The 72,089-nt window shown below is 41.3% G+C and overlaps 2 protein-coding genes across 3 annotated transcripts; one reads left to right on the top strand and one right to left on the bottom strand.

Annotated features, from left to right (window-relative positions):
- Positions 1–38,125: 38,125 nt before the first annotated feature.
- Positions 38,126–62,393, bottom strand: FBXO15 (F-box protein 15). Of its 2 annotated transcripts, none has more exons than XM_063130506.1 (10): positions 62,229–62,393; positions 55,633–55,752; positions 54,239–54,343; positions 52,748–52,990; positions 51,099–51,308; positions 48,463–48,592; positions 46,912–46,991; positions 44,159–44,304; positions 42,041–42,165; positions 38,126–39,632 (listed from the first exon to the last, which is right to left on the bottom strand). In XM_063130506.1, exons 2-10 carry the CDS (start codon positions 55,719–55,721, stop codon positions 39,363–39,365), a joined length of 1,398 nt encoding a protein of 465 aa, XP_062986576.1. In that variant the 5' UTR covers positions 55,722–55,752; positions 62,229–62,393; the 3' UTR covers positions 38,126–39,362. The 2 variants fall into 2 exon arrangements, with proteins under 2 accessions (XP_062986576.1, XP_062986575.1); XM_063130505.1 differs by lacking the exon at positions 62,229–62,393 and adding an exon at positions 57,593–57,849.
- Positions 62,394–62,396: 3 nt separating this feature from the next.
- TIMM21 (translocase of inner mitochondrial membrane 21) lies at positions 62,397–71,369 on the top strand. Its single transcript, XM_063130508.1, has 6 exons — positions 62,397–62,927; positions 65,162–65,224; positions 65,316–65,413; positions 66,331–66,404; positions 70,693–70,798; positions 70,895–71,369. The coding sequence occupies exons 1-6, from the start codon at positions 62,636–62,638 to the stop codon at positions 70,985–70,987; spliced, it is 726 nt and encodes a 241-aa protein (XP_062986578.1). The 5' UTR covers positions 62,397–62,635; the 3' UTR covers positions 70,988–71,369.
- The last annotated feature ends 720 nt before the right edge of the window (positions 71,370–72,089 follow it).

The raw sequence follows: 72,089 nt of genomic DNA, 5'->3' as shown, positions 1-72,089 counted from the left end.
AACAGGTTCAAAGGGTTCAGCTGAACACCCTAATCTGCCGCCGCTGCCATGTTGCGGTAGCAGGGCGGTGCTAGCTGTAGGAAAGAGCGACAAATTCAGCTGCTTCCCACCCCGCTCCTCCTCCGGAAGGCTTTTTTCACCGGTGCAGCCTCTGCCCCCGCCCCCATCTCGCTCGCTCGCTCGCTCTTTCACTCACTTACTCACTCACCGCTCCCTGCTCCCAGCTGCTCTGCCTGACCTCTCGTGACAGTGGCTGAACAAGGTGGCAGCAGCCACGCTGGGGCCAGGAAGCAGCATGTGGTGGAGCTGAGGAGGGGACTGTTTCTGTAAGTAGTAAGATTGCCTGGAGCTGCAGATTGGGGCCCTCCCCCCTTCAGAGCTGCTGCCCTCCTCTCGTCATCAGCCTGCAGGTACTGTAATGTTTGGGAGAAAGAGAGAGAGAAGCTGTATGTTTACGTGCCTTCTCTTCTCATCGCTGCCCCACCGCCCACCCCAGTCTGGACTCCAGCAAGAGAAAAGAAAGGGGGAAGGGGGAGAACTGCAATGCCCCCCAGGACCTCCTGGCTAAGGAGGCTTCATTCAACAGCACCTTTTTCAGAATGCTTGCTAAAACAATTCCTATCTGCCCTTGCTTATTTTAGGGTGTCCAACCCCCTTTTTTCAAGCCGTTCTTTTGGTAAACATGGTATGTGTATATCTTGTGTCACTTTAAAACAGAGCTGCAGCACAATCCTATGTACGTCTACTCAGAAGTAAGCCCCACTGAGATCAATCAAACTTACTCTGAGGTAAATGTGCATAGGATGCAGCCTGAAAATGAAGAGAGGATGAAAAAAAGACAGGAGAAAAAGAACTGTAGAAATAGAATAGCAAGGTAACTGTGGGATATTTAACCATATTTAAAGACAATAAGTACAGTATTATTATTATTATTATTATTATTATTATTATTATTATTTATTTATTTATATAGCACCATCAATGCACATGGTGCTGTACAGAGTAAAACAGTAAATAGCAAGACCCTGCCGCATAGGCTTACATTCTAATAAAATTAGTGCTCCTCTACTTCAGTCCCAATCAAATAATTACAACAGTGCAGTACAGATTACTTAATAATTAAAAAAATAGTTTATTTCAGTTTTCATTTATTTCGTTTGTTTGATGAATGAAAAAAAAGTTCTTTATTACTGTATATTCAATCAATGTTTACCTTAAAAAAAAAAATCCCTGGCCGAACCACCTAATGAAATGTGCTGCACACGCCTATGGCCCCATTGAACACTGTGAGACTGACTTCTGAGTAAACTTGCAAAGGATTGCATTGCACAAACCCTTTTGCAGGACACAGTAACTCAAGAGACAGAGGCCTTTGCTAGATGAGGGGTTAGCCCGGTGCGAGGCCCAGGCTCGTCCCTGTGCATCCAGATGACGCACAGGGGATCCCGGGCTCAGGCAGGGGTCAAACCTCCCTGGCCCCGGGGTAAGCGGCACTGTTAAGTATATGAAAAGAAATACTTGCTTAGTCATTAAAATTGTGTGTGTATGGCTATCTCATTGTTAAACAGAGAAAGTCTATCTGTGGGCAATTACCTTGAGATAGAGGCTGTTCTGGGAACCTTGCCAAGATTCTAAGTTAGCCTCATCACAGCTGTATGTAATGTAGATAAGAATTGTGTAGATCTGTATATAGTTTCTCACTTGTGTAAAATGGAACTGATCACTGCTCTCTAATCACTGCTCTCTGTGTATGCCTCAGTGTGCTGATCTGAACTGATCTGAATTGAACTGCACAGAAGCCTGAAGGAAATAAACCAGCTCTGCTGTGTAAGACCTGCGTGATGTGTGTTTGTTTTCTGAGCACAAACAGAGTTCCAGAAGGAGAAAAGTTCTGGCAATAACCCAACAGGCACAACTTGTGGCCTGGTATTTCCCGCAGTCCCGGGCTGAGCCCAAGACTGTGGGCATGTAGACCAGTCCGCCGCTTTTCCCAGCTGCCGCATTTACTCACGAGTAGCCAGGAAAAGCGGTGGATGGTGTGCAGCGCTCCGCAGGAGTGCTGCGGCCGTCAGGGCAGGGTGGGGAGATGGTGGGGAATTGGAGCCGGGGGGGATGGGGGGGAATCGGAGCCAGGAGGAGATGGGGGGAAACGGAGCCATGGGGAGGGGGGGGGACATTGGAGCCAGAGCAGGGGGACATTGGAGCCAGGGGGGCGAGGAACCTTTAAAAAAAAAACTTTTATAGTTGGTGCGCTCCTGCACACATGGCCCTTTAAAACTAAAAAAAAATGGCGGACACAACGGGTCCAGCCCATCGCATCTTATGTGTAGACAGGGGCGATGGCCCGCACTACTTGTAGCGCAGGCTCACCCCTCCTCCTGCATGGATTCGAAGGTAGGTCTAGCAAAGCCCAGAGTGACAGAAAAGGAAAAATTAAATGAACCAGATTAGATGAAAAGTTTCATATGAAGTATTTTCAACCAAGGAAGCAATGGGACTACTTGAAGTTCAGCATTTATCTTACTCACTTCTGACCCACTTCATTATAGTTATATCGGTGTTTGAATTGAAAACATCACATGCCCTAATTCAAACATCAAAAGGCAGCTAAACAAACCATGTCAATGCCAATTTTAAATATTGAATCAATTTTAACTATATTTGCATAGAACATTAACAAGATTTTTTTTTTAAAAAAAAAACACCCTTCAAATCTCTTCTTGTACATGAAACTCTAAGCTTTTGAACTTTCAAAACACAGCACTGAACATTTTCAATACCTGAAGCCAAAATAAAGCTGCTTTAAAAATCCAAAACATGTCATAGATATTTTAAACAAATTAGTTCTGATAATAGGCGTTAACTTTCAGTGATTCATCAGCATTTTTTTAATTGCACAGTTCGTTTATAACACATTCCCTTGATGAAGGCCTAATATTTTGAATCCAAGGTGTGCATCTCCATGCATTTTGTGGTGACTATTATTATTATTATTATTATTATTATTATTATTATTATTATTATTATATCCCACCTTTTCCCTAATACTGGGACTCATGGCAGCTTTACAAATTAAAACCTGTACAGTTAAAACATAAATATATACAAAAATTAACACGCTGAAGGAGGCAGTAGTAAAACCTCTGTTGAAAAAGCTACATCCACTGGGTCTATGGGCTCAACTACACCAAGCAGGATATTCCACTATGAAAGCGGTTTGAAAGCGGTATAGAAAAGGCAGAAGCCACACTAATGCTTTACAGCGGTATTGAAGTGCACTGACAACTGTTGGGGCCCATTGAAACATATCATGTACTGCTTCCATACCACTTTCATAGTGTTATATCCTGCTTGGTACAGATGTGTCATGGGCCCCTACAGTTGTCAGTGCACTTCAGTACCACTATAAAACAGTAGTGTAGATCCTGCAGTGCACTTCAACACCACTATAATGAAATAGTGTGGCTCCTGCCTTTTATATACCACTTTCATACTGCTTTCATAGTGGAATATCCTGCTTGGTGTGGATGAGCTCATAATCAACTATGGTGTTCAAATCAGCGTGGATCTGAGTGGTTTTGTCTGCAAAGTGCTGGGCAAATTGTTCACAGTGAGCTGCTAACAGGTCTGAATTCTCTTCTTGCAGGCCAGTGTGTAAAACGCCCTGACCACCAAAAACAACTCCGCTGGACGCCTCTTTGCAGATGCAACAGTAGCAGAGAAAAATAGCTTTTTTGCTGCTCGTATTGCCACGGGGTATTGGGTTCACTCTGAGTTTTCCGCTCCCAAAGTTGTTTTCAGCTGGGGGGGAGGGGGTGGTTTCGCTGGACCTGAGTCTGCAAGGAGGCAGATGCAGAAGAGAAGTCCAACAGGTCAGGATTCTCCCGAGACAGGCAGTAGCAGCAGGGGCAACAAGATGGAAGATTGCCTTCCAGCACTGTAGAACTTCCTCTCCTTGCAGGATGCGATGGTGACTTCTTACCTCCTTCTGTAAAGTTTATTTGGAGACAGTCTCTGGACCTTTCTAAATAGAGCATCCTTTCCAGAGGGTGTTTTAGTTGTGCCAACCAGCATATTTTTTTCATTCCCAACAGAATACAAAGGTATAGGATTTGACTTCCACTAATGATGAAGAACTTGAGGTCTTTGAACTGTTTTAATGATTTATTCCTTCTAGCTCCTCTATTATGGACAATTTTTGTATGTTTATGTTTTCCTTTTGTAGCATACATACACTAAGGTTGCTTCACATGTTAGTCAATGGCAAATATGCACATACTTCCATATATAAATGTTTTTATATATGATTTTTACAGATAGTTTAAATCCCACTTGACTAATATATTGAACTGCTTGCCCTAGTGGAGTTCTTCACTCCCTTGTTAAGAGAATTGGAATGCATAGAGCCGGTTAGATAGAATTATGTTGATCGCTATAAAAGTTAAATCGGTCTTTTTATGGAAATAAGATACAAATCCTTTCCACATTTTACTTTATCAGGCTGTTTATTGCACCCCTGGGGGCATGTTTTCATTATCTGTCTGCACTGGTCAGAAACTTACTAAACTGGCCATAAATCACTGCCCACTATTTGGGAGAACTACTCATCTAATTCATATCTCAGCTGGTGGGATCCAGGTTTTTTTTTAACCCAAAGACCCCAAATGGAATTAGCTCAATCCAAAGTCCATAAACTATGCCAGAGGAAGAAAAATTGATTTTTAAATCAGAGGTACCCAACAGAGAAGCATGAATAAGAAATGTGTGTTGCTAACAGTCTTCTGTTTTGCTAGGAAATCGGCCTGCCAGTGAGTAACAAGCTATATCAGAGAAGACAAACTATGCAGATTTTTAAAAAATCTTGCAAAATAAACGACCTGTGGCATAATAGATGAACTTCAAGGTACTGGTTCAACCAGAATAGGTCTAATTGGCTTAGACCCTACAAATCTTGAAAGAGTTCTCCTATGACCTGTCATCTGGGCTGGTGTTACCACCTGGCCTCTGCTTTATTTATTTATATCCCACATTTCTGCCAAAGAATAACATTCACTGCTGATGCCTGTCCTATCCCCCACTGCACACCCTACGCCCAAACATACCTAAAACATTTTCTGTCTGCCTCGGTACTCTAAGCAGCGCCAGACTGCTGGATCTGGCCAGTCCTAATTTCTCACGTTGCCCCTGACCTAGCATCACTCTAGATCATTGTGGGAAATCTAACAGGTGAAACCCAGGGTACCCAGTGCTGCCACCAGTCTAAGCAGTATGGCTGGATATCCCTTTTTGAGAGAAGGAAATAGAGGGGAAGGTTTGTTCCCGGTGCTGGTAAAACTAGGGTGACCATATGACCGGTTTTGATGGCAAATCCGGGAGGGGGAGGGAAAATCCGGATTTTCTCTCAGAGAGCAGCTCTAATAGGAATTAACAAAAATGCTTACAACTCCGTCATTTTTTAAGATAAAGACATGAAACTTGGCACAATGGTAGCTCTTAGGAAGCGCTTTAGTCACACCAAATTTGAAACAGATCTGTTCATCCATTGATTTTTTAGGAATTTTTTAAAAAATGAGGTTTTAAAATTATTATTTTTTAAATCATCATTTTTAAAGATAAAGAGATGAAACTTTGCACCATGAAAGGATTTAGGTAGAGCTTTAGCCACAGCAAATTTGAAACAGATCCGTTCATCCATTGATTTTTTGGGATTTTTTTTAAAATTGAGGTTTTAAAATTATTATTTTCAAAATTGTCATTTTTAAAGTTAAAGAGATGAAACTTTGTACCATGATAGGATTTAGGTAGAGCTTTAGCCACACCACATTTGAAACAGATGTGTTCATCCATTGATTTTTTAGGATTTTTTTAAAAAATGAGGTTTTAAAATTATTAATTTTTAAACTGTCATTTTTAAAGATAAAGAGCTGAAAGTTGGCACCATGATAGCTTTTAGGTAGAGCTTTAGCCGTACCAAATTCAAAACCGATCTGGGGGCAGTAGCAAACCCTGTTAACAACAACAGCAGCTTGCAATGAGTGAAGATACAGTCAGAAAAGATATTTGAGGGAAGGGGAGAATGTAACACGCAGAGTATAGCAAAAGCTTCAAAGTACAGCAAAACCTACAAAAGTAGGAGTGAGTGAAGTTAATTTCAGATATATTGAATCTCTCACTTGTTCTTAATTTCAGTGATTTTAACACTAAGGTGTTATGTCTTAAATGTGTGCCGTAAAATCAGACATGTGACCAAGGCTATGTTCGGGTGGGCACGCCCCCTTGGTGCTGGACACGCCCCCTTGGGGGCGACCATGTTGTCCCCCTTTTTGGTTTCCAAAATATGGTCACCCTATCCGACGTGGAATTCAAGCCTTAGGCTGAGAGACCTCCAACACTCCGGCTTTAGGATGTGGATGTTGCAGTGTGTTCTGAATTCTGAACTCCTCAATTGGTTCACCTCCATCCAGCAAGGGAACATGGGTGCAGGGGAGCAGGCTGCATAGCCTTCGCTCGGTGCCAAGCTGGGCGTGCAGACAGGGGCTCTGCCAGCCTCTCTTCCCCTGGCCCCACTTCCAGGGCTGCACGGGCATCGCTGTTGGGAAACCAGTCCCCCCAACTGATCGGCATCCAGGCTTCACAAGGTGATGCAAACACTCACTTGCTGGCTGCACACACATGGGGACATGAATACTGGACTGTGCTGCGACAGCAAAAATGGACAAATATCTAACACGGAAGTGCCAGAATGCTCATTCTAAGATAAGGGGATATAATCGTGGCTGGCTGGAATAGGGATAAGGAGCCAGAGAACTGTAAGAAAAACCTCATAGTTTAAATTCCATGGGTGCGATTAACTTAACAATGAATAAAAAGGGGAACGAGACGACAATTACTCTTTTCTACGCAATGTTTATTAGTTTTTATTGATTTTTGGTTTTTTAATTTAAATATTCCAATTGATTTTTGCAAGTTTAGTTATTGTTTTGCTAATGGTTTAGCTTCCTAGTTAATATACCTGTATTTTCTACCTTTAATGGTTGTCCTATGAAGTGACCCCTGCTGGATGCCCAGAGGAAGGCGAAAAACCTCCAGGGTCTCCGGCTAATCTGCCCCGGAGGAAAATTCCTTCCCGACCCCAGAAGTGGCAATCAGTGCTACCCTGGGCATGTCAGCAGGGGCCATAGTGCAGATGTGGAACCAAGAGGAAGGAGGAGGCCAGTGGGCCAAGAGGGAGGGACAGAGAGCCCAAGGGGGGGGGAAGGAGGAGGCCAGTGGGCCAGGAGGAAGAGAGAGAGACCAAGGGGGGAAGGAGGAGGCCAGTGGGCCAGTGGGAAAAGAGAGACGGTTGGAAGGAGGAAGCCAGTGGGCCAAGAGGAAGAGTGGGCCATGGAGCAAGGAATTGCCCAGTGGGCCAAAAGGAAAATAGAGTCCCACGGGGGAAAGGAAGAGGCCAAAGGGCCAAGAGGAAGAGAGGGCCCCACAGGGGGGAAAGAGGAGGCCAGAGGGCCAAGTGGCAAAGTCCATTTCTAAGTTTATGATCCTTATTAATTTTCCAATTGGATTATATTTTTAATTACTGATTTCAGTCTTGCAATTTTAAAAAATTCTAATATGTTTTTAATGCCTCAAATGGCCTATGAAGTGACCCCTGCTGGATGCCTAGAGGAAGGCAAAAAACCTCCAGGGTCTCCAGGCAATCTGCCCTGGAGGAAAATTGCTTCCCGACCCCAGAAGTGGCGATCAGCATATCAGCAAGGGCCATAGTGCAGATGTGGAACCAGGAGGAAGGAGGAGGCCAGTGGGGCAAGAGGAAAAGAGAGACCCATGAGGGCCTGGTGAAGGCCATTGAGCCAGGAGAAAAAAGAAAGACCCACAGGGGAATGGAGGAAGCCAGTGGGCCAGAAGAAGAGAGAGACCCACGGGGTCATGAATGAGACGAGTGGGCCAGTAGGAAGAGGGAGACCCAAAGGAGCATGGAGGAGGCCAGTGGGCCAGGAGAAAAAGTCCGTTTCCACATGGCTCTTGGTGATCCTGGGTGTGTCAGCAACGGTCATAAGCAGGGCAACAATCTCTCTAATTTCTTCGCCAGTGTCCTGCCAGCTCTACCACTGTCCTCCATGGAAAGTCGTCCAGTGTAGGCAGTGTGATGTAGATACAATCAGCCAATCCTAGGGGTGGAAAGAATTTCAAAGGAAGTCCAGAAATTGAAATGCTCAGCTTGGTTCTTTTTATAAAAAGTGGGAGTAAAAATCCAAGAAAGAATAAAAATGAATTCACTGGCTATGGCTTCATCTGGAAATGGTACATTTGTTTCAGGATCTCTTGACAAGGCTTACCAACCTTCGATTCATAGTCCGGATTTTTGAAGTGCCTCACTCAGCCAGCAGAATCCACATTTGTATACGTTTCATACCTCCGGGCTTTTATCTGCAGAGAAACAGATTCACTGATAGTCAGATGGATATTTGGAAAATTGAGGAGGATAAGAAGTGTTTCTTATCTGATGCTGAATATGACTGACTCACCTCAAGACAAACCCCTGCCTCTTCCCTGATTTCGAAAATCATACTCAGAAAAGGCCCTGCAGCAATTCCACTTGCAAAAGAAAATGTTCACTGCCCAATGCCACTTGTGGACTGCGAGGCATTGATTGGACTGCCTGGAGAGTCACAGAGGTAGAAACAAAGAGAGCGACAGAGACTGATAATGGTGATAACGATAATGAATAATGATAATGGATGATGGTGATATTGATAATGCTGCTGCTGCCAATGATGGTGATGATGGTAATGGTGATAATGATAATGGTGATAATGATAACGGATGCTGATAATGATAACGGATGATGGTGATATTGATAATGCTGCTGCTGCCAATGATGGTGATGATAATTGTGATAATGATAATGGTGATAATGATAATGGTGATAATGATAATGGATGCTGATAATGATAATGGATGATGGAGATATTGATAATGCTGCTGCTGCCAATGACGGTGATGATGATAATGGTGATAATGATAATGGTGATAATGATAATGGATGCTGATAATAATACTGGATGATGGTGATATTGATAATGCTGCTGCTGCCAATGATGGTGATGATGATAATGGTGATAATGATAATGGATGCTGATAATGATAATGGAGATATTGATAATGCTGCTGCTGCTGCCAATGATGGTAATGATGATAATGGTGATAATGATAATGGTGATATTGATAATGCTGCTGCTGCCAACGATGGTGATGATGATAATGGTGATAATGGTAATGGATGATGGTGATATTGATAATGCTGCTGCTGCCAATGATGGTGATGATGATAATGGTGATAATGATAATGGATGCTGATAATAATAATGGATAATGGTGATATTGATAATGGATGATGGTGATATTGATAATGCTGCTGCTGCCAATGATGGTGATGATGGTAATGGTGATAATGATAATGGTGATAATGATAACGGATGCTGATAATGATAACGGATGATGGTGATATTGATAATGCTGCTGCTGCCAATGATGGTGATGATAATTGTGATAATGATAATGGTGATAATGATAATGGTGATAATGATAATGGATGCTGATAATGATAATGGATGATGGAGATATTGATAATGCTGCTGCTGCCAATGACGGTGATGATGATAATGGTGATAATGATAATGGTGATAATGATAATGGATGCTGATAATAATACTGGATGATGGTGATATTGATAATGCTGCTGCTGCCAATGATGGTGATGATGATAATGGTGATAATGATAATGGATGCTGATAATGATAATGGAGATATTGATAATGCTGCTGCTGCTGCCAATGATGGTAATGATGATAATGGTGATAATGATAATGGTGATATTGATAATGCTGCTGCTGCCAACGATGGTGATGATGATAATGGTGATAATGGTAATGGATGATGGTGATATTGATAATGCTGCTGCTGCCAATGATGGTGATGATGATAATGGTGATAATGATAATGGATGCTGATAATAATAATGGATAATGGTGATATTGATAATGGATGATGGTGATATTGATAATGCTGCTGCTGCCAATGATGGTGATGATGGTAATGGTGATAATGATAATGGATGCTGATAATGGTAATTAATGATGGTGATATTGATAATGAATGATGGTGGTATTGATAATGCTGCTGCTGCTAATGATGGTGATGATGATGAAGGTTATAATGATTATAGATGCTGATAATGATAATGAATGATGGTGATATTGATAATGGATGATGGTGATATTGATAATGCAGCTGCTGCCAATGATGGTGATGATGATAATGGTGATAATGATAATGGATGCTGATGATGATAATTAATGATGGTGATATTGATAATGAATGATGGTGGTATTGATAATGCTGCTGCTGCTAATGATGGTGATGGTGATGGTGATGAAGGTTATAATGATTATAGATGCTGATAATGATAATGGTGATATTGATAATGCAGCGGCTGGCAATGATGGTGATGATGGTAAAGGTGATAATGATAATAGATGCTGATAATGATAATGAATGATGTTTATATTGATAATGCTGCTGCTGCAAATGATGGTGATGATAATAGTGATAATGATAATGGATGCTGGTAATGGTAATGAATGATGGTGATATTGATAATACGGCTGCCGCCAATGACAGTGATGACGATAATGGTGATAATAATATTGGATGCTGATAATGATAATGGATGATGGTGATATTGATAATGCTGCTGCTGCCAATGATAGTGATGATGATAATCGTGATAATGATAATGGATGCTGATAATGACAGTGATGCCTTTTCACTTGGAAGTGCACCTGGATTTTATTATCATAATTAGAATATGTTTAACTTCTCACCCAATTTTTTTTTGGCAAGAATTCACACTACTACTTCTTAATTTTAAAAAAAGTACTAGTTCTCTTTATTCGCCACCACCCTGACACATAAAAGGAACTTTTAAAGTAGAGTAATATGAAGAGTAATTATTAAAATGAAATGTGTACTTGTTGGCCCTCTGTAGTATGTTTCGTTGTTTGGTGAAGTAGGCCAGGTATTACCAGTATGCAGACAATAACGGTGATAATAATATTGGATGCTGATAATGATAATGGATGATGGGGATATTGATAATGCTGCTGCTGCCAATGATGGTGATGATGATAATGGTGATAATGATAATGGTGGTAATGATAATGGTGAAAATGATAATGGTTGCTGATAATAATAATGGATGATGGTGATATTGATAATGTTGCTGCTGCCAATGATGGTGATGATAATAATTGTGATAATGATAATGGTGATAATGATAATGGATGCTGATAATGATAATGGATGATGGTGATATTGATAATGCTGCTGCTGCCAATGATGGTGATGATGATAATGGTGATAATGATAATGGTGATAATGATAATGGTGATAATGATAATGGATGCTGATAATGATAATGGATGATGGAGATATTGATAATGCTGCTGCTGCCAATGACGGTGATGATGATAATGGTGATAATGATAATGGTGATAATGATAATGATAATGCATGATGGTGGTATTGATAATGCTGCTGCTGCTGCCAATGATGGTGATTATGATAATGGTGATAATGATAATGAATGATGGTGATATTGATAATGCTGCTGTTGCCAATGATGGTGATGATAATGGTGATAATGATAATGAATGCTGATAATGATAATGAATGATGTTGATATTGATAATGGTCCTTCTGCAAAGGATGGTGATAATGATAATGGTGGTAATGATAATGGATGCTGGTAATGATAATGGATGATGGTGATATTGATAATGCTGCTGCTGCCAATGATGGTGATGGTGATAATGATAATGGATGCTGATAATGCTAACGGATGATGGTGATATTGATAATGCTGCTTCTGCTAATGATGGTGATGATGGTAATGGCGATAATGATAATGGTGGTAATAATAGTGATAATGATAATGGATTCTGATAATGATAATGAATGAAGGTGATATTGATAATGCTGCTTCTGCCAATGATGGTGATGATGATAATGGTGATAATGATAATGGATGCGGATAATGATAATGAATGAAGGTGATATTGATAATACTGCTGCTGCCAATGATGGTGAAAATGATAATGGTGATAATGGATGCTCATAATGATAATGGATGATGGTGATATTGATAACGGTCCTTCTGCAAAGGATGGTGATGGTTATGATGATAATGATGGTGATGATGATAATGGTGGTGAAATTGATAATGCTGCTGTTGCCATTGATGGTCATGATGATAATGGTCATAATGATAATGGTGATAATAATGGATGCTGATAACGATATTGGATGATGGGTATATTTATAATGCTGCTGCTGCCAATGATAGTGATGATGATAATGGTGATAATGATAATGGATGCTGATAATGATAATGATAATGCATGATGGTGGTATTGATAATGCTGCTGCTGCTGCCAATGATGGTGATTATGATAATGGTGATAATGATAATGAATGATGGTGATATTGATAATGCTGCTGTTGCCAATGATGGTGATGATAATGGTGATAATGATAATGAATGCTGATAATGATAATGAATGATGTTGATATTGATAATGCTGCTTCTGCCAACGATGGTGATGATGACAATGGTGATAATAATAATGGATGCTGATAATGGTTATGGATGATGGTGATATTGATAATACTGCTGCTGCCAATGATGGTGAAAATGATAATAGTGATAATGATAATGAATGCTCATAATGATAATGGATGATGGTGATATTGATAATGGTCCTTCTGCAAAGGATGGTGATAATGATAATGGTGGTAATGATAATGGATGCTGATAATGATATTGAATGATCGTTATATTGATAATGCTGCTGCTGGCAGTTATAGTGATAATGATAATGGTGATAATAATAATATATAATGGTAATGGATGATGGTGATATTGAAAATGCTGCTTTTGCCAATGGGTGATAAGAGATGCTGATAATAATAATGAATGATGGTGATATTGATAATGCTGCTGCTTCTAACAATGATGGTGATGATAGTAATGGTAATAGTAATAATGGATGCTGATGATATTGATAATGATGATGCTAATGATTGTGATGATAAAGGTGATGGATATATCAAAACAAAGACAAGAAATGATAGAAAAGGAATACAATCGAGCTTTATTTTAAAATAGAAGAACAGGATTACAACCAAGGCATATATTTTCATTCTTATATGTACTGACTATTATTAGGTTTGCATTAACTATGTTTTTAGCATTATATTAGCCCATTTAGTCCCCTTTCAGGGAACCTGCAAGCCGTTGGTACGGTTGTTACACGTTTTAGGATTTGAAAGGCAGCCTAGTTGGGGGCAGATTTCAGAGATTAATTACTCTTCAGTTAGTTGACAATACAGCTGGAGCAGACTTGGGCCACAATCAGGAGACAGCAAATAAAAATGCATTATTGAGAAAATGGCTCCCAAGTTCATCTTGCATATATTGCATATACCATTTGAGACATCGCTTATGCAACTAGATATTACTGAGGAGCCAAGGTAAGATTACTCAATATTATATACTTTTCTGTAAGAGTGAGCAAGTTGTGGGAGTGTTGTATTAATTATGCCAACTTTGCAAACTAATGAGGTGTCTTTATCCACTAGCTCTTGAAGACAGGAGGGAGTATCTAGTCTCCCGTCTTCCTTGTTACAAGTTTGAAGATTTACAAGAACTAACTTTGGGTAAATAATCATTATTAGAGTAAAATGTTGGGCTCAAAAGAAAGGGGATAGGGCACCAATAGGCATTTGGCAATTATTTTCTCTTCGTTCTGCTTTTCAGGTCTGATATAAACTCCCTATATCTGGGGCATAAAAAGCTTTTAATATTTGTAAATATTTTTTTAAAAATCCACATATCCTTTTCCCACTGATGAAGACCTATTTCCTCACACTGGAAATATCACTCCAATGGTAAGTTATTGTAAAAACATCCCCACAGGAGAAATTTTAATTAATTAATTTACTATCAATAATTGTATCCTGCCTTTCCATGAATCATGCCCCAGGTGGGGATAACAATGATATAAAATAAAATAAAAACAATTGAAAACCAACAGAAAAATGTTACATTTAACTATGATGTTATGACATTAAGAAAGGGATGAAATACTTACCTCACATTCTTGAGAACGGAAAGTAAAAATGGATTGCTTGATTAATTTCATGGGCGTATTATTATTTTCATTCCAACCTCAATCCTTTTAATTATTTCTGAAATTACTCCACATTATTAGTCTGATAGGAAATTCAGAGAGGAAAAGTTCTCCAGCTCCTTCACAGGGTTTCCCCCCCCCCATTTCTCACCCACAAACAGAAGTCCTGCTTGAAAGAACATATTTGACAATCATTCTCACCTGTCATGTTCAGCTGTAAGTTTTCCATATTGCGTTGGAGATCCTCCACTTTCAGGAGGGCCTGTGATCAGATTTAAGATCTGCAAATATCTTCTGATGCATTAGATTCTCTCCTTGCCCCCTTTTAACTGGAAAATCAACCTGATTAGATAAAAAATTCCTACTTGAGAAAGAGCCTTTCTTACCGAGAAGTGAAAAAGGATCTACTTGAGAAAATCCAGGTGCATGAGCTCCACATCTTTTCACCTAGCTCCTCACACAGATCCTAAGGTCTAATGGTAAATTAGAGTCAAAACATAGGCACAGGAGTAATTTTAATTTATTAATTTACAATCAATAATTATATCCCTGCCCTTCCATGAATTATGACCTAGGTGGGAATAACAATAATAGTAATAAATACAAAAACACAACACAAAAAGCAATAGGGGGAAAAACACATTCACCTATGATGTAACGATGTTAGAAAGGAGATTCACTGCTTACCTCTCATTCTTGAGAATGGAGAGCAAAAATGGATTGCTTAATTTCATGGCATATTATTGTTTTAATTCAAGCCTCAATCCTTTTAATTATTTCTGGAATTACTCCACATTAGACTCTCAAACATCTCAACAATGCTTTGATTACACTCATCCTGCTTCATTCTTACATTTCATCTCTTCAACTTTGTCACCTCTCGATCTGAAGGAGCACTCACAATTATTTGCACAGTAGCAAAGCCAATAAATATCAACCAAGAAAAGCGTACTTACAATAACAAAGTAACAAGACATTGGTGGACCACCTATATCCTCACCATCATTGAATAGGATGACCATCGGATTGCATCCAGTTACTCCATTATTATTCGGACAAAGGTTTCTACAGCACCTAAAAGATTAACAAATGTATGGTGGCATAAGCTTTCCTGTCCTGCTTTGTCAGAAGCATTAAATGATCACTTAAGCGAACAGGTGTAAATGTGTGTATGTGTGTGTATATGTATTTAAATAGAATCAACAAACCCCTGATATGGTTGACAAAAGGGAAACTTTTGGGGTCTATAGACTGAGACCTCCTAGTCTAAAAGGCCTTAATCTGGAGGACAAGCTGTAAGTCTGATACCAATCATACCTCTGGTTGTTGTTGTTTTCCTTCTAAGCAATTTTCAACTCCAGGCATTCTAAACTGCTGCTCCTGATATCCTTTTAAAGGCACAGCTACTGACGAAGGTGGACGCTGAAACACTTAGCTTAAAATATATATTTCTAAAATACTGTCCTTAGTCTTTCCATCTTACTCATACGTTTTACCTTAAGACTGTCTGCATCCACAACCACATCTCTCTCTCCCTCTCTCTCTCTCCCTGTCCATATGTATGCCCTGAGTAGGGAGAAAATGGAAAAAAGGTGGCGTTCTAAAGTCTGTAATGTTATTTTCTTTTCCTTATTCATCTAAGAAAATGCTGTCTACTGCAATGGCGCATACCGTAATGACAAAGTTATATCCGGATTGATAGAATCAGGAAAAGTTGGATGGTGTCCGGCTTCCAAAGCAACTTTCCCCTCCCTGTCCCCATAAACCATCACCCCACAACATTCTGAGCTGGCGATAGGGAACCTCAAGTGCTCACCTGGTCGGCTGCAGTGTCAATAGTTTGGCAATGGCGGGGCTGATCTACTGTTCCTTAGTCGAACACAAAAAGATGCCTTACTTACCTCACATTGCTTCAATGGGTGTGTGCGTCTGTGTTGTGCTACTCCATGTTACATTAGTTAGGACTTCTTTTTTCCCTCCTAACACCAGGAGCTTGAGCCCTGAACTCTGGGGAAATGCCCTCTAACTCCTGCTGCCCTCTGCCCATTTGGAACGCTCTTGCATCACAATGGACAACTAGAGCATATGTCGCAATCACTAGGGTGACCCTATGAAAAGGAGGACAGGGCTCCTGTGTCTTTAACAGTTGTATTGAAAAGGGAATTTCAGCAGGTGCCATTTGTATATATGGGGAACCTGGGGGAAATTTCCTCTTCATCACAACCGTTAAAGCGGCAGGTGCCCTACCCTCTTTTAAATCTGGTCACTCTAGTATAGCTCCTGCAGCTTGAACTGTTGTGATGCAGAGGAAATTTCCCCAGATTCCCCATATATACAAATGACACCTGCTGAAATTCCCTTTTCAATACAACCGTTAAAGATACAGGAGCCCTGTCCTCCTTTTCATAGGGTCACCCTAACAATCCCTGTGTCCTCTGATTGTGATTGGGGGGGGGCAGAGGGCCATTTCCTTGTGTTCTGACTGAGCCGTAATGGATGGAGACTAAGCATTTCTGGCTAAAAGCACCAGAATCTGGCAATGTCTGTGGGGCCCTGCTCTGAGGAATTCCCCTTTAGATGTGGCTTCCCTTGATATCTCTTATAGATATCTCTTATATGTCTGAAGTGGAGAACTTCAGGGCCAACACTAACCCTATGGATTTCCCCACATGCCAGATCCCCTACCTGGGACTGCACCCCTTTCCCCTAACCACTGATTGGTGATCTCCCAAGTTTTGTGCCGTTTCTTCCCCATTCCAAAAGGTTGAAATAGGGTGACCCTATGGAAAAGAGGGCAGGGCTTCTGTATCTTTAACATTTGTGTAGGCAAGGGGAATTCACCAGGTGTCATTTGTATGCATGCAGCACCCGGTGAAATTCCCTCCTCATCACAAGAGTTGAGCTGTGGGGAAATGCCCTGTAACTCCTGCTGCCTTCCTCCCATCCAGGTCACTAAGCGCATCACGCTAGACCACCAGGGCCCATGTCACAAGCACCATAGGTGAGGGCTGTTGCGGGGTGGGGGGGCAGAGGGCCATTTCCTGCTGCTCTCATGGAGCTATAATGGACCAAGGCTAAAGCCCCAGACACAGAGTGGCATGTGGGGCACTGCCATGAGGAATTAATTTGTTGATCGTGTGGCTTCCCTGAATATGACCGGATTTGCCCGGGTTTTGGGGTTGTGAGGTTGAAATGGAAAGAAGGATTATGTATGCTGCCTTCGGTTCCTTGGAGGAAAAAGGCGGGTTATGAATGCAATAATAAAAATAATAAAATAATAAAATAAAATAAAAACACAAAACAGTCAAAATTTCTACCCCTAACAACGTTAACAACGTTGATTTGTGTTAAAACAAGCAAGAGCAGTTTGTAACAAAAATGCACCGCCAGGTAATTATTAAATCTCTTCCTTTAATGAGTCATATGAGCAATGGCAATATATACTTGCACAATAGAGTGTTTTTAGAATGCTACAGCTTAAATTGTTAATTTTGAGTGTTTGATGTTGTCTCCTGTTATGTTAAGTTTTATCTTAAATTTAGATTATTGCTCCCGAGATTACTTCCCCAAAATGCATTGAGCTGTGATTTACAATAAAAAGAATTGTTTTACCAATACAGGGACAGGCCTTCCCATCCTTTTTCTTCTGTTATCATGTGCTCCCTTCTCTCCTCACAGCTCATCCTTTTTTAAAACTCTCAACATGCAATGTTTATTAGGCTGGAACAGTAATTTGCCCACAGTCAGTCAGGGACCTTGAGAGCTGAGCAGAGACTTGAAGCCAGGGCTGCCTTGATCCAGCATTCGACCCACTACATGCCATACTGCCTAATTTGCAGTGCTATTGCTTTTTCCTGTTCTCCGGCTGCAATATCACATCACTGCCTCCAGCTAGATAAGAACATTCTTCAATTGCAAGTGCTGTGTAGGACATCCATAATGATCATGGGCTGGTACCTCTGACACTGCTGGCACTGAACAACACAACCTTTCCCCTCCTTTCCTGTCACCATAACTGACCCATTTAGTGAGTTTCCATTTTTTAAAAAATATATTTTTTAAAGTAAGACTCTACCCTTTCATTCTTGTTGCCTCACATGCATGAAAGTGCCTTCCCAAAGATCTGTATGATGCTAGGGCTGTGCATCACTTCTGCTTGGGATCTGAATTCCAAGCCGAAGCAGGCTGATTTGGCCCAAATCGATCCCATACTGAAGTGGGTCAGCTCCGGTCCAATTTGGGCCAAGTCAGGTTGGATTGGGTCCAGTCTGGACCCCCTCCCCAACCCTGCGAAACCCCTGCTCACATCGAGTACCCCTGGACCCACTGTGAGCACTTGCAGCTCTATGGGCTTCTTCAAGGGAATTGCTCATGGCAGGTCCTGGTAAGGGGCAGGGGACTTGCTCATGCTCCCACTCTCGCCTGCCAGCCTCACTCCCCCACCCTGCTGAACGAGCCTTCTGCCTCCTACTTGCACTCACCATGAGCCCCCACATCCATCCAGGCCTCTTCAAGGGAGTCGCAATTTTTAAAATGGTGACTTCCTTGAAGAGGCCTAGGTGGTTATGGGCACTCATGGCGGGTCCAGGTAAGGAGAAGTGGGCTCAGCGGGCACCTGAGAAAGCCGTGTGCCAGCCACCTGTCTGGGCCATCAGATGTCCAAATAATTCAGACATCCAAATCTTGATCCAGATCCGGAGTGGGTCTGATCCAGATCGGGGCCAAGTCAGAAGCTTCAAATCAGCCTCCAAAGCGGTTGGGGTTTTATCTGTACGCCACTCTGAGATTGTAATGTTATAGGGCGGGATATAAATGTTTTAAATAAATAAATAAATAAATAAATAAATACACAGCCTTGTATGATGCCACCTTCCTTACTCCCTTCAAGACCACCACTTCCATGAAGCCTTTAGTTCAGCTCTTCAGTGCCAACGCCCTGCTGCTACTAAGGGAATTTCTACATGAGGCTTTTAACCTGCACCTTTGCTGAGGCTTCTGCTTCCAGATTCTTTGTGGGACTAAAAATGGCTCCTTTACACATGTTTTTTTTCCAGAGGGCTTTCTTTTTCTGTCTTTCTATATGTTCCAGTACACAGCCACTAGGTGCCACTGTGGTATAATAGAATTGCACAGATTTGCAAGGGTTCTATAACGCCACTGAGGAAAAAAACCCCTATACTTTCCCTATTAGGAAAAGAACAGTGACAATGGTTGCAAAGCATGGGAGATGCTTTGGAGAATGACGATATCATGTGAAGGAGGAAGCACAAGCATACAATAAAAGCCTCAGGTAGAAAGGCTCTAAACCTGTGACTAAGCCTAAGCAACTGGAACAATCACATATTTCATCCCTCCTTACCCCTGCCTTCCCTCCCCTCCCTTTCTTCTGTTGTTCCCTGTGCTGAATTTTACACTGTAACTAAGCAACCTGGTGTCTTGTATTCTGTCAAGTGCCAGGCCCACTGATGGCGATGTATAACTATCAATGGGGGTTATTGTTGTTGTGAGGCTGGTGCACCCCCACTTTACCATAAACTCATGCACCCTCCTCTCTATGATGCTTTACAGTTTCATCAGCAAATGGGGGAGAATGGTTGTCTTTTATGCAGTTCTTCAAGTAAAACCCATTGATCACAATCCAAGGCAGAGTTAGATGTTCTTAAGTGCATCAGGCTTCAAAGCTAAGCTCACTTTCTAGAGAGAGAGTCCCATTGAACTTATTTCTGAATAAACATATTTAGGATCTACTGCACATGAGCCTGGTTGGAATGGACTGTGGCCATTTCCTGTAGAAGCTGCCTTACACTGAGTCAACCCATGGGTCCATCTGGCCCAGTATTGTTGGCACTGACTGGCAGTGCCTCTCCAAGGTTTCAGGCAGGAGTTCTTTTCAACCCCACCCAAAGATGCCACAGAACGGAAGATGCGCAGGAATGAGTGTGCTGTACTGCTGAGCTGCCATCCTCCCAATGAATTTCAGTAACAGAAAACATTTAATATGGTTCTAAAATCATGATAATGATGAAATCGCGCTGGAATTACAGAGCAAAATGGGAGTTAGGATCTCCCTTGTTGCCATAATTTCAAAGGGCTCATTCAAACATACCATATAGCTTAGCATTAGGGCTGCAACATTGAGTTGATAACTAATTAAAATGTTTTGATCATTTAATAAAGTATTCCTGATAAATCAATCATTTTTGAAAAGTTTATCATGTTTAATACAAGTACTCACAAAAACTATGAGCAACAGGCACCATCTTAGCGCCCCCCCCCCCTGCTGCCCCCTTGCCTCTAACACCCCCCTATGCAATCCCACCACCCCCAAGGGGGCAGTACCACCCACTTTGGGAACCATTGGGTTAGAAAATGACATGATCCTCCAGTTTCATTTCTGTTTTTAAGAGCACTTTCCTGGGTTTTTCAGAGCAGGGCAAATGGGGTATTATTTCTTAAAGCAAAAGAAAAGTTTTTTTCCTGCTTGTGTATTTGTGCTACACTACTACAGCATCTGGCCACCTAGAGGTTATGGGGCAGAAAAGCGAGAAAGGAAAATCTCTTTGCGCTTAGAGCTGAGATATCTCAATTCTGCAACAAAACCAAAAGTAAATACAGCGATTAACAGCCTTGTGTAGAAAAGCTCCACAAAGCACATCTTAGATGCAATGTATGCTTAAAAAACATAATATGTAAAGTGCTGCCTATCACACCGCAAACTCTACCATGTACTATCCTACACATCTGATTCGTTTCCACGTGTTGACAGAGAGGGAAGAGCATCTCTTTTCTGCAGTGATTTCTTCTCCTCCCAATCTCCAGCTCCTGGTGTTGAGTTGAAGCTCAAAAGCAGCCAGAGAGCACTAAAAACAAGGAAATCTTGATAAAAAGTTATTTAATCCTGCTCTTGAATCCTTCACATTGGATGTGTTCCAAAAGCAGTATGTCACGCCAGTGCTGTATGAGAGTGGAAAGTAGTCTAAATAATGATGAATGGATGGGTGTCAGCATTATGCTAGGCAAATTCATTTATAGCCTCATAAGTGACAATAATCTGATATTTTTCCCCCTGGAAAATTAGCATGTGGCAAATTGAATTTCTCCTCCTCAGTTGTAGAGCCACAACTCATACTTAGAACCACAAGCATTTTGGGTAAATTGTTATATAATCCACTGGAAATATCCATTTGCTTTACTGTTCAGAAGAGGCATTTAATTTCATTTTAGATATGAAACTTTGATGGTGGAAAAGTCTTCAGTCTCGTTAAAGATGCCATTACATGCACTGTAAAGTGAGAAGAAAAGCCCTTTTATTCCACCCGAAGAAATAGTTTCATTTACTAACCTTGAGAAAATCTTTAGTAGGAATCAGCTTGTTAACTTGGTGCTATTGCCTGTATTCAATTTTGATTCCTTTCCCCCCTGTCTTTAGAATCATAGAATCATAGAATAGTAGAGTTGGAAGGGGCCTATAAGGCCATCGAGTCCAACCCCCTGCTCAATGCAGGAATCCACCTTAAAGCATCCCTGACAGATGGCTGTCCAGCTCCATCTTGAATGCCTCTAGTGTGGGAGAGCCCATGACCTCCCTAGGTTACTGGTTCCATTGTCATACTGCTCTAAGTGTCAGGAAGTTTTTCCTGATGTCCAGCCAGAATCTGGCTTCCTTTAAGTACATAGATTCTTAATTGCCCTAAGGTTGTGTTTTTAATAGTTATCTAAACTACATTGGGTAATTCAGTATTGAATCAGAAAGGCTCACCATCCTCTCTGTCCTTCTGAACCACAACAGAACTCTGTGTATCCATGACATAAATCACACATGCTACATACATGCATATATCCTTTGACCACTCTTTTTCGGGATCCTTCCAAAGTCCCCCTCAACCTGCAATCCTTTCTTTTTCCTTCTCTTGTTGCAGGCCCATCCATTTCAACATTCAAACACACAACCCTCCCCAACTGCCCCAGTTGCTCCCAGATGGCTCCTCCAGCACCCCCTCGCTTTGTGCTACCCCACTCACTGCAGCCTTCCCTGACCCCTGAACAGGCTTAGAGCTGCCGTTCTTAGACCCCTGCTGCTCTTTTCCCACCCCCATTTACCGGACAGAAGTGTCAAGAGAGTCCCTTTTGCTCTCCCATCTTCCCTTGGTGGCTGGGCACACTGCAAAGAAAGGGATAGCCTCCAGCCGCCCGCCACCTTTGTTTCCTAAGAAAGTCTCTGAGCCCCAGGTGTGGCCTAGAAGCATTCATGGGAAATGAAGAGAGCAGTGCCTGGAGGTCCTCACATTGCTTTGAAGTGGTCTTATGTGAACCGTCCAGAGAGCTTTGGCTATGGGGGTGCGGGGTATACAAATGCAATAAATAATAATAATAATAATAATAATAATAATAATAATAATAATCTCAGCTGCTGTTTAGAAACACCTGTGCACATGCCCACAACTGGTGGGTTCGAGGGAGGGAATAGGGTCAGGGTGGGAGGAAGAGGGCTCAATGCCACTGCAGACAGAAGCTCTGCAAACCTGTGGGAGTCAAGCACTAGGGAACAGTTGCCCCTTTAGAGCACTGAGTTTTTGATCTGGGTCTTTAAGAGGAAAAAACAGACGAAAAGGGGAGGAAAACTGGGCAGATTTATTTATTTATTTATCTATCTATCCATTTCTCTCTTTTTTATTTCATTTTTATCCTGCCTCTTTTCCTCCAAGGAACCCAAGGTGGCCTACATAATCCTCCTCCTCTCCATTTTATCCTAACAACAATAACAAAAACAACCCTGTGAGGTAGCTAGGGCTGGCCCAAAGACACCCAGTGAGTTTCCATGGCCAAGTGGGGACTAGAGCATGAATCTCCCGACTCCCACACCAACACTCTAGCCACTAAAGGATGACAAAAATGATGTCTGGTTGCCCTGTAAAATTACCATAATGAAAGGTACATAATGCATATCAAGAAGTCCATCTGGAAGCAACTGATGAAGGAAAACCACTGTGTAGATGAAGCCCGTGGGTTGGTACTGGTGCACATTCAATCCAAAACTCCTTTAATATTCTAAAGGAGCTATCTCCAAAATAGGTAGAACACCTTGGAAAGTTCCTTTAGAATTCTGACTGGTTCTGACTGAAACCATCCCGCTGACATTGGAGCCGCCAGACTCCACTGGTGCATCAGTCCTTGTGTTGACACAGGTTCACCTCAACATCCTCTCGTTTCTTTTTATTATTTTAAAAATAATAAGTTGGGGTCAGCCATCTGGGCATGTGCATAGTTGCAGATGCTCATGTTATGATTTTTATTTTAACAAGAGTGTCCTTTTCTACAATGAAATGCTGCTTATTCTCAAGTAAATATGTTTAGAATCATAGAATAGCAGAGTTGGAAGGGGCCTACAAGGCCATCGAGTCCAACCCCCTGCTCAATGCAGGAATCCACCCTAAAGCATCCCCGACAGATGGTTTTCCAGCTGCCTCTTGAATGCTTCTAGTGTGGGAGAGCCCACAACCTCCCTAGGTAACTGATTCCACAGTCGCACTGCTCTAACGGTTAGGAAGTTTTTCCTAATGTCCAGCCGGAATCTGGCTTCTTTTAACTTGAGCCCGTTATTCCGTGTCTTGCATTCTGAGAAGAGATCCTGGCCCTCCTCTGTGTGACAACCTTTTAAGTATTTGAAGAGTGCTATCATGTCTCCCCTCAATCTTCTCTTCTCCAGGCTAAACATGCCCAGTTCTTTCAGTCTCTCTTCATAGGGCTTTGTTTCCAGACAAAGTTTTCAGTGTTTTCAGCGCAGCTGAAGCAAACTTCCATTTTATTTCTGTTGTGGTCATGATGGTGCTATGATTTTAGTAAGTTTCAAATATAAACCTGGACATGCTCAGATTTCCTAAACCATAAGATGTTCCAGGGACCGTAATGGAATTGCTTATTTGCTTATGCATGCATTTGCTTGATCAGTATATTAGTCACCGTTGCTTTAGGGTTTATACTCACAAGAGGACGCCAGAAAATCAATGTACCCTATTAAAATAAGCTAAAGGTACTTTCCCTCACAGAGCAATCATGTCAAGTTTCATTCAGTTAATGCTCCCTAAAACTGAACTTAACGAATTGCCAACCCCTTGGTTAACTACCTCTCTAACGAAAGCTTCCATGGAAAAATGGCTTAAGTGCTCAAAAGTAATGAGAGAAGAGAATGGCTGATGTACAAGATATGCAATATTTCCTTTGCTGGCAAATCTCTGTTGAATAATTCAGCATAAGATTCATGCCCCTCCCTCCTCTCTCTCTCTCTCACTCATAATTTACTGAAGACAACCTGCATATATTTCAACCTCACAATAGTGACTTATACATATGCATACATTTATAAGCTATATCAGGAATGCGGAGTTTAGTATGACCCATAAAAGTACTTTATCATACCTTCACAATTATTCGCTGGCGTATAGTTCAATGATTGGTAAAGATGTTTTACAAGCTTCCCTTCCCCATTATCGGATTGGTCACTGCAGTGCCACAGTAGACTTCACATGTCTTCCAACGATGGAAGAAATCTTTTCATGGACTCTTTCTTGTCCACCACCTTCAAAAAAAATGCTTATGCTTTCGCCATTTCTCAGGGTGCTACACTGAACAGAAAAAGAGTTGTAGAGTGTGTGGGGCATGCAATTCTAGATCTTTGAGCAGATTTCTCACTTTCTACTGTATTTCAACAAGATCCATTTTACTTCTGACTTTGAGTCATTCAATACGAAGAGCTTGCTGAAATGTTATATCTCTCTACCTAAACATATAAGAAGTCATGAAAACAATCATCCCTGTAAGACACATACTTCAGAGTCTGTCAGTAAATGTTAATCCAAAAGAAAGAAAATTATATGTTCCCCGCATAGATATATTGATGGGCTCTGCTTTAAACAAACACTGCCATTGTATTATTTTAGCACTATGTCATATGAAGTATTAGTATAATAGCGTGGCCAAGAGCCAGGAATTTTCTGCCCTACTGAACGCATCACAAATTTTACTATGTAGCCTTAGGCAAGCTTCTGTTCTCTTAGCTACATTTGCAAAATTGGGATAATATTATCGAGAGTGCAGTGGCACGATTATGTATGGAAAGAGGTTTGAAGACTTGAAGGGTGCTAGACTGATGATTCTTATCTGAGATAATCTCATTCAGAAAAAATATTTACATATTATGGGCCATCCTGTTTACCCTCAGGAAACAGTTGCATGCAGGGTGCCAACATCAGCATAAAGTACTCCTGGGGCAGCTGCCAGGGCCCCAGTTTTCTTGGACGGCCCACCACCAATGCCTGCCCTAGACCCCCTTTAATTCTCCCCACCCCTGTGCCACCACTGCTGCTATCACTCCGTGCTCCCATCATCACAAGGCATCCAGGGTTAAAGAATCACCATTTAAATTCCCCACAATGCACCAGAGTGATCATGGGCATTGTGGGAAAATTAAATGGCAGCTCCAACTGCCCAGCACTGATCAAGTGCTGTTGCCGATAGCCAGCCTTGGCACCAAGTAAGTCCAACAGTACTGACTATAACAGGAGGAGGCCCAGCTGAGGAGACTTTGATAACAAAACTCTCAAACCTGGAAGTGCCCCTGGCTGTGTGTGTGTGTGGTGGTGGGTAGTCCACTTACATAATACTAAGGCCCTATTCAGAAGACATCTTAAAACATGGCTTTAACCACGGTAGTTAAGGCTTTTTGACTCAACCACTGTGGTTAAAGCCATGATTTAAGGTATCTTCTGAACAGGGCCTAAGTCTACCATGTACATCTCTGTCCAGTTGATAATATCACCCCATGTCACAAGTGGAACTGCAGTTTTACTGCATTTCCTACAAATACTGAAAACTCTCGTTCTTCCAACTATTCAAAACTAGAAGATTTTATATGCCTGCGGCTGCTTATATCAACACATATCATTGAATTACAAGGCTCTGCCATGTTATAGTCAATATTTATATGTGAAAATACTCCAATCCCTCAAGACATGTCTTGCCTTATCCCTATGCAATCAAAAAATTCCCATGCTCTGTGGATTTACATTTTAAACACTGTGGATTCAGGCTCAGAGGTGTCGCCTGAATAGCACAAGCTAGGTATAGCCCTGTGTTTGGACGAGCGGCTACCTTCCTAGTGTAAACTGAAGAATCATCATGATCATCATTACTCAAGATGTGAGGTGCCATTTTTCAAAGGCGCTTCACGTTTCCCGGTATCATTAGAACAGCTGAGTTTTGCCACTAGCAGCAGGAAGCACCAAGTGTTTAATCACCCGCATGGTTCATTCTTCTTCGGCTCCTACCAGGATGATCACGGGGAGCCTGCTGCGAATCTAAAAAGGAGGTCACGATCGGTGATCTTTCTTCCTCCTGACACCCTCAGAGCTCTTGCTTCTTCCCTGCCAGCAAAAGCCTTGCCACACGCTGTTCATCAGCCTTATCTGAGAAGTCTTGGGGGAGCAATTAGAAACTTATAACATCCTGACTGTGACTGGACAGCACTGCTTGCCGCATTTAATTCTCTGGACAAGCTGTGACTTTGCCATGACACTGCAGTTACTCGGTTTCAGCGCAACCTGCTAAAACCCCGCACGCGCATTAGGGGTTTATGAGATATTGCACTCCTTCTGGTGGATGCTGCAGATCCAGCCCACAAGCGAGATAAAAGAAGCTGTACTGTCTGTCAATGATACTTCAGGGATGAAAAATAGAGGGCAGGCGCTGGGCCCAGGCAACACATAGCATCATACGCTTGTTCTAAGATGTAAAATTCCAAAAGGCACCTGGCATGTTTCAAAGAAACCACAAGAGGGGAAGCTGAAGTTACAAACACTACAGGTTAGGGAGATTTGTGATCTCCTGACATTATCTTTCTAAATGAAATGGTTGAAAAGAGGAGACAGCAGACTAATCATGACGACCTAGGGACAAACATCAAACTTAGCAAAATCCAAGAAAGATGTAGGTGGAGCGGTCCAGTTCTGGATGGGGCTGCAGTCCTTCTGAAAGACCAAGTCCACAGTTTGAGGGTGCCCAGGTGGCTACAAGGGCCTGTTACCTGCCTAGGCTGGTGTGCCCACTGCAACCCTATCTAGAGGAAGCAGACCTTGCCTCAGTTACACATGTTCTGGTTACATCCACAGTAAACTGCTGTAGTGCGCTTTATGTGGGGAAGCTAATTTCTTAACTGGTAGCTGAAGGTTAGCTTTTTCTTTATTCTAGTGTAAGCACATACAGTCCCAATTCAGATCAAACCCTCCACACTCCAGGAGAGGAGGATTAAACCTCTGTCCCTCCTTTTTTCCATAAACCTTCTCCCCACCCCCACGGAGGGTTTTTTTTTAAAAAAAAAAAAAAGAAATAAAATCACTGGCATCAATAGAGGCTTCCCCCCCTTTTTTTAAGCTCCATCCATGGGGGGGGGGGGTCAGAGGGAAAATAGAGATTTAATCCTCCCCTTCTGGTGTGTGGTAGTCCTGATCCAAATTGAGATCACGCATGCTTACACAGAGTAAATAAAAAGCTAACCCTCAGGTATATGCTACTCAATTAGCGTAACATGTAATTCAATTCTCAGCACTTTTCTACACAAGGCTTTTAATGTGCTGTATCAACTTCTGGTTTTATCGCAAAATTGAGATCTGACACTACATGAAGACTGTTTCCTTTCCATTACATAACCTCCAGGTATATTGTCGTATACTGGAATAACACAATTACACAAGTGGAGAAAGCTTTTTCTTTGACAAATACCACATTTTCCTTGCTTCTAGAAAAATTCCCCAAAAGTGCTGTTTAAAAATAGAAGCGACACTGGAGGGTCACAGCATCATCTAAAGAACTTGTAAACAACTGAGAGTAGGGAACGATGAGTGCACAGTGAATGTCTCATGTAGAAAATCTCTCTGCTGGTACAAAATGCACCTGCCCAGATGGTTGTGGTGGCCAAGTATTCAGACCATATTAAACCTATATTGTACCAGCTGCCAGCTTAAAAGTATTGGTATTGACTTCTAAAGCCTAAACGGTTTGAGACCAGATTATTTGAATGACACTCTGCATCTGAATGAATTTGACCATACCTTAAAATTGGCCTCCAATGCCCTGCTCACATTAAGCTCAATTAGACTGGAGGGCAACAAGAGACAGGTTACTTTTTGGTGGGTCACTCCCATAGAATTGACAGCTGGTACCTTCTTTGCTGCTTTTTAGACAGAAGGAAAACCTTTCTATTTCTAGTTAAAGATGCTGGGCTGGATTTTTAAATTATTTGCACTGTTTCTGTCCATTCTAAATTTCTTTTTTATTGTTATTTAGTAGATTTGCTGTGCTGGATTGGAACGTGTTTTAGATTTCTGTTTTAGTTTTGTAATCATATATCAGCTGATTTTTGTAACTGCATTTTGTTTTAATTTTGTTTGCCAGCCTCCATGGGAGAGCTTTTTGCCATAAAAAGCATCATAGAAATACTGGTAATAAATGAATTAATACGGGAGACATTTTTGCTAAAGCAGAAACATCTGATAAAGAGGAGCAAGGAGTTCATGCAGTCACTGACCTCATACATACATACACACACACACACACACACACACGTACGTGGATGGCTTTAAGAAAAAAAGAAAGGAAGCCACACACAAGTATAATGAGGCACTCTGCAAAGTCAGAATCAATCCTTTGAACTGCAGGGAATCATAATCTATCAATCTGGCTTCCAAAAGATGGATCGTTTTGCTTGGCGAACATTCAGGCGTCAGTTGCACGAGTGTTCTGGGAATTGTAGTTCAAATGACCTTTCCATTTAGTCATAACAATACCTCAAAGTGACTTTCCCTCTTCCAAATGGACTGTACTTTCCCCTCCACACTACCGGCATGTCGCTTCTAAGACAAGCTCAGCAGGGATCGTAGGAAGCATTTAGGAACTTAGCTGCAAATTCACCTTTATTGTTTCACTTATTTAAAAATGAGGAGGGGGAAACTGAGTCACCTTTGGCTAATTGCAACATAAGATTTGACTACTAACTGCCTTGAACTACTAAGCAAGCAGGAACAGTATAGATGTTGCTTGCAGAGAATACTGAAAATTACACAAAACCTGAACAGAGCACAAGACTGTAAATACATATGATATGTTGGAGGACTTTAATGAATTGCAAGAACAATTCATTGGCAACTGCTACCACCCCACACACCATACTAACATGTTCCTGAGTCAGGGCTAGATTAATAGCTTCCTGCTCACCAACCCCCGATTCTCAGTAGTCAAGTGCGATACTGCAATGGATCTAACAACGATAGCCAAGGTTAGAGGCAAGCAGAAAGCTGGTCATCTAGTCCCAAACTTAAGCAGTACAGTGTAAGGACAGGCTTATTTATTTATTTTTACTTCCTGTTTCCTGTACTATATGGAATAGTGTGTTTGAGGGGTTTTGCATTAGGATCAGGGGATGTACACCTCATTCTACATATGTCCTAGCTTTCTTTCTTTCTTTCTTTATTTCTCTCTGTCTCTCTCTCTCTCACACACACACACACTCAAACACACATGAAGAATATCTTCATACATTACATTGTTCCTCTATAATTCCTGTAGCAATTTTTGTAGCATTCTAAAGATTGCTTCTCTTTTAACTCTGCTGTTGATAGCCTAAAGCAAAACACGCTTAACATGGCAATGATGAAGTATGTATGCAAAATCAAAGATCCATCTAGTTCAACCGTCTGATTCCCACAATTGCCAGATGCTCCCTAAGAAGCCCCAAACCAGGCTGGCTCTCTCATGAGGCGAGATGGAACCCTTGCCTCAGGCAGCAGATTGGGGCCACGGGCTCTGCTAGTCTGCAGCGGCCACCTGCCTGCCGTTTTGCTTGCAATTGCATCATCATCATCATTATTATTATTATTATTATCATCATCATCATCATCATCATTTGTATACTGCCCCATAGCCGACGCTCTCTACCTTCCTGCCCAGTTTATGATGCCACCCACTGTCACCACTTCGGTATTTTCCACCTGCCTGCTCTGGAGATTAGTGCAGCAGGAACACGGTCACCATCAAGACTCTGGAGTGCCCACTTTGTATCATGCCTTGCTCTTACAAAGTGATCCTTCTGTAGAGTGAGGCATAGTGTGTGAGGCAGCCCCTGAGACCACCTATCAAACTACCACTTTGCTACAATTGTGCCAAATGTTGTTTTTATGTAATATTGTTAAAGATTAAATACCTCTAATCTTTTAAAGTTTCATTTTACAGTTTCTTGAAACTGTTTGCTGCTTTCACAGCAAAGCAGTAGCGGTGAAGGCAGTCTCTTGGGCCACCTCACCCACAATGCCTTGCTCCAAAGGACATTTCCTCAGAGAGGGCTACAGATGGGTGATGTTCTGTGACAACCTTGCCTATAAGCAAGATATGAAGGCAACAGTCTGTAAAGCAACTGCAACTAGTAGCCTAATCCACAATGAATTTGTCTAATCCCCTTTAAGTCATCTAAACTAGTGGTCGTCATGACATCTTAGGATAGCGAATTCCAGAAATCGATTATGCACTGTATGAGGAGCTATTTGCATCTGTCCTGCCGTCATGTGGATTAAATAGCAGCATTTTCACCAAAATGAAAGCACAGACCCACTCATGCATTTTGTGTAGAAAACTGGCAATTTAAATGCATGTACAACATTACAACTACTGCAAGATACATGTATCATAAACCAAGTCTGGCCCATAAAAATAAAAAATATAGGAGCAACTAAAAAAACTAATTTATTCACCTCAGTTTCCAACTGTTTCTCTCAAATTTGGATCAGCGTTCAGTAGGCAATGAAAAATGAATGCACGTACATGCTTTTATTTTCATGTGTGAGAGATTTCATTTCTACTTTGAGTACAAAGTTGTAGTTTGGGGGATACAAGGTTTTAAGGATGGCACTGCACAAAATATAGTTAAGCAGTACGAAGGAGTGAGAGCAACGAAGGTGTCTATTATTCAGTGTTCCATCACAGGCCTTCAAAATGCTCATTCTCACCAGTCTGCAAGACAAGAACTGAGTCTTCCTGGCAGCATGTGTAAAGCTAGAAAAGAATATTAGGGCATGGATTCTAAAAGATTCCAAGTTCTAATTTCCCCCCTCTGACAGAGGAGAAAGCACAGCCAAAGTAATCTGCTCTTTCCACAATCAAGGAAACTGCATCATCATCATCATCATCATTATGACCCAAAGCCGAAGCTCTCTGGACAGTTTACAAAAATTGTAACATCAAACTTTAAAAATCGATATACAAAATTTAAAAACATAAAAGGATAAAAACATACAATGACAATATACATTTAAAAACTAATTTGAATTCTCTTTGAACTCTCAGTCAGGGGTGAATCAAAAACTGAACATGTGCTGTTAAATGTCTGGGAGAAAAGTCTTGACCTGGTGACAAAAAGATAACTATGTTGGGGCGAGGTGGACCTCATTGGGGAGATCATTCCATAATTGAGGGTCCACCACAGAAAAGGACCTCTCTCTTGTTGCCATCCTCTGAGCTTCTCTTGGAGTAGGCACCTAGAGGAGGACCTTAGATGCTGAGTGTAGTGTACGGGTAGGTTCATGTTGGGAGAGGCGTTCCATCAGGTATTGTATTCCAAGCCGTGTAAGGCTTATAGGTTAAACCAGCACCTTGAATCGGGCTCAGAAACATACAGGCAGCCAATGCAAGTGGGCCAGAGTCCTGCAGAATCTGGCTGCTGCATTTTGTACAAGCTGCAGCTTCTGAACCAGCTTCAAAGGCAGCCCCATGTAGAGTGCATTGCAGTAATCTAACCTGGAGGTTACCAGAGCATAGACAACTGAAGCCAGGTTATCCCTGGGCCACCAACCGAAGTTGGTAGAAGGCACTCCATGCCACCGAGGCCACTTGGGCCTCAAGTGACAGAGATGGTTCTAGCAGAACCCCCAAGCTACAAACTTGCTCTTTCAGGGGGAGTGCAACCCCATCCAGAACAGGTTGAACACCCTCCATCCAGTCAGACGAAACACCCACTAACAGCATCTCAGTCTTGCCTGGATTGAGTTTCCGTTTATTAGCCCTCATCCAGTCCATTGTCACAGCCAGTTCAGCACATCCATAGCTTCACTTGATGAAGATGAGAAGTAGAGCTGTGTGTCATCAGCATGACAAAATTCCAGATGACCACACTCAATAGTTTCATGTAGAGGATGAACAGCAATGGGGACAAAACTAACGCCTGCGGAACCCCATACAATGTTCCCAAAGCACCACCTTCTGGAGCCGACCTGCCAAGTGGAGCAGAACCACTGCAATGCAGTACCTCCCAGTCCCAACTCAAACAGTGGTCCCAGAATGATACCATGGTCGATGGTATCGAAAGCCGCTGAGAGATCAAGGCGAATCAACAGAGTCACACTTCCCCTGTCTTTTCCCCGACATAGGTCAAGGCTGTTTCTGTGCCAAAACCAGGCCTGGAACCTGACTGAAATAGATCCAGATAATCGGTCTCATCTAACAATATCTGGAGCTGGCCTGCAACCACTATGGTGGCTGATGGAGCTAAAACACATGCATGCAGTACTTTGCAGACATATACATTTGGCTACTTAAAGAGCTATGTGCCCTAAGGTGTAGGCAGAAGACCAGACCAGGAAACCCATACCATCTACTCCTGAAGAAACAACAAATAGCCTGAAACATCTCCACAGTCTAATTGTTTTGTCTTGTGCCAACTTTTTTTTTTTAGTACTTAAAATTGCATACCACCTTGAATGTCTTAGCAAATCAACAACACCCCAGTACTAAATTCAAATAATGATTTGCCATTCCGTTGTTTTCATGGGGGGAAATGGGTCCACTTGCATCAGGAAAGTGACAAAATATACAGCTGATTCATGCAGCAAGAAGTACAAAGGCTTCGAGCTATGTTTGGGTCAGTTTGCACCTGGAACCTCAGTATTTGTGCCAGATTACAAGCTGTCAAGTACAAAAGCTACACCTCGTGCCAGTTGTGAATGGTCCATTGCCACATTTCTCGGCAAAACACACAGAAATTCACACGTCTATCTATTTTGCTAAGCACAGTGGTAGTTGTAGCTGCTCAGAAGTGAGGAAAGGGTATTCTACATGTGTGCAAAAGCACTCTCCTTTATCATTTTTTTCAAACCAGCAGGTGCTGACTCTGGCATCACAGATTCTTGGGCTAATTAAATGCAAGTTAAACTCAAGTTAAGCCCTGTCTGCTTCGTTATTCTGCAGAATTACACCTGGAACATTTCCTCCTATTGGGCTATCCATGTTTGCAAAGGATCTAGCTACTATTGTTTAAAGTTGCCATTCTATGAAATATTCAGTTCCAGGCTTGTGGAAAAAAAGATCAAACAGGGTAAGAGGCATTCTGTGGGGTTTGTCCATTTCCCTCCTGCTGATAAAACGAAGGAGCAAAATGCACCAAGACACAGAAAAAGATTCTGGCTGGTCCATCAAGTATTCTGCAGATGAAAAAGCTGCTGATGCTTAATTTCCATGCCTTCTTGAATTCAAATGTCCTCATCCCCTACTGAAACTAAGCCTAATGATGCATATTTTCCCACCTGCTTCATTGTCCTTTCGTCACCATTTTTTCCTCTATCAAAACATATATTGAAATCTTCTTGGGGCAAAGGACTGTCTTTTGCTTATTCTGTTCTGTAAAATTTCATACACACTGATGGTACTACATTATAAATGAAAAAAGCACATAAAAGTCAGTGGCAGACGCTTCCAAGGAAAGGAAAGTAGAGGTCTGCTGAATAACCAGAACTCTACAAGTCCATTTGAAAGTAGCATTTTTAGGGCCCTTCCACACGCCGTAGTGAAGGCGCGTGCATGCGCCCCAACTACGGCCCCAAAACGATAGTGTGTACTACAGCCTGAAGAGACGGAGGCGGCGGCGGCTGGGTAATCCGGGCGCGTCCTTGCCGCCGCCTCCCAGCTGGCCTCCCAGCCGGCCTCCTGCTGCCGGGATAAGAGCGACCCGGGTCAGAGAGCTCTGCGGAAGCGGCCTAGACTTCCTGGTTGAACCGCGGGCTCAATTGAAGAAGCCGGTGGACCGCGGACGGAGGCAGGTAAGGGAGAGGAGGGGGGGTTTACCGGGCCCTGCAGCTGTCGCTGCATGGGTGACAGCGACAGCGCCAGGGCCCGGTAAACCTCACTTACCTTTCCGGCGGAGCTCCGGATCAAGGCAAAGGATCCGCCTTCACCTCGATCCTCTTCGCCACGCTCCGCCGGCCCCCCAGTCCTCTTCGCCTCCGCCTTAAGGGGAGGCGAAGCACCCCGCTCCGCTTATAATTCGCCGGTCTGATTAGAAGCGGAGCACATCCCTAATCTCTATAAGAAAATGTCTTCAAAATACTCCCATACAGAGCAGCACCCTTGACAGTTTGTGAAATTACTTATGGGAATATGGGCACCTGCACACTCAGCAATTTTGTCTTTTTAGTGTTGCTGCTTCTAGCTTCACTCTCCTTTGGCCCACCCCACCTTCACAAAAACAAAGTAGCAAACAAAAATGAAACATTCATGACTACATCAGTAGAAGTTCTGACAATTACTGGGCAGGCTACACCAGTTGATTTTGCATCAGGCCAGTAAATATTCGTATTTGAGATATGATCAAATGAGTTCTAAATTTACACAGTAAAATCACCTTTAACTCAGAGCTCCATCACACCAGCAATTAAGCATATACTTGCCATACCTGGTATGCAGTTTTGCAGCCCGGTACTCACATGATGTCATCCACGTCCTCCACTCATTTCGCCTCTTGCCCTCCATGTTTCATTTCTTTTTGAAACGGGGGAAGTCTGGATTATTTTCCCTCTCTGTGAAATAAATGCACTCCTCTCTCCCATGTATTGCTGTAGTTGCGTTCTATTCAACCATCCCATTCCCTGTTGAGTGTGTGTGTCCAAGGGCGGTCTCGCCAACAAAAGTGGGCAGGGCAGTTCTCCGCTCAAACGTGAAGGGGGAGGGACAGAGGTCACATTTATGTTCTTACTTCTGAGTAGGCATTTTACCTTAAAAGAGATGTGGAAAATGCACCCTCCTTGCCTGCAGCTTCCTCATTTTTAAAGATAAAGAGACCAAAATTGGCACAGTGATAGCTCTTAATGAGGGCTTTAGCCACCTCAGATTTGAATCAGATCAGTTCATCCCTTGATTTTAAGACATTTTTAAATGGAAATTAAAATGCTTACATCTGTGTAATTTTTAAAGATAAAGAGATCAAAATTGGCGCAGTGATAGCTCTTAAGGAGGGCTTTCAGCATGCTAAGTTAAATACATTAAGATGGCACATCATTTTAACTGTTTTAACTGCTTTAAATTATATACTGTTTTAACTTGGTTCATGGTTTAATTTGTTTTTAAATGTGCATATTTATTGTTTTATACTGTATGCTTTTATCTGTATGCCGCTCTGAGATCTTAATGATATAGGGCAGGATATAAATGTTTTAAATAAATAAATAATAATAAATACAGTAAGTTTGAATCAGATCAGTTCATCTCTTGATTTTTTTAATTTTCCCCTCTCAAACTCTTTTCCTCATAGTCCACCAGGGCTAAGGATCACTTTTCCTTTCCTTTGATCATGCAAAACTGTGCATCTCCAAGTTCATAAACTACAGATTTGCTGGTTCCCTTACTCAAGAGTAAATCCCATTGATTTCAACTGCATTTACATCCAAGTCAAACTAAAATCAGATGCTTGTTTACCTTTGAGTAAACAGAAGACCTCAGAAGCAAACATATGGTTGCAGAGCACTTCTTTCCAGTTTGCTGTTTTAGACTTTTAAAAAAAGCTTCTGAGTGACCACACTATTAAAAGTCAGTTCTATATATGTTTACGGGGCGGAAGATTTCACCAGCATAGTAGCGCTCCAGGTGAAAAGATACATGAGCTGAAAGAGTGCATCAACGCACAGACGTGAAAGTGCCCAGCGCTCAACTCACTAAGGAAACAAAGGGGGAAACTGCGGATGAAAACTGGATAAAAAAGGTAGGTGTGATGGAGCCCTCAATGGCCATGCTTACAGAGATTCTTGGCTTATTGTGAATGAGCTGTATGCCAGTGCATTCAGCTGATTTGTTCCCACTTTGCTCCTCCATCCATTATAACTGCTAAACAAACCAGGAACTAAAGATCTTCACTTGTTGCTTTCAAACAAGCCAAGATTACCAGTTTAAGTTTAATTTAGTAGTTGCACTAGTGGAGAGAACAAAAGCAGGTGCAAACAGTGTCCTGTCTTAGCTCAACATAGAGCTCCCACGAAAGATTGATTTGCAGTACTGGTATTGCCTGGAAAGACTGGATCATGTCTAGCACAATATCTCATCCGGTAGGCAATGCACGTTCCCATCAGTAAGGCAATGCATGTCAAGACAAGGTCTGTTAGGACCCTGGACAGATCATTGGCCATGAAAAGCAGTTCCCTCAGCAACATGCAGAGGCCTTCCGAAACATTACGAAGGCTGGCATTTCTATTTCTGTTCCTGCTGTTAATTCTGCCTCCTCTGAAGAGCTCTCTACTTATTAAAAGACCGTTGTCCAATTCTGAAGCCACTAACTCCTGCAGTGTGGAAGCAGCAAGGACTGCATTAGGAGGATGCCCTCTGAGTCGATGGAGCCTGATAAAACCAGACCCTCAGGCCTGGAAGACCTCAGAATAGCAGATCACAGCTTACTAGATGAAGCCTCCTCCCCCTCCATGTCCCGCCTCTGAACCGGGGTGGGTGGGGGAGGTGACAAGGCTGGAGAATATGGCAAACTCAAGCAGCAAGAGAGCTTGCAGCAGCCCTGGTGAGCCTGAGGGCAGGGATTGTCAGACTGTTGATTGTTTTAAGCCACTCTGGGGGACTTTGAATAAATTAAAAATTCTTCCCTTCAAAGCCCCCTCTAGGCCCTTTCCTCAGAGGAGGGAGGCCATCCTTCCCCTCACCCAACCTTGAATTTCTCCATCTCCCCATCACCGTAACTCAGTTGTTTTCTTCTTCCTTCCCCTCCATAGGCAGGTACACACACAGGTTGCCCAGTTGTTGGTCCCAATGCCAGGCTGTTCTTCTGAGGCAGAGGGAGTGGCAGTCACTACAGCCAGAAGATGCAGCAGCAGCAGCCTCCAGTGTTCTCTATCTCAGTCTTCCTGTCATTTTCACTTCCCTTTTCCCCATTCTTTGTTTTCCTTCCATCACTCTTGTCTGACTAATTTGTTGTGTGTTGCCGCTTTTCTTTTTTCTTTTCCTTTCTTCCTTCCAACTTTGCATGATGCAGTTTTGCTCTTTAACCAACTGCTGTTCTCTCTTTTGCCTATGCACTGTGTATGTAGGGAGCCGCTACAGGGGGTTGATCTCTTCAAAAAGCTACAGAGCAGGCAAGTATGGCACCGCTGGGCAGGCTGCAGCCCACCAGAAAGTGGGCTGAAGACCACTAGTGGTCCCTGGCCTACTGTTTGAGAAACACTGCAAAAGCCTGAGTGATACAGCGATTTCTTTCTTTTTTCTTTCTTTCTGGAATAGGCATTTAGCATTAATCCTTACATAGTGGGTAGGATCTAGACTCATACTTTGTTTCAATAGGTCTACTCAAAGTATGACTACGTCTGGATTCAGCCCACTGTATACAAGACAGCCCAACCTAACTACATAACTGATTGTTTATGGACTGTGCCTCAAATAACTGCCAGAGCAAAATATCCCAACACCAAATAATAATAAACCGTTATTATTGTTGTTGTAGTAATAGTATTTTGGTGAAGCAATGAGAGAAGATTTACCTGTCATTTACCTACTTGAAGACAAATCCTGCATTTCTAAAATAATTTCAGAGCAAACTTCACTTTAATATCCACTTATTCTTTTTCAAAGCAAACAAAGCTCATAACACTTACACTAAATCAATAACGAACACAAAATAACACTAGTGTTTCATGCTCCTGTTATTAGTAAATTACACTTTAGAAAAACAGCATGCTTATTCTACACAGAACTCAAGGTTCTGGAATTCTCTTTAAGCAGTTATGTTATTTTTAAATTTAAATTACCTGAACAATGTCTAAATACTACTAAGAATTAGCTGCCAGTTGCTCCTAGAAAAGCCTAAGCTTCCACTTGTGCAACAGGACGCTTCCCTCTACTCCCCCCTTTTATACCCTGCTACATCTGTTCTGAAGGATCCCCCAACCTCTGGAGAGATGTGGGGGGAGTGAACCAGGGACCCGTAAGGAGGAAAGGTTATCCATTCCCTGAGCAGCAATATTCACTCCACTGGTGGACAGGCACTGCTAGATACAACCCAATGGGTAGTATCCAATAGGCCACAACACACCCACCAATTCTGTCGCACCCCTACCAATTCCGTTCCACAGGCAAGACTCACTTGTGCAATGGAGATTTAGTGCTTCTGGGAGCAACTGGAAATGTGTGGAAACACTCGTTTCTGGAATGGGGCAAGTCAGCAGTGTTCTTATAAGGAAGCACCATTGACCTGCTCCAATCCAGAAACAAACATTTCTGCTTGTTTTGAGGATTTCCTATAGGAAGTGCATCATCTTCACTGCTGTGCAATAGAATAAGCAAGAAGGGGGGATTTATGCAACTGCCAACATTTCATAAAAATGTTTCCATAGTATGGCTCCAATATTAAGGAGTTGGCATTAGCCATCTTTGGTTTTAGGATCAATCCTAAAGTGCCTTGCTTAGGTACTGAGAAATTTGGACTTAAATTTGGTTGTCAAAAAATAACAAACACTCAAGCAAACAAATTCTACTCCAGTAACCTCAAAAACTGGAAAATCTCAGACTAATAAAGATATTGTTCCTATTTTACTTGAATGCTGAATTTCTGCAGTAACCTGCATACACCAAAGCCAGAAAGTAATTCATTTCACATTTTTACAGTACCAAATTAAAAAGCTCCCCCCACATCCCAGCTCTTTTCCTTTTAGTTCACAGAGGAATTTTTGTACAAGTGTGAGTTATGGGGCGTATTTTTAGTTAAAGATAAAAATACAAAAGAATTGTGTTTAAAGAAAAACAACATTACTCAAGAAACTAAATTCAGTAATTTGTGCCAAACCAACTATTAACTTTTTGAGTGCTTAAATAAAGGACCAGATTGACTATATAATATTCACTGGTTTCTTCCATCCACACCAGCTCCATGTATACTTTTCCAGTTGAATCCACGTGATTCAGATAATAGCTGGGTCCCAAATACTGATATAAACCAGATGATTTCGCAGACAGTATCATGTTAACCGGAGCACTAACACACCAAAATGGTGTTTGTGAATCATCCAGAAGGGTCATGTCCAAAAAGAAGCAGTTCTGCAGCACATAACAGAAGGGGAGAAGATAAAGGGGAAAGAGAAAGAGAAATCATTTTCTATACCATATTCCTCATATAATTACCACAGTGATTATCATCTACAAAATTCTTCCAAGTTGCTTTTAGGAGCTCATGTAGTATAATTAAAGAACAGCACACAATATTCACTGTAAGGAGATCCTACTAACACAAATGCTAACGAACAGGACAGAAGCATTTATCATGCCTCATCAATACTTCCAGTATAAGGTGGGGGCCTCCCTTGATTATATGACAGAGAAGATAAAAATGAAAAAAAAAAACTTACAAGAGCTAAAACCAAAATACTGACAAAGCAATAGGTTTTTTTTAAGTGTGACTATGGTGATCATGTCATTATTCCTTTGCGTTTGTCTTTAGCGATAGCAAAATAGCGCAGAAAATATTTACGTCTTCCTTCTAAATGGTATTCTAAATCAGGGGCAGTTAACTGAACAGAGTGAAATTCCCCACCCAGCAGATGCTCAGAGGCCACAAAAAGTTTTCATCAACAGCAGAAACAAAACTCTACCAGTGTTACTGATAACAGTGGCAGGACCAATGATCTGAAAATATCTCTCACTATTCAATCCTGTTGCCATCCGTGTATCTACATCCAAATTTCTTGACCTGCTTTCCCCTCTCAGGCCTCAGCACCCACTAGAGCTGCAAACACCCCACCACCCAAGCCTGGCACATGGCACTGATTACCCCCACAAAGTTCTGCACGCAGAACAGCTCTACACCACCACCCATCCTGACACCCTAAATATGCTTTCCGCACCTCCTTTTCTACTGGCCACCACCACTCATGCCCCATCTTCTCTGTCTTTGGAATGAGCTGCAAATTTGTGCTTTACAGTGCACAATGCACAGTGCTCTACTGCTCTTTTCTCTCCACATTCCTTAATATAAGTTTGACAACACTAATCACCTGTGGTGGGGGATTAATGCTCCCTGTGACAACTACCTCCCTGTGACCACTGAATCAGGTGAGGCTGTGCAGGTCCTGGACCAGTGCCTAGACTCAGTAATGGGCTGGATGAGGGCCAATAAACTAAAACTGAATCCTGGCAAGACAGAAGCCCTGTGGATGAGTGGTTCCTGAGTTTGGGAGATAGGTTCATTGCTTGTTCTGAATGGGGTTGCACTCCCTCTGAGAAGATCTGGTTCATAGTTTGGCGGTACTCTTACATCCATCTGTCGCTGGAGGCTCAGGTGGCCATGCCTTTTACCAGCTTCGGCTGGTTCCCCAACTACAGCCTGTATCACGTGGTACAGGCATTGGTAACCTCAAGATTGGATTACTGCAATGCGCTCTATGTGAGGCTGCCCCTAAAGCTGCTCCGGAAGCTGGAGCTAGTGCAGAATGCTGCAGCTCAGCTGTTGTCTAGAGCTGCCCCTTTCCAGCATGTAACTCCTCTGCTGAGGGAACTGCACTGGCTGCCTATTCGCTACCAGTCCAGGTTTAAGGTTCTTCTACTTGTGTACAAAGCCCTAAACAACTTGGGACCAGATACCTGAGAGAGCGCCTTCTCCCCTACCAACCTGCCCGGTCATTGAGGTCATCTGATGGCATGTTCCTGGTGGTTCCACAAAGATCCTCCGATTGGACTCCACCAGGGGAAGATCCTTCAGCGTGGTGGCCCCCCTCCTATGGAATTCCCTGCCTCTGGAGGTCAGGCAGGCACCAACTTTGTATTCCTTTTGGTGCCTCCTGAAAACATCATTATTCCAGGAAGCCTTTCCTTAATGATCAGCCACAGTTCACTTTACATTGTGTTTCTTTTAAAATCTATTTTAAAGTGTTTTATTCTGTTTTTATTTTATCTTGTACGCCGCCCCAAAATTATGAATGGGGAGCGGTACATAAATATTGTAAATAAATAAATACATAAATAATTCAGGAACCTCCTCTACCTCTCAAGGCAGGCTATCAGAGTTTAAACAGCTAAATATCTGTTCAGCTGCAGAATGTGTGTGGGGGTGGGTAGGAAGGAGCTGAAGATGCACACTCAAAATTTGCATGTGCAGGGGCTCTATCAGAATCCAAGAAAATGTATTCTCAGAAAAATCACAAAAAATATTAACTAGAAATAGACAAGGAAACTATATATGTTATTTATAAGCATCTTACATATGATGTTAGATAAACATAGTTCCAATAAAATTAAAAGGCATGGAACTTTGATGACTTATATAACCAATTCAAAATGCTAGTAAATACTAGGAATATTTTAAATCAGAATACACTCATTTAAAGATGTTTATTTTTAATATTGTTAATGCATTGAACTGTGCTTTTTACATGGTTAGTATAATCTGCACTTTAAATATTTGAATAAGCAATATCAACTTTTTCAACAGAACAGATTTTTTTGCAATTTACCTGAACACTGCCTTCAAATGCATCTACCCTCCAAGACAATCCAACGTTTCCAACAAGAGGTAGATGCTGAGCATTTTTTTTGTAACTTATCACTGAAAGTCTCAGGTATCCATTTCTAATGTAACCTGTAACAACCAATAAGACATAAAATCACATCAGGATGAATAAAATCAACAATCTTTTTAACATTCCTCTTTCTCTAAATACAATGTATGCCAAAGTCTTACTGGATACAGGAATGATCCATCAGTCTATAATCTGAATGCGACATGGAATGAAAAAGTCTTAAGGCATTGTGGCTGCTAAACTGATTCATATCGAAGGATATTATGCCATCTTTGACATTTGCTATCCCTTTCCTAACAATCTTTATGCTACTGGTCTTTTTGACAGCCACAGAGCATTGAGATAACGCTCCTAGGCAGAACACTCCACAAGAAATTCCACCAATCACCCTTCTTCACTATGAAAACTGACATTTTATATCTACTTGTGTTTCCTTACTAGTTAATTAACTGACGTTCAAAAAGGCTTTTGATGCTATGGCTACTTAAAAATTTAGAGCCTTTGATGAGGAATCTTGTCAAAAGCTTTCAAAAAATCAAGCTACATGACAATGGGTCAATGCATCTTTATTTTAAGAAATACTTCATAAATACCAGTACCGATTCTTCTGCAATTTTAAAAACACTTCACGCTATCATCTTACCTCTTAAATTGTTACCCACTTTGAAATTATGTGAATAAATGGAACCTGCAACAAAATGTTGCACAGGAGACTACTCCTGCTCAGTGCTCCAGCCAGCCACACCTTCTTTCAGGCTAATCCATTCCTCTCCCCACCCTGTTTTCCACCCACAACAGTCAGCCAGCATTCCATGGCCACTGAGCAGGCTCAGGATTCATTGGGCTGTTTTGGAATTTCCACTCCTTAGGGTTTGCTTAAAACTTTTCCGTACTTCTGCAAGCCATGGGATTTCCCCAACCCTGCCAATATCTCACTCTTGTGTGTGCAGGGTGCCACTTAGGCTACATAAAGATCCACACTCTGAGAACTGAGTTTCCTATTAGCATATGATAGTGCTGTTGTTATAAATAAAAAAATGTAAGTAAGTTCACTCTGTCCCCTGCCTACTCCCATTTCATTCAGTCTAGCCCCAATTCACTGTTCACTATTTTCTGGTACCTGCACAACTTCAAGTTGAACAGAGCAATATTTTGCCTGAAGAGGGATGGTGTGAAGAGAGAACCCAGTCTCTAAAATAGTGCTTTCATGTCACACATTGAAATCTCCACTCAGCTTCTCTCTACTGAGGAAGACATAGGTCAATCATTCTAGAAAATAAGTTTTCCCAAGAATATTTGACCTTCTCTTCAAACCTACTAGATCTATGCATAAATTAAACAAATAATTTTAAAACTTTTTATAATGGTCAAGTACACCTTCTTCAAAACCAATCAAAACTCCCAATAAGTAATCAAGGTGTAGCGAACAGCTACATGGTAAGTCAGCAAAGAAGTTGTAGTGCAAAACAAAACCATTTTGCTCCAAGTGTCCAATCAAAAACCCTTGACCAAAGTCACATGTCTCCAAATATTCCAAGTCCCTTCCTCCTTGCTCTCAGAACACAGCCTATAAGTCTATGATCCCTCCATCAAGCTGAGACTCCTTGCCAATATAAATGTCACCCTTCTCCAAACAGATCCATGCATACAGCTGCAGTCCAAAAAGGGACTACCTCCAATGGGGGCGGGTGGGGGGAATTTATGAATAAGGATCTTTCTTAAGCTTTAGGATACAAAGAATCTTCACACAGTACTCTTATACACCTGATGGAGGCTCAGTCTTGCTCTATATTGAAATGCGGGATCTACCCATGAAAATGACATCTTTTATTTACTACTTTCGTATAGTATCAAGATTTGTATTAATTATGATTCATGCTTAGTCACAGGAACTACACTACTCCTTTAAAGCACTATAAAGCGCTTTATAACAGTTTTGACTACTGTTGGGGCCCAGGGCACACTGCATATACAGTTTTCAAAACGTTTTCAAACCTGAATGAAAGATTAAAAATAGACTTAGAAGAATCAGACATGCAATCCAAGTACTACCTTTTTTACAAAACAAACTACGAAATGTGCTGCACATGTAAGTATTCCCTCCGTTGTATATGTCAATGTGCATCTGATAACCATGCATGCCATATTCTGGGTCAATATCATCCAGGATAGCCTTATGTGGGGCTGCTGCATGCCTCCTGAAATGAATGAGAAAAAGACCCTGATGTACAAAAGCATGTTGAGCAAATAAAATGCTATTAAGAACTTCAGGGGATTTGGGGAGAGACGGGATTTTCAGTCCCATTTTTTCCAAGCTGCTTTCAATGCTCCAGTATTTCAGCTCAAACTGTGTTGTCATCTGAGTGGCCTTTAGAAATTAGTATGTTTCAACTGCCTTGGTTTAAATATTATATATAGAAGACATTGTCAACCAATTTTCAGTCATATTTGAATGAGTTAATGAAATCAGTTACATTTGTAAAACATTATCCCTTGAGAAAACTACCATCAAAACACATCAGATATAAAGATACAGTCTTTTCCTACAGGCTATTGTCTTGTTTTTTCTTGCAGAAGTGTTACAGTTGTTTGATCTTTTTGTACATTTTAAATTGTAGTATGCATCTCATGCAACAGACAGAGAAACATGCTCTATCCAAAAGGGGGAAAGCTTCTAGAAAATGAGAGTGCTGTGTATTTAAAAACCCACCTCAATTCTAATCTTGCTGTTATATTTAAAGATTTCAGACAAAGGTTTACTAATACTTCGTTAATGATTAACAGAGCAGTTTTGAGCAGGGCTGGTGGGGAATTTTGACAAGGATCTATTGCCTCATCCACAATCCTGCTAGCTTGCACTGGCTATGGTAACACAAGTGGGTGGGTAGGCTGTTCATGGAGGAACTATGTATTTACAGTGGGTTGTATCCATTAGCTTCCACCAGCACAAGTTTCTATTACTCATGGAAACACTTTTCATCCTGGTAAGTGTCAAATCCAATACGTTGTTTCCAATCCGCAAGCCATTCCACAAGCCATTATGACTTCACTGGGCTATGTGTTGTGCTAGTTCCTGCTGAACAATGGTATAAGCTCTAGGGGAACAACACCTCCTGTTACTCAAGTCCCTTTTGGGGTTCAACTGCTGGGAACATAGGGCTTAGAAAGTAGCCATAGAATGGAGCAGGAGTGAAGCTTTGGTTCATAAGCAGGCCTGTCTTTCTTTGAGGGCAGAAAGTGGTTACTATGAAAAGACGTTGCAAAGTTTGTTACTCCTCACAGCTAGCAGCTCCGTGAGTCCAGAATACTCTTGTACACCCTGGTAAGGCCTAAATTAAGCCTAAACTAAGCTGCCTAAAACTATGGAGGGGAAAGGTTGTTTTTGCAGGTTTCTGCCCATATGACTTTCACCAATGCAGAACCACATTTCTAGTTGACAACAGAAAATAAGGAAAAGGGCCAATCAGAAGACAAGAAAATATAGGAGAGTCAGGAAATTTAAAAAAGCCCTAAACCATTAAGAGAAGGACCTTGGTTCAGTTATTTCTTTTGTTCTGTTTTGCATTGATCCAAGTTTTGCTAACAGATTTTTGCTAGTTTGTATTCATTCTGACAGAACAAATGAGTTCCTACTTTGACCATGCTCTTCAGTTTTTAAGGCTGCAGCTCACCACCTCTCTCAATTCATGGGATGACCCTGGGTTCTAGTATTTTGAGAGAGGCAGAAAATGTATCCCTATCCACATTCTCCACACCATGCATAATTGTGTACACCTCTATTATGTCTCCCTTTAGCCTTCATTTTTCCAAGCTAAGAACCCGAGCTGTTGTAACCTTCCCTCATAGGGGAGATGCTCCAGCACCTTGATCATTTTAGTTGCCCTTTTCTGCACTTTCTCCAGCTCTACAATACCATTTTTTTTAAGTATGGTGATCAGAACAGTACACAGTATTTCACATGTGGGCACACCATAGATTTGTATAAAGTTTGATATTGGTGTTTTTATTTTCAATTCCTTTTTTAATTATGCCTAACATGGAGTTTGCCTTTTTTTTCCCCCTCAACAGCCGCAAACTGGGTTGACATTTTCATTGAGCTATTCATCAACACCAAGATCTCTTTCTTGATTGGTCACTGTTAACAAAGATCCCATCAGGTCATACTTGAAGTTGCTTACATTTAAACGCATTTGCCACTTGGCTCAATGATAGCTGGGCAACAGGGAATAATGGACAGAACTCTACAGGTTACAAGGAGAGCAGCCAAAGGCTACAGGTTGCCCACCATGTGCTAGCAAAATTTTGGATACAAACCAATTTTCCACTTACCCCTCTGACAACAACAGGAGGGGAATTTTAGCTACGCTTGCTACATTTGCTACATCTAGCAGAATAGAGTGACTTTGGATCCAGTGGATCCAAAACCAGCTCCTCCCCATCCATAGAAAGTCCTGTTTTGGGGCTTTCTGCCTGCTACCACCGGTAGTAACTTCCACAGCATGGGCCTCCACCACAATAAAGCTTCCTACCACCCTACATTAACAGCAGTGTTCCTTTCTGCCAACAGATTCTGGTGGAGAAGCACCAATAGGCCAGCCCAAGACCCTGCAGCCATCAACATGAGGGAATTAGGATTGTGCCCCAAGTCATATAATCAAAGGTATTGTACCATTAAAATGCTGCTCAACACCATTCACATTCTTGTTTAAAAGGAACCACAATTCTTGGTTCTCCTGAAACATAGCTTTTTTAAAAAAAAAAAATCCAAAATAGAAGCTACACTGAGAATCCAAATCAGTACTTACATTGTAGCAGAGCCAAGGGTGCTTCTTTCAATGAGGTGATGGTAATGAAGACTTGCCATGATGAAGGCAATTTCACTTTTCTAAAAGTTTATTACAGAGAACATATTTTTCAGCACAAAATATTTAATTCTTCCAGAGGACTGAGTAGCAAAAACCATTTCAGCCCACAGAAAGGCTTCGTCTTGCTGTCCAGGATTACAACAAAGTCTCACTTGCATGTTGATGAACTATTTTTGTAAGTTAAAAATGGACTACAATTTATGTATAATACACAGTGTCCCCAAAACAAACAAACTTTGGCATACTCCTAGGATATTCACAGCACTAGTATCTCAAATCAGAAAAAAGTCTATGAAGGAAAAGGGTATCAATTTTATCTAGTTAACTAGTGTCCTTAGAAAGGAAAATTATAATTAAAAACAAAATACTATTTGTGTTGTATTAATACGTTGGCAACACACCATCCAAAATCCACTATCTTAAAATTATACAAAATATAATGAAATCCTAGTTAACTAAGTGCAAATATACCTATTCAGGATTATCCCACAGTGGCAAAGCAAGAACAGGAAGGGTAAATAGTTTTATCCAACCCAAATACAGGAAAACAGAGTTAATATTGCCCCTGAATTCCAAGTGCTCCTCCAAGCAATCCCATGTACAAAAAGCTTTATACAAGTGCATGATAGTACAGTGCCACATATCAATATATTGTCAGGTGTACAAGTATGTATTATTGAATTAGCTAAGTGAATATTCCTTTGTTAACTCAGAATACCTAATCTTCAGAAAATTAGAGAACAACTACCTCAAAATCACAGTATTATTTTTTTTGCTTCAATGCTTCTTTGTACAACGATTTCACCCCCTCACTAAGGAGGAGAAAGATTAAAGATTCAAAGTAAAAAGGCAGAAGTACTAAATCAAGATATATCAATCTCTAGAGCTGAAGTTAATTTGAGAGACTAAAAAGAGTGTATGCACATCTCTATTGAAATCATGTGAATCCGTGTGTTTTTGTACATCCACCAGTCAAAATAACATTAATCCCAACATCTATCTATCTCTCATTCAAGTTATGAACCCCATGGAAAAAATATTTTTCACTTTGTTTGCCAATTTTAAAGCAAGGTCTGAAACACTACATTGATCCTGTTCAGACAACATGCTAAACCATGATGGTTAATCATTTTGAGCTAAACATTAGGGTTTAGCATTTTGTGTGAACCATGACTTAGCATGTCATGTGAACCATTCTTAACCGTGGTGGCTACATAACCACAGTTTAAATATGCTCACTAACCACTTGCTGCAAAAGCGGTAAGTGGCCAAACTATGGTTTAGTGTGTTGTCTGAACAGGCCCATTGTCTAGCTGTTAATATGCTGTATGAAATAAAACATTAATGTAACTATTTTAATTGTTAGTATTAATTGTTAGTATTAACTGAGATTTATCTTTTTGTAAGAAGAAAGATGCCATATAAATTTACATACAAAGGAACAAAATAAAAGCCACCAAAAATAACATCTTATTGAGAAAGTTATTTTACCTTCCAAAGTCCCACCAGAAGCCCTTGGTCAAAACTGTAAAGTTCAACAAGTGCATCACAACCAATCATCTTTGCATTTTCAGTCAAGTGAGCCAGCTCATATTCAGAAATTAAGGAACGTCGTCTAGGCCTTTCAAGAGAAATCAAGTTACTTAAAAAAAGAATGGATATTGTTGACATGGAAGTTCAATAACTTTCCAGTTCCTGTTATATATGCCCCAGAGGACTTGCTGCTGTACATCCTCATTCACACAGTCACACAACTTGCATGTATACGTATGCAATGACCAACACAGGTCTAAGTAGGCTTTTAACAAGTGTGGTGCATGCACAGCAGATATATGCAACATACTCTTACTAAAAACCCCAGGGGGATGGCTACTTCTACAATGGGGAAATCAGCTGAAACACACATTCTTAGTCCAAATGCATGGATTTTTATTTTTACAGATTTTTGTTCTCAAACGCATATACATGCACATTCATGACAGAGGAAAAAAATGGCTTGATTGGTATACCCACCCATAGCACATGAACCAGGATAGCAGTTCTAACAGGCCTAACTAGAAAAGATATAGAAAAGACAAAGATTGGGGAAATTAAAATATCAATAAGAGCAGAAAGTTGGATTATGGAAATGGAAGATTATATGACCAAAGAGTGATCCGCAAGGGCAGAAATTGATATATTTAGGTGAAAAGGAAAAGAAATAGAGCAGGAGCTGCTACAATATCTTTATAAACTGCCCAGAGAGTTTTGGCTATTGGGAGGTATAGAAATGCAATGAATGAATCATCCTACTTCAGAGGATAGGGAACCCAAGGAACTTCTGGAAAGTGAACTGGTTTGTTAGCAAAAACTAAAAGAAAAAAAACACCCTGTGCACCCAGACTACCCCTGGATTTCAAAGCTTTAGTTCCAAATTCAAAAAGAAGGGGAAATATCCTCCGCATCATTGTTACCGCATTACCCACAAACATCCAAAAAAAAAGGTGCTTGAGTGAACAATAATGGAGTGAACGATAATGGGGAGACCCAACAGCGGTCAAGCCATTTTAGGGACCCCAAACCCAAAACCATTTTGGTTAGATACAAATTTACATGGAGAGTCTTGCCAATGGGGCTTCTCCTTTAGTGATTCCAGTTAGACTCAGAAATTGTGCATTCAGCTCAGGACCTTTTGGTCACCGCAACCGGTTCCATTCGATAAAATTCACTTAGAGGTCGCAGTCCCCTGGGAGGAAAATGGAGGTAAGTGGTGCTAAGGAAGAGTAATGAGGAACAATGTTATAATTCAGTCGGACTGTGGGTTATTCTGACAGATGGGGGACACCAGCATGAGGAATGCCCAAACACAAAGAATAAACATCAACTGCCCAAATCCAAAACAGTTATAGGGTTCGAAGCAAAAAGGACAAAGAACTCAATGGCTCAGAGGCTGAACCCAGGATGGATCAAAACAAAAGGAATAATAGTTTGGTTTTGAGTTTTCCTACCCCTTGATTAATTTTTCATCTATATAGGGTGGTATACCAAAATATTTAAAATAAAATGTGTCATCAGGTTGTGCTTGATTTGTCTGGGATTTGGTGATTGGACCATTTTTTCCACCAGGACTCAGCCAATTCAAATATACCTCTGTTGGTTAGTCACCTGAGTATTAGCATGGAAATCAGGCAGGTATTTGCATGTTTTCCCTGGGCAAGGGAACAACTTGTTTTAATTTAATCAAGGAGGAAGCAGAGATATTCTATGGCTCCTTTGCCTCTGTAGCAGTACCTGCACCTTAACAGCATCCCTGGCAGCCTTCAGGCTGTACCTTCCAACACAAAATGGATTCTTGAGTCAAGGTGTCAGAGTAATGCCAATTAAACTGACAGCACATAATACATGTGTCAGAGAGCCAGCACCTCTGAAGCTCTACCGTATGTACTGTGGTGAGTGGGCAGTATAGAACTGTTGAAAATGAACAATGACTGGCAAGAAGGCACACTAAAAGCAGTTTCATGTTTCTTGCACAACATTGCAACTATTTCTGAAAACGTCATCAGCTTCGTTATTATTTAATGCTGACATCCATCTCCTCCAACTCCAAGGCCCAAGGAAAGCAGTGGTAGCGAATTAATATCTGTGCTTGTTTTCCTAAAGCGCAGGGAATACACCACCTTGGTGGCTTTTGAGCCAATAAGGTGGTATATAAATGCTAATAACAAATAAATAAAATGCACATGGGGGACAAGAAACACACTGGAATCAATCAACAATGCCACGATGGAAATCACCATGCTGCTCCTATAGGCAGCTGTATGCAAACACCTCTGCCTTCTTTCTGCCTTCCAAGTATGGTAGCTTGTAATACAAAAAAGGACAGGAGCCTGACATGACACGGCACCACACTGTATTACTGTTTGGTCACCATAGCACTATGTGTTAATCGCCACTAGTGAGAAACTGATCTGAAAACAATGCTGTAGAAAATATCTTTCTATAAAGTACGCACAAGTCACATTACTACAGGCAAGGGAAATCAAGAATTCCGAGAAAACAGTGTCAACAAATAATCTGTAAATTTCAAGAAAGTAACATCTACACAAGAAACCAAGAACAGAACTTTATGCAACTTTAAATTAACTTACCCATTATTAAGATGAACTTTACCCTTACCCAGAAGGACTGGTGTCACTCCAAATAATTGCAAACTCGACAAGGTGTCTAAAGGAGGCCACCTTACACCATCCCAAAACACAGTAACAGATGTCTCATTAAGAGAGATGTCTGCCTGATCCCTTATATGTTCCTTTCCATTTCTGTCCTTTAGTATGATTATCCATCTCAAACCAAAGGTCCTGTTATTGGGAAAGCAAAGATAGGGTGGAAGGCTTCAGACTGACACTTTTCTAAGTACAGATATGGCATATAGAAATTTGTAACTGTAGATATCAAAGTACCGTATTTCTTTGAGTGTAAGACACCATCGATTGTAAGACGCACACTAATTTCAGTACCACCAACAGAAAAAAAAACCCTAAGACAAACCCGCGATTCTAAGACGCACCCCATTTTTAGAGATGTTTATATGGGGAAAAAAGTGCATCTTAGAATCGAAGAAATAAGGTATCTAGAAATACCTAGGGAAAAGTCATATTCCCCCTTTTTTCTAAGATTGAGAAGCTAATCAACTTACAGTCATCCAATTTGACAATTTTCCTCATTTACTCATCAATAACATTTGTAGAGTCATTAAAATATTAAATTTTCTATGTATAACATATTTTACAATGTCCCCATTCAGACAACGAGCTAAATGATGCTGCTTAACCACAAAATGGTTAATGGAATGCAATGCATTCCGTTAACCATTTTGTGGTTAAGCAGCATGGTTTAGCGTGTTGTCTGTATGGGGCCAATGTGTCACTTTGAGCACTATTTCAGTGGAAAGGTGGATATTAATTAAATGTATTTATTTATTACATTTCTGTACCATCCAATAGCCAAAGCTCTCTGGGTGGTTCATAACTCTCTAATAAATACATAACAAAATGAACATTATTATTATTATTATTTATTTATATAGCACCATCAATGTACATGGTGCTGTACAGAGTAAAACAGTAAATAGCAAGACCCTGCCGCATAGGCTTACATTCTAATAAAATCATAATAAAACAATAAGGAGGGGAAGAGAATGTAAACAGGCACTGGGTAGGGTAAAACTAACAGTATAAAGTCAGAACAAAAACATGTTTTAAAAGCTTTAGGAAAAAGGAAAGTTTTTAGCTGAGCTTTAAAAGCTGTGGTTGAACTTGTAGTTCTCAAATGTTCTGGAAGAGCGTTCCAGGCATAAGGGGCAGCAGAAGAAAATGGACGAAGCCGAGCAAGGGAAGTAGAGACCCTTGGGCAGGCGAGAAACATGGCATCAGAGGAGCGAAGAGCATGAGCAGGGCAATAGTGTGAGATGAGAGAGGAGAGATAGGAAGGAGCTAGACAGTGAAAAGCTTTGTAGGTCAACAGGAGAAGTTTATATAGGATTCTGAAGTGAATTGGAAGCCAATGAAGAGATTTCAGAAGTGGAGTTACATGGTCAGAGCGGCGAGCCAAGAAGATGATCTTAGCAGCAGAGTGGTGAACAGAAACCAACGGACTGATGTGAGAAGAAGGAAGGCCAGTGAGAAGAAGGTTGCAGTAATCCAACCGAGAAATAACCAATGCATGAACAAGTCTTGGCAGAAGAGACAGACAAAAATGATTGAATCTTGGCAATATTATACAGGAAAACATTGCTTACTTGATAACATCTTTGGTTTTAACTGGAAGGCCAGTATAGGCATTTACTGGCTTTAGAAGCTGAATTATATCAGTTTTGCCAGCAGCTATTTCTTTCACAATGTACTCTTTCTTCCAATAGCCTGACTCCCTATCTTGCAACCCCAGAAAACTCAGAGAGTCAGCTGGTTCCTGGACAGATTCAGTTCTCCATTTTTTTCTTTTAGGGAGAAAAGACTTAGAATATATTTTGATCCAGATTATACTGTGGGGAAAATTCAAACACACACACATCATAGGAGAAAAAAGAAAGAGAGAGAGTATAACAGTAGTTGAACTTTGAAGAACTTTTTTTTTAAGTATTCGTGCAAAACAATTTCTAGGTTGTAAGCATCAAAAATCATGTAATTCTAATGTTCAACTCATACCTGAATACCATTGTTTTTTTGGGGGGAAGGTATAAGATGGGTGTAAGAATCCATCTTTTACTGAAGCCAATGGCAGCACTTTCACTGATATTAATGAAGCTAGACTGCTACTAGCTCTGTTAATTAGCACTCACCATCCAGCTTTCTGTAATTCTGTTAGTGCTGATGCATTCATCCTCCAGCAATCAAATTAAATGTAGCACATTATTTATTCGCTCTCTCAAGTTTTATCCCACCATCCTTCAAAAACCCTCAGTGCAGCTAACATCAATACAATAACATCAATTAAAAAAAATTAAAAGCAGAAATAACTACAAATCCATAATAAGCAGGACCCAATAAGACATAATTTATAGAATAAAATAAACCTTTCCCCAGGATAATAAGAACTTAAATGACTAGCTAAACAACAAGCAATACTAAAAACCTGAGCAGGTCTACAGAACTTCTAGAAAAAGCAAGTTTCATAATGAGTGACACATCACAGGGCCCTGTGGCTTCTGCCAGCCAACGTAACATCAAACAATGCTGAGTCTCCTTCCACCTCCTGCAGCCAAGAATTACTCAAGACTCGTTTCAGTGGGAGGGAAAAAATGCCTAGAAAGCAGCTAGTTGATAATGGCAAACCTAACAAAGGCTACTGGAACACATGTGTTATTTAATATTGTTCTTTTATTATTGTTAATCCTTTTCCAAATCACATTCCCAGTGCTAGTGAGAATGCCTACGCTATAATGGGAATACTGAAGTATAGAAAAACTATAGGACTTTATATGCATATAGATGTATAGCATTTATTTGCAGTATCTGCATAACATTTTTCAGCCAAAATAATTCTCAAATTAGTAAATGAGGCAGGCCACACCTAAGTAATTCACACATGCTTTGTTCTTCATGCTTGGGCAGATTACATTAAGATGGATGCAATATGTCACATAGCTTAAGGACACTATTCAACCAAATTTTCTCATATAAAGATTTATTTATTATTTCTCCTGACAATCAAACATTAAAAAGGTTCACATAAGCTATAGTGACTTCTGTCTTATGTTAAAAACATTGTTTCCGCTTCTCCCATCCCTTACTTGTCATTGGACAGGTGATAAAAATGTTTATTTACACAGCCAGTACACAGCAGAGACTCAGCATCCAGGTAGGAGAAAATCTTCAGTATTATCTCTAAAGGCACACTGGAGAATGAAGATGAGAAAGAGAAGCACTTATTTGAATAGAAACAACAAGCAACAATGTGTATTAGAAAGAAGTTCATGCCATCCAATGGTAAAACTAAAGATGCACATTACAACTTCATAAATTGAGATTTTTAAAAAGCTCTCTATGTAAAAACAAAGCAAAGAACAGCCCTAAGAAACCCATTGCCACATGCAAACCTAACCAGAAGAAGGAAAAACATAATTTAGGTGTCACTCCACTGGGAAAATCTCCAATGCACACTATATATAAATGCACAAAGGTAAATCCACTTTACTCTGAAGACAGTTTGGACACTTCAGCTAGCATAGAATGCAGATGCCCTAGTGTTGGTAGAATGAGGCAGTCAGATAATATGATACTTATACTGCTCCAACTGCCCTAGTAATAAGTGCATTTCAGAGCCCAATTTAAAGTGCTGCTTTTAACCATTAAAGTCTTGAATGATTTGGGACCAAGTTACTTGAATTTTGCCTGTAACAGAGTTGTTCTGAGGACAAAATGGAGAGGAAGAGCATTACGTACGCCGCCTCGGGTTCCTTGGAGGAAAAAAGCGGGATATAAATGCAATAAATAAATAAACAAAAAATATTAATTAACAAACACCAGCAATAAAACATCTAATCCAGATAATAGTAAAATCTAAAACACAACTACAAATAATGAAGAACAGTCCAATAAAGCATACTCTGGGAAGGCCAAAGAAATGAAAGCCTTCAGGGCTTTAATAAAAGCTTGCAATGATATGATCTTATATGCGCCTATTTAACTGACCGTAAAGGTGGGCAAGTAAGAATGATTTCCAATGCTGACGTGAAAGGGTGGGCAGGTTGTTACAGGCAAAATTCAAGTAACTTTGTCCCATAACGAGATGACACGTTATTCACAACATGAGGTCTCCCCTCCTCTCCCCCGGACTTTCAGGTAGGTCTAGCTAAGGCCAAAGTATCATATTATCTTGTATAAAGAAATGTTATATACCTAGGAGTTCTACCCTAGCCTTTTTCCTTCACAGACCTGTGCTCAATGCATAGGAAAGTGCTTTCTTCATGCAAATTCCACTTCCCATTTGAACCACACACACAAGCCAAATTCTTGAAATCCTAGAAGGGATGCTAAGTATCTAAAAAAAAATGCTGACCACTGTGTCAACATAACTTTTAAACTATGATTCTAAGCATGGTTGCTAGAGGAAAACTCAATGGGACTTATAGATAAGAAAAAACATGCTTCCAATTTTACTGGAAAGCAACAAATTATACTTTACCTGTCAAAATTGACAGTAGAATTTGACTTGATAGAAGTCTCCGTACACTGCTTGGAAGTGTGTGTCTCTTTGGTTTTAGAAAGCTGCATAGCTTTAATAGCTGAGCATTTTGATGTATCACTAGAAAATAAACCATTATATCATGAACTCAAGATCTCTACAAAGAGAACTGACCAAAGTTTGAAAACTTGCATAACTATGGTTTGTCCAACTGTTTTAATCAGACTTCCCAATATTATTTGGATTCCATATTTATTTATTTTACTAATTCTTCTTCTGTGCTTTTAACAGCAACCAAGTGAAGCTTTCCCCTCCAGAACGATAAGAGATGGACAAAGCTTCAATTTCTAGTTTTACATGCCATTAAAACAACAGAGCAAGCTCAAAAAACAAGGTGGAAGACCTTACCCAGAAGAGACTATTGCTCATCATAAGGACACAAGGCAAGTGGTTTCTCGAAGGTATAGAAATCATAATAGTATATGAATATGTATCAGATGTGGCTCTTAGAGTTAGTCTTAGATTTGTTTTTACGAATACAATGTTTTCATATACTCAAATGCAAAGTCCTTCATATGGACTATTTCATTGATTTGTCTTTTAAAACAACAACCACAAAAAATGCAATCCAGGAAACATCCTGAGCTAGGAACAATAGTAAAGTATAGAACAACAACGCACAACACACTTTTCAAAAGCAAATTCAACACCTAGTAAGCCTCTTTGTGTAAAACATTTGGAAGAAATATAGAACCTGTTTAGAAGACATGCTAAGCCATGGTGGTTAAGCATTTTGAGCTAAACATTATGGCTTAGCATGTGGTGTGAACCATTCCTAACCATGGTGGCTACATAATCATGGTTTAAACACACTCCCTAATCATTTACTGCAAAGGAGTTAGTGGACTAACCATGGCTTAGTGTGTCGTCTGAACAAACCCATAGCATTTTACATTATGAATTGACAACTCCCAATTGGATATATGTGGCTACTAATTTAATCTATGGAAATGGGAAAAGGCTCAGAACTAAGTTCCACTTAGTTCAATGGGACTTACTCCCAAGTAAGTGTGTGTAGTATTACAGTCTTAGTGTACAATCCTATGTCAATTTCCTGAGAGTAAGCATGGCTGAATTCAGTAGGGCTTATTTCTAAGTGAGCAAGTGCAGGCTTGCACTATTCATTGTGAAATTAACATGGTTTAGTGGTATGTTTTGAACCATTGTATAGGTATAACAAACAGTATCAATAGGAAATTTGACTTCAATCACCGTTACCTCACTAACAGATTTAAACCAATCCACCCTGGTTTTGTTGGCAGCAGTCCTATCTTCTTAAATTGGCTTTCCATTTTTTTAAATGAAAGCTTTTTATTATGTCTTTCCATCAAATTTTAAGTTCAAGGTAGCAACAGAAAACCAAGAATGAAACCAAACAATAACAATCATCACACGGCTTAAAACCAACAGACATGGTTACATAACAAATACCAACATAGGAAGAGAAGTTCTCCCCATACACAAGAAGCTTAAGGCTGCAATCCTATACCCACTTTCATTGGAGTGAGCCTCTCTTAATACAGTGGGACTTACTCCCGAGTAAACATGCATGGGATTGTTCTGTTACTCTGGATGGGGAAAAGTTTCGCTCCTGAATTTGTAGGTGAAAGCATTGGGGTAATGATTGGGGAGGGAGGGCTGCCACGCTACAGCAGAGTGGTGGGCTCTAGATTTTTTTATTTTTGCCCTGCTTCAAACCCTGCAGAGCTCCAGAATTTTTGGACCTCAATTCCCAGAAGTCCTTGCCAGCATGGTCAATAAGCAAGAATGCTGGGAGTTGAAGTCCACAACACCTACCCCGCCCTAGGAACAACTGAGAAGACTCATGAACACTGCAGCCGTCTCCGACATCAGTCAGAGGGGACGCCACGATCCCGAGGAAGCAGCGAGCGTTTGTTACCTGTCCCGAGCGGGAGAGCCGGCCATGTCCGGGCTCTCTCCGGCGGGAAGAATAACTAGAGGCGGGGGCGGCAGCGGGCCGAGCCCCAAGGAAGCTGCTGCAGTAACGTGGGAGCGCAAAAATCCTAAACTGTGCTGCCTCAAGATCCAGCCGCGTCCCGTCGCCATGGCAAGAAGCAAAAGTAGCTCCGCACAGAAACCTTCCGCCGGTATTACCACCAGCCGTTTTCTTCCCGCGCTGAGGGTCGGGACGGGCCGAGGCCGATGAGCAAACTCTGCCGAAAGAAAAAAGAAAGGAAAAAAAGGGCGGGGACTTGGAAGCAAGGGGCTTTCCTAGTGGTTGTTATGCGACCCTATGCCTATTTGCTCAGAAGTAAATCCCATTATTGTTCAGTGCAATTCTGCAATCCTCACAGCACAATTCTATGCATGTTTACTCGGAGGTAAAGTTCCTCTGGGTTCAAATACTGTAGGCTTTGCTTCCAAGCGAGGAGGAGCTGAGGAGCCTTACGACAAAGGTGAAAGAAGAAAGTGCAAAAGCTGGGTTGCAGTTAAACCTCAAAAAAACCAAGATTATGGCAACCAGCTTGATTAATAACTGGCAAATAGAGGGAGAAAACGTGGAGGCAGTGACAGACTTTGTATTTCTGGGCGCAAAGATTACTGCAGACGCTGACTGCAGCCAGGAAGTCAGAAGACGTTTACTTCTTGGGAGGAGAGCAATGACAAATCTTGATAAAAGAGTTAAGAGCAGAGACACCACAGTGACAACAAAGGTCCACATAGTTAAAGCAATGATATTCCCCATAGTAACCTATGGTTGTGAGAACTGGACCATAAGGAAAGCTGAGCAAAGGAAGATAGATGCTTTTGAACTGTGGTGTTGGAAGAAAATTCTGAGAGTGCCTTGGACTGCAAGAAGTGTTGAAGTCCTGGATTAGGACTGGTTTTTGTGATTTCCATATTTCTGTGCAAGTATGCAAAACCTGGAAGAAACTGAAGACTCAGCATCAGTCAATCACCTTAAAGGTCAAGTTTGCAGGTGGACTTTATTGAATTATTGGGATGATGCAAAAATTAGTGGTTTCATCATTTGTTCAGGGAAGTGTATATAAAGAGAGATACTTTATTTTTGTACCAAACAAAACAGACTCTGTCTTGAAGTTAATTTGGTCTTTGCTGACTTTCATAGTTAAGAACCGTTGTTACTCTGCTAATTCACTGGTATAGTGAATAAAGGGTTTATAAAAATAATACCCCTCAAGAAGAAGATCAAACCAGTCCATACTCCAGGAAATAAAGCCAGACTGCTCACTTGAGGAAATGGTATTAAAGGCAAAACTGAAGTACTTTGGCCACATAATGAGAAGACAGGATACCCTGGAGAAGAGGCTGGTGCTAAGGAAAGTGGAGGGGCCGACCAAGGGCAAGATGGATGGATGATATTCTGGAGGTGACAGACTTGACCTTGGGGGACAGCTGACAGAAAGCTCTGGCGTGGGCTGGTCCATGAAGTCACGAAGAGTCAGAAACGACTGAACGAATAAACAACAATGGGCATCGTTAGGATATGGCCCACCCAGGCATGGGCCTCGGATCTTTAGAGCTGCCCCAATTGTCGTCATCTGTTTTAACACTAGACTGCTTCTTCACTCTCAGATTAGTAGCCTTGCAGTTATTCAGGAACCTTATTATTTATTTATTTATTTGTTGCACTTCTATACCGCTCCCATAGCCAGGGCTCTCTGGGCGGTTTACAGAAATTCTAAAATTAAGATAAAAACGAGTATACAAAATTTAAAATTCTAAAACAGACATAAAGCATTAGGACTTGCTCTGAAATGAACCATTTGACTTGGAGAATTCTCTCTCCTTGCTTCATTTACAGTCACCATTTTTCTTTTCTTTTCTCCTTCCTTATCCTGGTCTTTCTTTCTCTTCTTTATTTCACCCAAGGCATATCTTGGGGAGTTTTTAAAGAGAAGACTCTGGTTCTGAGCTGTATTTAACTTTATGCAAACAGACAAGAAGTTTTTCTCATCCTGGTTGTGCTTTTTATATTGTGTTTTGTATTTGTATTTTTAGACTGTTGATTGTTTTGTTGTGCTTTTCATGGTTTTAATTTTTGTGAACCACCCAGAGAGCGTCGGCTATTGGGCAGTATAAAAATGAAATAAATAAATAAAATTCTCTTCGCCCAAGTCTTTGAGAAAAGTGGGTTCATATGGCTGCAGAGGAACAAACCTGGGGCTGTTTTGTCTGTCAGTTGTCATTATCTAGCAATAAGAAGGGCTCTGGCTGAGTACATGCTTGGCATGCAACAGATCCCAGGTTCAACCCCCCGTCTCTCCAATAAGGATAAGAAAGAGCCCTGCTTCAAACCCTGGAGAGCCCTGATAGTCAACAATACTAGGCTAGATGGACCAAGGGTTTGAGTCAATAAGCTTCTTCAGACTGTGGGGGGAGGATCACGTTTCCCTCCCGTCACTTTGCCTCATGCTACATATATCTAAAGACAATTATTTTTTAAACCATCAGCCAAAGACAATCAAAGACCTAATTAAAAACTCATTGTATGCTGCCAAATGCCTGAGAGATGCGCACTGAATTCTAACCAAATTTTAAGCCCAAGCAGAACTGGGCAGTCTTGTCTCAAAATAACATGTTTTGGTTTAGTTTCACTAAGTGCTTCAGGAGGAGGGATGGAGTGTTGTTCAATGACTTACAGTTCCAGCTTCTAATCCTAGAGTACATTTTTACCAGGGGCTCCCATCACTGTGCTTTGGCGGAGAGCAAGGATGGGACCCGGAGAAGGCTATTCTTCCAATTCCAGCACACTTCATTATGAAAAAGCCTTAAACTGGATTTCAAGCGTCATAATTCCTTAGACCCTGCTCCTATCCTTCTGAAACTTTGCAGGTTTCTAGCCTGGGCTCACCTCTATGACCTGTGTATTTCATACAATTTTATCCAAAAACCACATGGAGAGAGGGGAAGGAAAGCAAATCATCCCCTTCCCCCAGATTGGACAGCTCCCCTTCCACATGAACTGCTCACCTATCCTTCTGAAACTTCAATGGTTTCTTACTTAGGGACACTTCTAGTCTGTCTGTAATTTTAAGAACAATGTTCCACAAGGAATATAAGGAGATACATATGTCCTCTTTCAGAGTGCCTCTACTAAGCCTTTGTTACTGCTGTATACTAAAATGTGCTGGTATTTTGGAATCACCCTTTTTGCCTTTAGCTCTGCCCACCATTGGAATTCAGCCCCTAAGAGCTGCTCTGAAATTGAGTCCAGACTTTGAGCTGAAAGAGGTTTGGCAGCCCTGGCATAGGATATGGTGTAACTCAGCACCCACTCGTGGTGCACACTCACCAATATATAAATCACACACAGGGAGATCACAGTTCAGATCACTGGATGTGTAGCATGAGCTTGCATCTCTCTGACCTCATGCCTGCCCAGTTAGAACTCACAAGAGGATGTAAGGTTGCTGGTGGAATCTCACACAATAAGAACATAAGAAATGCCATGCTGGATCAGACCAAGGGTCCATCTAGTCCAGCACTCTGTTTACACAGTGGCCAACCAGCCATTGGCCAGGGACCAACAAGGCACAAAGAAAACCAACATGCCAATGAACAAGGTAATCCTCCCTGACATTCAGTTCCCTTTATGGATAAGCTATTTGAACAGAAAGAGGCATTCAGACTTGTCAGTCCCCAAGTGTAAAATTATGTGGTCCAGTCACAGGTTTAAAGGTAAATACAACTAAGTGCATGTTTGCCCCTTTAGGAAGTGTGTTGGGCTCCAGGCATCAAATTCATGTTTGAAGCAGCCCATGAGAGCACTATGCGGCAGGGTCTTGCTATTTACTGTGTTATCTGTACAGCACCATGTACATTGATGGTGCTATATAAATAAATAATAATAAATAATAATAATAAGCACTACTAAATCAGAGGCTGCGTTCTCCAGAATCTGTGTTAATTAGTTGCAATGGAGGGAGCAATGTTAAGGTGACTTCTATTTTGGGAGGCTTATAAACTTACTCATAGCAAGGAGAGTCGTCCATGGTAAATACTTCCAAGAGCCGGTTTTTCATAAGTTTGCTTAAGGATAATTTAAAGAATTAACTTTGTTTTAGCTATTTCATATTTTGTAGGTCTTAATAATTCTGTTGTGAATTGTCGGGGGGGGGTGCGGTTAAGAGAAAGGTGACTAAAAAAAATCACAAATAAATAAGAAGTCCAACTATACCAATATATATACCCAGATGGTAGGCTATTACTAGCACTGCCAGTTTGAAGGTATTCTGAGGGCATACATGTTTACACAGGAAAAAAAGCCTCCCAGCATTCCACAGCCAGCCATGTTGGCTGGGGAATACCGGGCGTTGTAGGCCACTTTTGCTGTCTAAATATCCATAGGATGGCGCCCTTCATTTTACAAACTTGCATTGTAAATAACTAATTCGAATAATGCACGCAACACAAGCGTAACATTTCCTTCCGCAAAATAATGCGCCCTCTTGTCTGAGCCGAAGCGATCGAATTCTTGCTGCGGGCGGCACGAGCGCTTACTACCAATGCCGACTTCCCCAGCGAGTGAACAGGAGCCTCTAGTCACGTACTTCGACCTCCACTGCGAGATGTGACGCTTTGCATTGTGGTAGTGGTAGTATTCTTTTCCCCTGACTTAGTGGAGAGCGGATCAGGTTTCCTGCAAACTACAGTTCCCAGAGATGTTTGCAAGCGTAATGGCGGGGCCAATGGCACGCGTCCGTGAGTGAAGGGGTCGTGTCCCTTTCGATCTGTTTAAAGTGCATCAACAAGTAAAAAAGAAAAGATCTAGTAAGGTTTCTTCTTTCTAGGGCTATGGATGTTTTGCATGGAGAGTAAAATACTAAGGGACGATGGATCTCATTCTTTGCGTGGGACGAAAGAAGGGTTTCGTGTAATTTCTACCTAAATCTTCCATTTGGGCTCAGGCAGCTCTTGCATGCCTAGATCTTATATTTGAACGCCGACTCGCCTCAAGATGCTCTCTTCGTTTGCGCGAGGAATCCACCACAGTGACAAGCTGCTGGGATCCTCGGTGAAGTGGTCTCTTGCACAGCCTCGGAAAGCGCTTGTAAGGACTTGGGCGTGTTTCAGATTCGGGCAAGACTTGAACCGCCAAGGGTTTATTTTGCGCCCTGGAATCGAGGGCGGAAGGCGAAACCTCTGGACGCCGGAGGGGGCCCGGAGAGCTGGGAAACCGGAAAACACCACGCAGGCGTCCGTGCAAAGGAGCCCCAAAGGAAGCCCATCCCTGACAGCTGCTGAGAAAGGTAAGGAGCGGGAGGCTGTCGCGACAACTGCTTAAATGTGGCTGGTAATGTTCGGGCGCAATCCTAGGCGTGGTTAGATCGGAAAAAAAGCCTACAACTCCCAGCATGCCCCAGCCAGTGGCATGCTGGGAGTTGTAGGCCTTTTTTCGGGTCTAACCATCCCTAGGATTGTGCCTTAAACCTGCCATTTCCTAAACGGCGGCAGTTCTGCTTTTTCTGGGCATATCTCTGTTGTTCCGTGGGCGTTTAATCTACATATGAATGCCTTTCTGTGTTGTGTCTGTGTGCTGCTTTCTCAGGGCTATAGAAGCCTTGCCCAGCCAGGTGCCCTCCCGGTGTGCCTGGATGACAATTGCCAGCCTTCCGCACCGTTGGCCATGCGGGCTGGGACTGATAGTTGAAGCCCAAAACATTTGGCAGGCACCAAGTTGGGGAAGGCTGGCTTAGAGGGTATGACTGGTCCAGCATCACCTGAGGGACCTCTTCACTGACAGGATTTGAAACCAGGTCTCATAGGAACATATTGGCTGAGTTTGGACAACATCCTAATCAATGGGTGTGTGGGTGGGTGGGTGTGAGTGTGTAATAGGAACGGAATGGGAAACAACCATTGATTAGCGTATCGTCTGAACTCAGCCAGAGCCAGACCATTAGTCAATCTAACCCAGTATTGTTGTGTGTTTGTGTTTTGTTTGTTTGTTTTTTGCTTTTTATGTTTTTATTGTGAATTTAACAAAACAACTGAAAACAAATGTTGTTGAATAGATACACCATTCATAAAAACAAACAAAACAGTAACCCAGTATCGTTGACAGCTCTCCAGGGTTTCAGGCAGAATTCTTTTCTAGCCCTACTTGGCAGTATTAAACATGGGAACTTCTGCATTCAAAGCATGTGCTGTACCACTGAAGTATGGCCCCTCATACCTCCCTGGTTTCAAGTCTGACACTCTTCTCTGTAGGCCAGCCTTCCCAATCTGGTACCCTCCAGATATTTTGGACTATGTCTCCCATCATCCCTGACCATTGGCCATGCTGACTGGGGAGTGCTACTTCAGGGTATGTTCCTCCAGCCTCGTGCCCTCCAGATGTGCCAGTGACCATGCAGGCTGGGGATGATGGGAATTGCAGTAAAACACATCTGGAGGGCGCTGGGCTATGGACAGATGCTCTAGGCAGTATAAAAAGCTATTGGGCGGTATAAAAATGCAATAAATAAATAAATAGGCAGTGGTCTTTGCCACTGCTAACAGTTTCTGTTTTTCGTTTTGGCGATGCACACATTAAAATAGGTAAGCAGTGAGGAAATCTTTGCTAAGGTTTTCCCCTGACTGCTGTAAAGCTATGGGGTAAGCTGCCCTCACACATGCTGCCTTCCTAACAAATGACACCATAATGAACATTTTAAAAGATACATTTCTGTCGACACAGCAGTGTTCTTGTTAACAATATTTCACTGTAGTTGAATAATTGGTAGCCAATCAACAATATTTGATTAGTCAATTGATCAGTATGTTAGAGCTGGTTTGTACTAGTACAGGCTAGGCCATAGCTCAGTGTGATAGAGCACATGCTTTGCATGCAGAAGGTCCCAGGTTTGATCTCCAGTGGAGGGGGGGGGGGGGAGAATCCTGCCTGAAACCCTGAAGAGCCACTGTCAATGGACCATTGGTCTCGATGGACCATTGGTCTGATTCAGTATAAGGCAGCTTTCTATGTTCTTATGATGTGATTAGCACTAGCGCTGTGACAGCATTAGATACTGCCCAACGACATCAGCAGTATCGCTCAATCAAGATATAAGCAGCCACAGAAAGACTTTGGTCAAAATGTAGCCTAAAAAGGTCTAGCAGCCCTTGTGAAAAGAAAGCAGAGATACCTGCGCTCCTAAACTCTATCTTGACAGCAAAACTGCACTAAAATTCCTCTGACACAACTCCAGGAGGTCTTAATACAAAATCATTTCAATGTTTTCCTTCTGTTACTCTTGAGACAAAAGCTGCTGGGTTGTTTTTTTATCTTCCTCAGTTTTAGAGGAAGCCATTGGATTTGCATACATTTATTCTATTTTATTTATTACATTTTTATACCGCCCAATAGCCAAAGCTCTCTGAGCAGTTAACAAAAATTAAAACCATAATAAAACAACAATGAGATGACAATGTGAGTTTTGTTACCTGATATTGTGTAATTGCTGTTTTGTTCCATCTTTCTCTCTCTCTCTCTCTCTTTCAGTGAAAGAAGCTGGAAGAGATTTCACCTACTTAATAGTGGTGGTTGTCGGGATCGGTGTCACAGGTTATTGAAACAGGAATTTCCAAGTGCTTTACAATTTGCCACTTGAGTCAACAGATTCTTACTTCAATTGCATTTTATTTTCCTGTTGCAGGTGGCTTGTTCTATGTGATTTTTAAGGAGTTGTTTTCTTCCTCCAGTCCCAGTAAGATCTATGGAGATGCCTTGGAGAAATGCAGAGCTCACCCCGAGGTTGGTTCCATGTTTGCATGAAAGGCTTTCTTGCTGAGAACTGCCCTTTCTTTTATCAAAAAGGAAACCTGGTCTTCTATATAGCTCCTCTTGACTGCTGCCACTTCCTCTTGTTTATTCTAAAAGATAGTTTTTATTTTGAAACGAGGACAGATTTACAGCGTCCGAAAGTGGTTTTAAATTGGAATTGACTGGTCTTCGTTGTGTTGAACATGCTGCCGCACCAGGAAATTCTTATTGCAAGGGCACAGCCAGCTGTAAACACAGTTGGATGAGTTGAAATGATCTAATAACTCTTTTCCTTGGCAAATTAGTAAAATATCATTACTCTTCGGATGTGCCACAGGAGGCGAAAGGGTAGTGTCTGCACAGACTAGCTCAAGGAGACCCTTCTTATTGTCATGGATAACCGCATAAGAGACCATTGCACTATCCTTGCTAAATTTCCTGCATAGCAGTTGATCACGCAGCAATGAACATGAGTCAATCAGGAATTTACATCAAAAGGAGGTATAGGGAAGATCAGATGACATAAATCAGCCAGTGCAGTGGCTTTTCAAACGTTCTTTATTCAGGGGGAACCCTTCCCATCTCAACTAAGCTACCAAGGATTCCCCCCAGGTCTCCTGCACATGGTAGAGGATTTTGGCACAAGTCACGTGGGGGCAGGGCCACCCATTTCACATGGGGCACTGGTTAGCCCAGATGGACCTTGCCAGTGCCCTACTTGAACTGAGGGTGCACCCTGGAATGTGCCTGGCATTCTCTCTTGCTGGTCATTTCAGGGAAGACCAGTAATTGTAGGCAAGCTGTCAGGGAAGCCTGTACAGAATTTTTGATTATATTCAGGAAGCAGCTCAGCTAGTGCTTGCTAGAAGATGGACCACTAAGCATCTTCTCCTATCCTTACTGCTTAGGTAATAGGTGTTTTCGGTGAACCCATAAAAGGTTATGGTGAAGCAACTCGCCGTGGGAGAAGACAACTGGTCAGGTACCAAGTCCTGCATCTCTTCCAGAAGCAGCAGTTTTCTTCTATTAACAGTGACTCTGAACTTGCTGCTTACATCATTCATCATACTTGACATTTGTCATAATCATTTCTCTCACCGTCACTTATAGCGGAAGGCAGTAAAGGAGAAAATACTGTGAGGCCTAGGCTAGCAACCTGGATCTAAACTTAAAGCACAGCTCTGTCCCTTGCAAATAGACCCGTTTGCCAAGAAACTATCCACGTCTTTGTTTAGTATTATTTATTGCCAAGATACATTTATGCCAGATTTGGGAATTGGGGTGTTTGCCTTTTCTGGATGGGGTTCCACACCCTCTGAAAGAGTAGGTCTGTAGTTTGGGGGTGCTCCTGGATCCATCTTTGTCAATAGAGCCTCAGGGGGCCTCAGTGGCCCAGAGCACCCATTACCAGCTTCCATTGGTACACCCAACTACGCCCATTCCTGGATAGGGATACCCTAGCCACAGTGATCCATGCACTGGTAACCTCACGATTAGACTACTGCAATGCACTCTATGCGGGTCTACTAATGTGAGTCATTCAGAATCTGGGAGACTGGCTGCCTATAAGCTACCGAGCCATGTACAAGGTTATGTTATTATCGTATAAAGCCCTAAACAACTTGGAACCAGGATACGGAGGAGACCACCTTCCCTTATATATACCCAGGCAACATTTAAGATCTTCAGAGGAGGTCTTGCTAGACATTCCAAAATAGATGGAATGTCACCATGAAGAACCTCAATGGTGGGCCTTCTCTGCAGTGGCACCCACCTTTTGGAAAAAACATCCCTCATGCAGTTCGGGAGGCAGAAAATATAACATCTTTTAAATGCCTCCTGAAAACATGCCTTTTCACACAGGCTTTCCCTGGGCTGTAACTGCTGCTGGGTTTTACTTTATGTTTATGTGGTACTTTTAAACTTTTTAAAGTTTTATATTGTGTCTTGCTTTGTTGTTTTTAATGGTTTTCATTGTGAACTGCTCAGAGAGGCTTCTATTGGGCTGTATAAAAATGTAATAAATAAATGCTGGATCCCAAGGATGCTGAAGGGAACCCTACTCCATCTCCCTTTGGACAGAGCTACAAATACCTCTTTGTTGGTTTCACATAGGCTCATAGAAACCGACACAAAGAGAGAGTGTTCATCTAACATGGTGCAAGCATGAATCTTCTTTGATTAAAACAAGTGTCATAGCATATCCTAAGTAACTTCCCCTGTTATTGCTAGAAACGTGCTGGTAGTCTTTCTGTAAACCATTTGAGAACTTTGTGAAGAATCCAGTAGAGTGCTACCAGTATTATTAATATTTATATAGCGCCATCAATTTTCATGGTGCTGTACAGAACAAAATAAAACAAAATACAAAACACCCTGCCATATGGCTTACATTCTAAAATTACAGTAACAAACAGAGAGAGGAAAGGCCAACCAGCATGGGGGACAATAAAACAAATAATAAAGACTAGTATCCTCACACTACAGATTATAAGCTTTTGAGAAAAGAAATGTTTTCAAATAAGATTTTAAAACTGTGATCGACGTTGCGGTTCGCAGATGCGCTGGAAGAGAATTCCAGGCATAGGGGGCAGCGAGCGAAAATGGGCGAAGACAAGCGAGAGAAGTAGAAACTCTTGGGCGAGTAAGAAACATAGTGTTATTAGAGCGAAGGGTGCGAGCAGGACAGTAAGATGAAATAAGAGACGAGAGATAGGGAGGAGCCAGACCATGACAAGCTTTAAAAGTCAAAAGGAGAAGCTTGTATTGAATTCTGTAGGAGATAGGGAGCCAGTGAAGGGATTTTAGAAGCAGGGTGACGTGATCAAAACGACGAGCCAGAAAACCAAAACGACTTGCGCAAACCAATGCTTGCACAACTTCAGTACCACTTGCTAGCACGTTGGGTTTCCCAACGCTAGCAAGTGCTACTGATGTTGCACAAGTATTAGTTTCTGCTAGTGCAGCATCGTTAGCAGTAGGGCACTCCTGAATCCTTCCATAGAAAAAAGAGCAAAAATTATTTCTCTAATCCAAGCAATGAAATCTTTTTCTTATGCTCAAACATTTTTCTTAAGAATGGCTTTTTGCCTTAAGGAACTCATTAACATTCATAACAGCCCTCCCCAACCTGATTCCCTCCAGATTTTTGGGACTTTAACTCCCATCAGCCCCAGCTAGCATGGTTAATTGTCAGGAATCCTGGATGTTGTAGTCCAAGCACATCTGGAGGGCACCAGGTTGGGAAAGGTTGATTTATATAGTAAGGGGAGTGAGGAATGTTTCTTAGCTTTATTCTGAAAGTTGCTTCACACTTGAGATTAATCCTTTTCTTTGTGGAAAGGCAGGGCGGTTTATATACTATGTAAAGTTTTAAGGGCAGTATGCATGTTGTTTTCAATGAGAATACACAGAAGGCTGCCAATTGTCAGTTTTCTGATCCTTGTATCCATGACAAAAAAGATGCTATACCCTTTCAAACCTAGAAAATGTGCACATTTTGCAGTCCAGATGTTAATCTCCATGTCAGAAAGGAGGCAGCCCTTACAATCTATAGAGATGATGATGATGATGATGATGATAGGTGCTAAAGGCTCAATCCTATGCATGTTTAGGTGGAAAAAAAGTCCTGCAACTCCCAGACTGCTGGATTATAGGACTTTTTCCTGTCTAAACATGCATAGGATTTCATCCTAAAGGAGTGATTCTAAAGTGGCGAATGAGCGGCCTTTGGGCACAAGACACCTGGAAGGCAGGCACAACCCTTCCTCAGGCAAAGGGAAGGCCCTTCAAGCAGGCAGAACCACAGGCACTTTCCTCCCAGAAGCTGAGTTTCAACATTTTCACCACCCACTCTTCTATGCTAATCAGGCAATCTGTGGAGACAGGGAACATGTGGGATTTTCCGACCACAGTAGCTCTTCCCCAAATTATCTGTTTTTAAAAGGGAGTCTGAGGAGACAGTGTTCTAGTTAAGAATATAAGAATGTAAAAACATAAGAATCATGCTGGATTAGACCAAGGGTCCACCTAATACACCATTCTGTTCACACAGTGGCCAACCAGCTGCCCATGGCCACCTTCAAGGATGACATGAGTGCAACAGCCCATGCCCATGTTTTCCAGCAACTGGTGTACATAGACATGCTGCCTTTGATACCAGAAGTAGCATAGTAGCCATTGATAGCCTTCTTCTCCATGAAGTTGACTAACCCCATCACCACATCTTGTGGTAGTGAATTCCATAGTTTAACTATGCACTGTGTTAAGAAGTACTTCCTTTTATCTGTCCTGAATCATGGGATGACCCTGGGTTCTAGTATTATATGAGAGAGAGAAGATTGTCTCCCTATCCACTTTCTGCACACCATGCATAATTTTGTACACCTCTATCATCTTTCCCCTTACTCGCCTAGTTCTGTTCTTATCTCAATGTTATAGTAGTGCTCCAGTCCACAGGTCCTTCAGTGCACAGTAGCTAGCTGCATGAATGCAGTTGTACACAATTATCCTGTGATCCTACCTGTCAGAGTAATAACTGCTGATAGGATGGGGGCTCAAAAGGTCAGGTAAGTTTAGAAGGGGCTGAAGTGTACGCTTTCTTGGGCATAACGTCCACCAAATTAACTAAGTGGGACTCGCTACTGAGTAAATATGCATAAGATGAGATGTAAATCACCTTAGACCCAAATACTCTGGCTTAACTTATTTGCGGATAGAGCAGACAAAACCTTCATGCCGTGAAAGCCCAGGTATATCATGATTAAACTCTGAAAGTAAGACAATATTTCCTACTGCAAAGTTATGTAAAGTTCATATAAAAACTGGGTTCTGATTTCAATAGAATGTAGGAGCTAGACATTGTTCACCAAACCACAGCTTTCCGATTCTGAGAATTATTACCAGTCTACTTATTTTACCCTTCCTCTGCCACAGATATATTCATGACATAGTATTGTACCGTCCTTATTCACGACTTCCTTATCTTCTATGTTCATAATAATTTAAGCCAGCCTTTCCCAGCCTGGTGCCCTCCAGGTGTTTTGGACTTTAACTCCAGTCAGCAATAGCCAGCATTGTCAATGATCAGGAATGCTGGGAGTTGTACAAAATATCTAGAGGCCGCCAGGTTGATCTATGACTGCATCATAGATTGGATCTTTGAAATGGTAATTGGTTGAGCAAAGGTTATACATATAAAGTTTGTGCCTTGTTATTGTTTTACTAACATTCACAGCTTGCAAAACCTTTACTTGTACTTTTTTCTTTAGCCATATTGAATATGTAAAAGATGGACTGAAATACATGCGCCTGAAGTTCTACATTGAGGGTTCAGAAAAAGGAAAACAAGGGACTGTACATCTGGAAGTGAAAGAGGTACAACAGCTTCTATGAACTATGTGGGTTACAATTTAATGCTTAACTACTTGTGTGCAAGAAAACTGATTCTCCCCACCCCCTTTTCTTTTACAGAACCCTGAAAGTGGAAAATACGAATATCGCTATATATTTGTGGATATTGATATCTACCCTAGAAGAACCATAATAGTTGAAGACAACAGATAGGGAAACAACTGAAAGAACATTTCCTTGTTGTAATACTTGTTCATGGTACAGGAATTTTCAAAACTGGGATAAACACAGCAAAGGTTGACTGAAAGGTCATTTTGAATTCTCACGAAATGTCCCTGTAATGCTAGTGGAACCAATGGGCTTACATATAATTCTGCTGGATAAATACTGGAAGTAGAGAATCAAGGTTTTAATTAAAAAATACTAACATTATTGGCGCATGTAATATAAATTGGCAGCAAGTTGTGGTTCATTGAAGATTGTTAACAGTGAATTGGGTTTTACACACATACACAGAGCTTTCTAGAATTTCATGATGAATTTCTCTGAATTTGGATTTCATACCAGTGTTACAATAAAGAAGACCTACAAAATACACAGGATATCTTTGTTGTCCTTGCATGCACAGAATTTATGTACATATTAAGATACACAGCTTCTCTTTCTATATTGCTCACTGTGATAAGAATATTAAGCCAGAATATCACTGAGGTGACAAATTGCTTTATAAGAAGGTCTAATGCTTCACTGAATATTTTCCAACTTTGATTTTTGGGGGGCTGAAAGTAGTATTTTCAGGGATCTGGAACATTTCCTGGAAAATCTCTCAATTGTGAAAATATTCATCTTTTTTTCAAGCACATTGTCTGCTTTCTTCTTTTCTGCATTGGTGCCATTTTTTTCATTACTGTATCCTCTTTCCTCAATTAGTTATATAAATGACCCCATGCAATGGCTATCATGTGGTGGCAGGTTGACATCAGAACTCTGCCTCACTAAAGGCAAACAAAACCAGCTGAAGGTTGAGGGCAACGTCTCTAGGATCAGCCTTATTGGTGATCCGAATACATAATGAACATGATGCCATCACAGCATTACATATGAAGCATTCCCCTCACCATAAATATACAAACACTTTCGCCTCCTATTGATACAGTCACCAAATTCCCAAATGACAGGATGCTTTTCTGCACCACTGAGAAAAAAAGTATTCCACCCTTTAGCTCTGGTAGGATCTGTTCTGTCTTCATTTGAATGCTGAGGGACAGTTTATTGCTTGGTATATTGCTTGAATTGAGTAAAAGTAAATAATATT

The sequence above is a fragment of the Elgaria multicarinata genome, chromosome 7, assembly GCF_023053635.1.
Source record: "Elgaria multicarinata webbii isolate HBS135686 ecotype San Diego chromosome 7, rElgMul1.1.pri, whole genome shotgun sequence".
Lineage (NCBI taxonomy): Eukaryota > Metazoa > Chordata > Lepidosauria > Squamata > Anguidae > Elgaria > Elgaria multicarinata.
This window is presented reverse-complemented; position numbering and strand designations above follow the sequence as displayed.

What these genes read in the sequence shown, in the direction of transcription:
- TIMM21 (XM_063130508.1), top strand. Translation starts at nt 62,636, where the DNA reads ATGCTCTCTTCGTTTGCGCGAGGAATCCACCACAGTGACAAGCTGCTG. An exon ending in CCTGACAGCTGCTGAGAAAG is followed by an intron (nt 62,928 to 65,161) that starts GTAAGGAGCGGG and finishes TCTCTCTTTCAG; the next exon opens with TGAAAGAAGCTGGAAGAGAT. An exon ending in TACATCTGGAAGTGAAAGAG is followed by an intron (nt 70,799 to 70,894) that starts GTACAACAGCTT and finishes TTTCTTTTACAG; the next exon opens with AACCCTGAAAGTGGAAAATA.
- FBXO15 (XM_063130505.1), bottom strand. Translation starts at nt 57,759, where the DNA reads ATGGCGACGGGACGCGGCTGGATCTTGAGGCAGCACAGTTTAGGATTT. An exon ending in AAAACCAAAGATGTTATCAA is followed by an intron (nt 51,309 to 52,747) that starts GTAAGCAATGTT and finishes TCCCAATAACAG; the next exon opens with GACCTTTGGTTTGAGATGGA. An exon ending in CATTTGAAGGCAGTGTTCAG is followed by an intron (nt 39,633 to 42,040) that starts GTAAATTGCAAA and finishes TATGTGCTGCAG; the next exon opens with AACTGCTTCTTTTTGGACAT.